The sequence below is a fragment of the Indicator indicator genome, chromosome 5, assembly GCF_027791375.1.
Source record: "Indicator indicator isolate 239-I01 chromosome 5, UM_Iind_1.1, whole genome shotgun sequence".
In the NCBI taxonomy this organism is placed as follows: domain Eukaryota; kingdom Metazoa; phylum Chordata; class Aves; order Piciformes; family Indicatoridae; genus Indicator; species Indicator indicator.
The window spans coordinates 32501736-32566986 of record NC_072014.1 but is presented as its reverse complement, the minus strand read 5'-3'; the positions used below and the strand labels follow the sequence as shown (position 1 = coordinate 32566986).

Below are 65251 nucleotides of genomic sequence, written 5' to 3'. Positions count from 1 at the left end.
CCTGGAGCAATCAGTGGGAGCATGGGCTGCAGAGAGGATTGCATGATAAGCAGGCTGCCCCTTCTTCTAGAAGCTTGACAGCCACCAGCAGCTGGCAGAAGAACTTCAATCCTACACAGGCTCTAAAAAAATGATGAACTGACAAGCAAGAAATTTGTCTCTGATAGACATTACAGATCCTTTCTGCAGGCAGGATGACAACAGTTGTCTCTGAACTCAGGGATGTACATGCAAGCAGGGGCAAGACAGCTTTCAGCCACCCCTTCATTTCCCCTTGAAGATTCCCAAAGAAACATTATCCCACAGTTGGGGTCCAGCATGGAGATAATGTAGCTGTAATCCACAGGTTTGATAAGGCAGGCAGCCATCACTGGTGTTATCTCCCCTCCACACAGAGGCCCCTTCCAGTGCGAGGCTTTCTCTTGGCACACAGTGCTTAATACTGGATGTGAAAAGAGCAAAGTGTGTGGGAGCTGCTGATTTTGTCTCCTTGGTGGGACTGTTTTTTTTTAATAAAGAGATCAGATGTTGTGCTTCCTTCAAAACACGACAATCTATGGGAGAGTTCATTAGTTTATGGCAAGCTGCAGCACGGCTGAAAGCAAATGTTATTGCAAAGAGTTATCACTAAGGGGAGAGGAAAATAATGTCCTGAGGAAATAAACTCGACAGAGCAAAACATGGAACAACATAAAGCTGTGGAGGACAGGCAGTAGAGCTGAATACTTTTTTTTCAGAATAAAACACCCCAGTCACCTGTTTTTAATGCCAATGTTTGCTTTCTGCATATTCAGTGAGTATGTGGGATACATCTGTTCAGGACTCCATCTCTAATGGGAGTAACAAAGATCGTGATTGCAGCTGGCTGAACTTTTTTTACTGCTAGTACACAAAAATGTCTTTGTGACCATCATGAAATAGTGACACCACCAGTAAAAATCACTTTGGGTTCATTTGGTGGGGTTTGGTTTTGTTATGTTTTTCAAAATGCTGTATTTTAATTTCAAGTTCCACAGGATTGTATTTTAGAAAGGATTTTCCTCCCAAAAGCCCCCTACTAAAGCACAGATTTAATGATGACCAACTCTCTGAAGTCTGAGCAAAGCTGGAGATGCAAGGGGAGAGGAAATGCCTGCTTTCAGAAATCTGACACAGCTGTACACTGCCAGCTTTCTTAGCCTTCAATTAGTCTAACTTACACCAAGGGCTGAAATTGTAGTATCAGGTTTGGAGAAAAGCGAATTCAAAATAATCCATCACTTTTCCTTGCTGAGGCTCATGCTATTTGTAACACTGCAGAGAACTCCAGTTTCTCACTGGCAGGATTTTTCTCATGTCTCCCCTTTATTTCCTAACTGGAGTATTTCTTGCAACTTTGTCTTACTTAGCCTCATGGTAGGATGCACATTTCCCTTTCAGGCAGAGGGATGCTGCGCCTGCTACCAACCCAGCTACCCACACTCCGTCAGCATGGGGACCTTGCTGCCTTTTGGTTTGTTTGGATGATGATTTTTTCTTCCTTGGTCTTTTGGCTCTCTTAAAACAACACCAAAGCAAAATATGGTGCTACTTGAGAAGGATTGTCATGAACAACCCTGCAGCCATGCGTCCTGTCGGGAGGGGGTCAGCACCCACCTCCATGTGTTGCATAGGCTGGGAGAAGAGGTCTGCTCTGCTGCTGCAGCTCATCCTTGGACCTGCAAAACCCCTTTCTGCAAGTGGGTGTATTTGCCTGTGAAACAGGGTGATTCTTCATCTTTTCCTTTCCTCGTCCTCTCACCAGCTCAAGTTTCACCTCATGTTCGTGAAATGTTTGTGTGTTGGGGTTCAGTCCCAATAGCTCCTCTGTCTGAGCAGCAGGCTGGCATTTTTTGGTGGCAGCATGACTCCTGCTTTTAGCTCTAGTGACCTTAGAAATAAGAGTCTGCCTTCTTAAACAAGTGGCCTGAGGAGCCTGGGATAGATCAAAGATTTCTTGAGCAGATCAAAAGCCAGTGATGTTTTCCTGACATCCCTAGAGCTCCCTGTCATGATTTATGAATTATATATGCTCTATATATTTAGTTGAAGAAGCTCACTGAGGAGACAGAGGCTGATTTGTGCAAGTAGGGAAGAGCATGTGGCTTCAGAGAACCACCATCTACCAAGAGATACCACCTTGAAGACTCTATCTGCAGAGACTTCAAAGTGTCTTGAGGAACTGTCACAAAGGGAGCCCGGGAGACTCACAGCAGACATTGTCAGGATATTCTATGAATTTCAGCAGGCCAGCATTTTAATGAAGCAGCAAGTTATGGGGAAGCAGACCCAAATCCCAGGAGCTGGGAGCTTTGGACTCAGAGCAGCAGACCTGCAACTCTCCCTTGTTTCACAAATTCTCTCTCTTTCTTTGGAGCTTCAGCATATCCCATGGGGTACAGCTCTCACTTGGTAAGTGCTGCGTGTCCTGGCAGATTTCTCTCTTGGAGAATGGATGCCCAAAGGCACTCTGCTGGGATCCTGGGGATCTTCACACCCTGAGAGCTGTCGTCACACCAGTGACACTTAGCTCATGTTCTTGAGGTTGTCTCAACAGCTCAGAGAGTTGGGTTGCTTTTCTCTTTGAGGATCTCCATTTTCTTTTGAGGATCTCCATGAGATGAGATTTCGCTCAGCATACTTCATGGCCTGACCTGAGCCTTATTCCTGACAGGCAGAGCACAAGGGACACTTTCCTGATTTTGATGTAAAACAGGGCAGGAAAATTCCTAATTATTAACTTGAAGGCCAGAGTGTTTCCCTGTGCACGATACAGTAATCCAGGTATCAAGCCTGCAGCTTCTGGATAGGTTATAGTCTGCCCAACAGGTAGTCTTGAAGGCTTTGAGCAACAAATCCACCACATCCTGAGCCTGACCTGCTCGAATAACTTCACTGTGTGGTGCTCTAACACAAAAGCACTTGGTTTCAGCTTCCAGTGTGTAAAGTTCAGTTTTCTTGTGTCCTGTAGAAGGGGAAGGCCTCTGCAAGAAAGCATCTTTCTGGGACCTAGTTATAAATGATGACTTGCTCACCTCCCAGACTTCTCTTGGCCAAACTAAAGACACTGAAAGCCTTCCCTCCTCCAGTGAAGACAAATTTTCCAAACCTGAATCATCTTTGGTTGGTTTTGTTTGTTTGTTTGTTTTTGGTGTGTGTGCTGGGCTAGGTAAATCCAGAACTGCCTTGGTGTAAACTCTTAGGGAGGGTGGCAAAGTCCCTAAAGATGCTCAGCTGGAGTTATTGTGGGATAACAAAGATGCAATGTGGGCCTCTATGGCAAGTCTTACATGTCTGTGCTAAGAGGAGTGACTTTGCTGCTGTCACCAACCTAGCGCTGTCACTCTTTGACAAGAGGCTGGATGAGTAGTGGAAATGTGTATTTTATGTCATTTTGAGGCATTTCCTGTTCCCTTCTCCTTTTAATGCAAAGTGGGCTCCCAGGGTACTTTAACTGTCTCAAAATGACTGTAGGGTCGATCTTAACATGATACACCAGGAAAATGGATGTAGTCCCTGAAAACATAGATCATTGTTGAGCTGAATCAGAGAGAGCTAGCTCTGGCTTATTTTTTTTTCCTCATACAGAGGCATATTTTGTCATCGTATCACTCATGTAACCTTTCGGCTGAACTTAGTAATCATGATATGTTTTGGTTTGGCTTCTTTCAGATTAAAACCCTGCCTTTCAGAAAAAGGAAACCATAAGTTAAATAACTCCAAAATTAGGTATTTCTGAAGGACAATTAGCGGTCGTCTTTCTTACCAAAACCCAACCCAAGGCTGTGCTTTAAATAATACCTTGTAGTAATTTCTTCAGTTCTGCTCCAAATGTGATTAATTTAGCAGGATGTTATCGATATAGCATCCTCTATTTCCAGTCATTCTTTAGAATCTATCTACAATAATAAATCCTGTTTGTTCCCACAACTTTTTGAAAAACCATCCAAGCTTTGTATCCTAAATCCCCCCATCTGTGTCTCTCTGCTTCAACAGTTGCACCAAGTCTTGTACTTGCCTACACCCAAACCATTGACTGATCACGTTCTTCCATTCCCTGTTCCTGTAGATAGAGGGACCCATGTAAAGTGGATGCAGATACAGATCCCTGCCCCCAGTTACTTCATCTGGATGCAAATCCACTGGAATTATAATCCTCCTACTTCATTGCTTTGAGCAAAGGGCAATTTTAGTCGCACTGAACTTTCTATAGTGAGAGCAGGAAGACTATATTTGCAGAACAGTTAACTGTAAAAAGTGCCACTGTCCATGCAAATAGATAAATATACACTATACAGGGATATATGAGAGTATGCACAGGCACTGAATATACAGAAACACACACACATACTTAGGGGATGTGCATATAACACTCATTTATATACAAATCTATTCCCTGTTATGAAACAATCATCAAGATATAAACAAGAGAAGTTAAACCATGGATGGGCATATTTTCAAGAGCTGCTGGAGGGTTTTATCTACAGTACTGAAGAAGTGCTATCAAAACCTAAACAGGGCACTTATTACAAAGAAATCTTTACGTAAGTGCTGGAAAGGTTTGCTGAATAACCAGATGTTGTTGCAAAGACGCTTCTCCTCCCCCTCTCCCCACTTCTTTCCTTTTTTAATAGTTCGATTAATTCTGAGCATTAACCAGGGCTGATAAAAGTTCTGAGCTGCAAACTTCACCACATCTGGACACTGTCGAAGCCAGGTCGTTCAGCGGTGCACTTCAGTTGCTTTTAATCTCCCTCAATAAAATAAAAACTTCCAACAACTAATGCTGACCTATATATATTTTTGCACTGTAAACACTGACATCTGCGAGCTGCTCCATGCAAGCACGCAGCACTTTCCACCAAAGAAAGTGCACTCCCTTTGCCGTAAGAGAAATACACAGCTGATGCAGTCGTAGCAGCCTGTTCTACTAAATTCTCAGCTATTTCCAATCCTCTGGCTAATTGCTGTCAGGGGAGAAATCAAAGATTAGCTGTTTTGCAGGAGGAAGAAAAAATAAACGACCTCTCGGAGTATGTTGCTTAACGTTGCCTAACCAGAGACGTTTTTCTACTCACAGAAGGAGAGCAGCAGTAAGGAGAGCAGACCCAGTTTTCTCCAGTAACCCATTTTCTGGATCCCACAAGCGACCAGAAGCCCAGCTTCACAGCGTTGCCCAATTCATCTTCCCTCGGTGCAGCCAGTCTACTGCGTTTCTGCTGTCAAGCCCAGAGCCCCGAGTTTGCGAGGCTCCCAGCCAGGCTTGCCAGGAAGGCGGATCCAGCCGCTAAAGCCCAGCTGTGTGTGGGGTCCGCCCAGGAACTGCAGTTTATGAACAAACTAAACCCAACTCTCCTCTAGAAATATATACAAATATGGGAGGGGGGAGCTGGGACAAGAAGCCTGGCTTTGAGAAAAAGATTTTGATTTTTTTTTTTTTTTCTTTTCCCCCTCCAGTGACAACGCGGAGCTGCTCCCAGCTCCCTTCGGCCCAAGGATCTTTGAAGGGGACCTAATGTCTGCTGCATGCATCTAATGAAAAAGGCATGGGTACTCCTGCATGCCTCTTTCATCTGAATAAAACACGGAGGGTAATGCTTCAATATGCTGAGCTGCCATTAATTTGCTACTTCCCTCCCCCCACCCCCCCATTAGAATTTATCTTTTAAGCAAGCTTCAATGGGCTATGTTTTTTTAAATACAGATAATTGGAAGTTTTAGGGCAGCTTTTTCAGAAAGACCACATCAATATAAGCTTAGCCTAAAGTAGGTGCTCTCAACCCATTAAAGCAGCAGGATTTAAATATATACTTGTATGTTTTCCTGAATCAGGGCCTAAAATAATAACATTGAGCATTTAAATAGCTGCTTTCTCCACAAGATCTCAAACTGCTTTATAAAAAATTGTAAGAAATATTATCCCACTTACAAAAGGGAAACTGTGAAATGTAGCAAAAATCTAACTTGCCTTGGTTCTTAATACAATCAGTGGCAAAGGAGGAGTAGGGTGCTCAAGCTCTTGCCCTATGATCTACTCCAGTCCTTTAGATTGTGTTAAAATAATGATCCATGTGCTATAGTGTGGCAGAGAAAGAGATGTTTTTATTCAGGCTTTTTGTAGCCAAAATGCCTGCCCTAAGGTAAGGCTAATTTTGCAAAGTTATTGATAAACACACTGATTAATCTTTAATGCAAACTCAGCATTCTAATTCAGTGAGTCTCTAGCTTTTTGTCTACCCATTTTGCAATTCATCTTCCAGTTCATTAATCAGTATATGGTGGACACGTGGTGTGTCTGTATATACTTGTGTATATATGTGATTGTTACTGGGGAGTGTTTTGCTCTGTTGGACTTGAAGGTCTTTTCTTTATATGAATCTTTCCCAAGAACTACGCCTTCTTGTTTTGTGAACTATTTCTATAAATTATTCTGCTAGGGAGTTTAAGAATGGTATCTCTTTTTTCTTCTTCTGTATTTAAAAGGGAGGAAAATTGAAGGTGTTAGATGAAGTCGATAAAATATGTCTACAATGCCATGGCTCCACAAGCATGCCTCTACAGAGAGTTGCTTGGTCTGCTCTGACTTGCATCATGGTGCCCAGATACATGCCAGCTTAGCTTGTCCTCCATGGGGAAATTCTGTATCCCATATGTTCCTGGGGTAACAGAGCAGAAAGCTACATGAATACCCTAAAAGAAGATAACTACCTGAGATACACACAGAATGTATCTGGAAGAACAAGCCCAGAAAGGTCTGTCTGGCCAGGGGGGCTGACTCTTGCTCACAGCCCTGGAGAACATCGGCTTGAGTCCTTGGCAAGACGCAGCATTGCTCTCCCTCACTTGGCTGTCTTTACATCAAACTGGGCATCTTTCTATGTGCTAGGTAGTATTAATCAGGAAGAGATGTGGCTGGCCCGAGCTAAGGACAAGCAAATGTTGAGCGTGGTTTGGAAACAGATTATTTTCCAGTGAGTGGATTGAAGCTGCCGTGTGCCCAGTGGTTTCTTTGGGTGAGCTGCCAGCTTCACTCTTTCTGATTCAGAGCACTTCAAAATGCCCACAGATGGCTCAGACTGCTGGTTGGATTTTCAGACATGAGCCCTTCTGTGTGTTACAAGATACACACAGACTGGATAAGGCTTTTGTTAGGAATGTCACAGGTTATTCATGATCCATGGGAGCCCTCTTTAAAATCAGGAAGAATCCCCCGCTGCCTATGAAACTTGGAGAGAAATAATGTCCCCAGCAGGAGCCTGGAGGGGCTTTAAACAATGGTGGACATTGACAAAACATGCAGTATGATTTGGAAGTGTAAGGGAAGCAAGGGATATTATTTTTTTAGCGGCAGAACCTAGGAAGGCAGCAGGAAGCCTGCACAATGTCCTTGCAGCCAGGGACCCTGAGCTGCAGGAGCTGAGTTTTCCAAAGACCCAAGCAATCCCAAACAACTTCTGGGCCAAACTGAACCCTGTAAAATGCTTTGTCCTGGCTGCAGAATAATCTTAGGGAGAGATGTTGGGCTGGAGCTCACTGAAATGAGGAGAAAGGCAGTTGCTGTCCCATGCAATGACATCTTATTCAACAAGGGGAAGCTTTTGGGGAGCAATGTTTGTCCTGTGCTTCCTAAACATCTGTACTTATTTCTCAGTGGTATTAGACCTGCTGCTTAGTAGAACATGGTGTTATTGTGACATGCGCAAGGATTTGCTTTCACAAACTGGCTGCTGGGCTCTGCAGACTGCTTTCTGCAAAGGGAGAACCTGTTTGCTCAGGCTTTGCTGCATGTAAGATTGTACAGAGCTAGATGTACCCTCCTGTAACCTGCATTTTTGGTCCACTGAGCTGAGGCTATTCTAAGCAAACATCATTTGCAAACTAGGAAGAACGTGAGGCTTGGGAGCTTGTTTCTTTCCTAATGTTATGGTGTGAATCACCCAAAGGTTGAGCAGGGAGCCACATGGCATGTGCCCCACTAACTTGGGTTTTTCTCAGACCAACAGCTCTGTTCTGGAGCTCCTGCTTGTTTCTTAGACCTTGTCCAAGGTAAAAAATGTAAACTAAGAATCTACCAAAGTTACTCAGGGAAAAGCGAGTAAAAACTCAGGGATTTAGCTGCAAGTGTCTAAACTCACATTACAGAGTTTTGCTTCCACAAGAGAACACAGTGACCTTTCAAGTTAGACATTGGGGAAGAAGAAGAGATAAATGGCTATTTTTATTGTTGGCTTGTTTATTCCTTTTGGTGTAAATTCCCCTGCTCCTTTATTAGTGGTCTGGACAACCTCATAACTCAAGACACACTGAAGCTGGATTTAGGCTGAGGAACATAAGGTTTCTGCAGGGTGATTTTTAAGTTGCATTGTGGGAGCAGTTTCCCCAAAGTTCTCATTTAGGAGCTGGAAGATATTTACTAGAGAAATAAAATAAAACTTTGGACACCTGAAACAATATAGCCTATATTTAAATGAAGGTTTCAAACAGCCTGGATTTTTACACTGTGGGAGGCAAAGCTCTGTAATCAATCAATAGATTTGAAGCTCCCAACACAGGCACTAAACACCCTTGTGCACAATAACATCACAATGGGCATGTGCCAGACCTAGGTGAGTCAAATCTTTTATTCTTCCCAGGAACAAAGATCACCTTCATGTGACAGTGGCTCATGAAGGGAGAGAAGGGGAAGAAGGGAACCACTAAGCCATGCCCTGGGCAGTGCTAACGCAAGGGCCAACATTTATGTGCTCCTCTGGAGCTCCACCATGTCTTCTAGATCCCAGATGTCACAACAGGAGCCTTGGGTTTAAAATCACTTACTACCACAAAAGGTGTGGGGTTTACTTCACCAATCAGAAGATGCTCCCTCTTGATTGTTTGCATGTTACAGGACTACTTTGTTATTTTTTTAATCTGTTGATGTCAATAATGATGTTTGGCTTCAGATAAGATCCATAAGTATTTGTTTCATGAAGAAGATTTGTTTTATACTTTGGAGTTTTAAAAGGTAGGTCTTTTACCTGCCAGGATCAGGACTTAGCTTCTATTAATGAGCACAAATCCATACTCTTAATTTATGTGCACATACTGTGCAGCTGCAATGAGCTACCCTCAGGTTGTCCTCTCAGTTAATTAAACCCCAAGAATTTCAGTATCATCACCATGTCATTAGTAACAGTTGCCTGAGAAAGATGTGCATCCTTCACTGCAGATCAAACCCAGCTGCCATCTCCATCCTGCACTCACAAGGACACTGGTTTCAGTCTTGGGAGGGCTGAATAAATTCAAACACCATTGCGTGGTCAGTGCTGAAGGTGACCATTTATTGCTCTCTGGGAAAAGTCTCAATAACTTTGTGCTGTCAGTTTCACAGCATTTTGGTGTTTGTTTGAGCTCATGTATGTGGAACTATGGTTTGTGGTCCTTGCTGTCACCTAAGGGAAAATACCATGAGCTGACCTTTGTCATTTTCTGTTCTCTTGCTGCAGTTTATCCTAGAGATGGTGTGGTAACCTTTGATGATGAGGTAGCGCAAGGAGTGCAATCAAAGTCATCTAGAATCTTCTCCTCTCCAGGCTGAACAACCCAAATGCTCTTAGCCTTTCTTCATAGCAGAGATGTTCCAGTCTTGTGATATTTTTTTGTGGTCTCCTCTGGACCCACTCCAACAGGTGCACGTCTTTCTTGCACTGAAGTCTCCAGAGCTGGACACAGTGCTCCAGGTGAGGCCTTACCAGAGTAAAGTAGAACACAGAATCACCTCCCTCAACCTGCTGGCCATGCTTCTTTTGATGCAGCCCAAGACAGAGTTGGCTTTCTGGGCTGCAAGTGCACATTGCCAGCTCATGTACAACTTTTCACCCATCAGTATCGCCCAGTCCTCTGTAGGGCTGCTCTCAATCATTTCATCCCCAAGCTCTTCTTAATACTGATGATTGTCCTGAATCAGGTACAGGACCTTGCACTTGGCCTTGTTGAACCTCACACAGGCCCACTTCTCAAGCTTGGCTAGATCGCTCTAGATGACATCCCATCTCTCAGATGTGTCAACACTCAACTGAGTGTCATCTGCAAACTTGCTGAGTGTACACTCAGTCCTACTGTCCATGTCATTGATGAAGATACTAAACAGCAGCAATCTTTATCTCATTGTTACTGGTAGTGAAATTATGATAGGACCCAGAAGCCTGAGCCATGAATCAGGAATGTGCTTTTGAAGAGAAACTCCTGGCCATCCTGCTTTAGCTTGTGCTACAAGACAGCCTTAGGGCATGCACACACTTGCTTTTTCTTTTTTCAGTAGCAGTTCAGCTGGAAGGTGTGAAGAGTGGCCAGTCCCTGGGAGTGAGTTAGAGGCACCCTAGTAAATATATCCTAAAATACATGTGGTGAGGATGGTGGGTCCCCAGCTCTAGCTGTATTGTTCCATGAATCTACTCATACTGTACCTCACTTCTGTGAGCACAGGCACAGCCAGACACTGCGCAGGCACACAGATATATGCCTCTTGCCAGGAAGAACACTGGCTGGTTAAGTCTCTCTTCCTGAGGTTATGGAAAGGCCACTGGTGTTGTGGGACAGATGCAAAGCATAGCCACTGCTTTAGGTGTTTTCAACAAAGTTCTCAGTAGCAAAGTGATAGTTGTTGGTGCTGGCTGTATTAGCATTTATTTCAAACTACTAAGAAGTTGAAGGGACAAAGAACTCTAAATGAAGCTAGCAAAAATTAGAATTGTGACAAAGGGGAAATTAGATTAACTATTTCCCATTAATATTGCACATGGGTTTTGTTTAAGATGTGTTATTTGCTAGAACAAAACAGGCTGTCAAAAGATCCGGGCAGGAAAGGTAACACATATAACCTTACAAAACCCATCACGGAGCTAGTTACAAGGCAATATACCTTGCTTAGCTTTCTTCAGTCTCAAAGCAGTTTATCCAGAGTACCAATAGTATTAAAAAGAATGGGCTTACAGGCTAGAAAAGATGGGATCCCTGTTTGCCAGAAACAGCTGAGAAGACAGCAGGGGGGCAGTCTGCTTCTTTTGCGTATGGTGTCCTGGCTTAGAGAAAACTTACTAAAAGTTGCAAAAAAGTGCATCTGTGTTTGGTGAACCTCAGGTACTCCTTTCTTGCCTCTAAGTGTGTAATTCTCTGGTAAGGAAGTCAATGATGCCCTGATGTGAAAAGTTTGGTTTTGAGAAAATCTACCTCTGCAATGACAGCTTCCTACTTGTAGGTAAGAAGTTGAGCTGAGCTTGCCTTATTGTTGAAGAGCAGGCATGCTACTTAGTGAAGACGCTGAAGAGGAGGAGAGCGTCGCAGTTTGTGCAACCTGCAGGAAATCAGAGTCACCTCCTGAGAAGAGAGGGCTCAAAGAGAGCCTGGCTTCACAAAGTGGTTGTGCCTAGCTAGGGTGGAAGCACTAAAGCTTGTTTTCACCCAAGTAGTGCAAGCCTGGGAAATACTTCTGAAAGCAGTACTGTGCTGGGACAATTTTCTGGTGAGAAAATACCATTAGCCCACTTCGCAGGCTGAGGTGGGGAAACTGTGATTCTGTGAAACATGGCTCAGGAAGAGCACTTGGTTGGAGACTTTGGTGTTTATTGAAGACCTTTTCATTGCACACTAGATCATCAGGACATCTCACACTCCTCTAAAGCCTTCCAGGCTATAAAGCATGTGAGGGCTAACGAGGCTGTTAGTCATTTTGATTTTAGCACTTCTATATCATTGTCCTCCTCCTATGTATGTAGTGTTTTAACTCTTCTCCACAGCACTTAGTAGTATTAAGAAAATTCAAATCTGAAAATAGTTTTGAAATAACTGTTAGACATGTAAAACATTACTGTACTTTATTGATAACGTTGTTTCCATAATAAAAGTATTTAATACAAAGTATGAGATCCTGCATGAGCTTCATATAAATATTTCCATTAGATCACTGATAAAGATCAGAAAAAAATCAGTATGCACATCCTGCAAATGCAAGTGTAATTGATACAAGGTATGTATCTTAATGTACATCTTGAGTAAACATAAGAAAACCATGCCCTAATGGAAAACAGACTTTGTCTTACAATGTGCAATCATGCTTTTACATCTAAACTAGACTTTGGGTTTAGAAAACAAATCTTAAATCAGTTCTATGCAGAGGACAAATCACAGTTCACATACTTGTAGAGAACTTTTGTTCTAGGAAAGCCTTTTGTGGCAGAGCTTGGGAAACTCCATCCAGCTACAGTGGTGGAGGGGTGGGAAAGGAGGGATTGAGGTATCACTTCAAACAATCAGAGGAAAAAGTTGAATAAACACTGAAGACAACAGAATAGAAACCAGACGTCAAATATTGATTCTTCAAAGAGGATTTTGAGACTTTCAATTGTTGTGGAAAGAAAAAGATTAATTTTTGGATGAAAAATGTATGCAAATTCAGTTATGGTCAACACTTAAAAAAATAATGTTTCCTACTCAAAGCAAAAAAAGGCAAAGCAAAGAAATCTGTAATATCACCTCTTTAGTCCACTGATGTGGCCTTTAACCTGGGTTTGGAAAGGGCAGGAAAATAACTAAAACTACATGAGAGTAATTTAAAATATAGTGCCTGAATCAAAGGATATGAATATGGTGGAAAATGGGAAATCTCAAGGGAGTGATTTGATATGTAAACCAGAGGACGATGGGCTACTCCTAAGTGTCTACAACAATGTTTGGAATGTGGGGAATAAATACGAAGAACCTCTCCATTGAGTGCCCACAAGGGCTGTGTGGGCACCACTGGGTCATGAGGTAATAAATCCAAAGGCTGCAACAATGAAGGTGTATATATATCACACATATATAGTCTGTGATATATTAATTGATGTTCACTAGGAGGTTGCAGGGCAGACTTGCTGAACGTCTCTCCAAAAAGAGCAGGAATCACAGAAACACAATAGGACTTGTTCGTGCTCAATGAGAAGAGATGAGGCAGCAGGGGCGTTTGTTAAATAAATGACAGAGGCTTCCCCAGAGCTGACCTCGGGGCAGGTACCTCTTGGGGAAGGGTGGCAGGACAGGACACACTTTGGTGTTAGCCAGCAGCGGTGGTGGGCAGGAGAACGTTGTTCCACCGCTGGGAAGGAGCTAAGGAAGAAGGCAGGGCAGACAGAACGCTAAGTAAAAGCAAACACAGCACGACTGAGTCCTTCACTGCTTGTAAAGGGGTGAGAGTGGGGAAGTAACAGGCTGACGGGATTAAAAAAAAATAACCTGAGCTGGCTAATGTTAACAAACATCCTGTGGGAAAGTTAATAGCTGCTGAAAGAGACTCTATAAAGAAAAATTACAAGTTGTCCTGCTACAGACGAAAGATAAGACAGTACATGCATGAGTCAGGAAATCTTTGGTGACCTGAGAACTGAGAAAGGAACAACAGCAACCATAAATCTTAAGCATTTACACTTTTCTGTGTGAGAATGAGAGGCCAGGGGACGGCGGGAGGTCTGTCCGTCTCCCGTTCGGAGGCTCACGCTGCCTGGCTTCGGGCAAGCGGAGCAGTGTAACAACGAGGGGAGCCTTTACACCCACCCGAGTTTATGAAAAGGGCCTCACCGCCAGCTACCTAGCGATGCCATTTTTGGCAGAAAGGTGAGCAGGACGCCTAGGAAGGGCTTAGATCAATCAATGGGCATCGGCCCAGACAGGCGGCAGTGGAAGGCCAGGGAAGGCCGAGGGCCGGCGGCGTGCACCTCCCTCAACAGGCATCGCCTCAGGCCCTAGGCAGCGGCCGTGGGCAGCGCCAGCCCCCGGGCGGGCACACACCCCCGCCCCGGCCGCTCTCTTTAGGACCTGCGATGAGTTTGCCCGCGGGAGCCGGTCTCAGCGCCTGCGCGAAGGGAGGCGGCTGAGCCCCTTATCCCTATGGAGAGTGCCGAGACCGAACCGAGTGATAGCCGCCCGGAGGAGGACGGCGTAGCGCCTAGCAGCGGCCTCCCACCTCCGGAGCAGCCCGTACCCACGGTGAGGGTGTGGGGGGTGGCAGCGGCGGGGCGACGAACCTCCACGCTGGCCTCTGGCCTCCATACGGCCTACTCCGCTGGGGCCGAGCACCGGGCTTTCCTGAGCTTGCTGCGCGGCCGCCGCGCTGCTGGCCCGGGGCGGGCAGGGAGGACTGCGGGGAGGCCGCGGACGAGCGGTAGCCCAGCACTGCACGCCGCGGTGGGAGAGGGCTACAGGTGGGATGAACGTGTCTCTGGCTGAGCCCCTGCCCAGGGGACTCCGAATGCAAGCAGCGCAGCCCAATCCTTTAAGCTGTGGGGTTCTCCCAGCCCCATTCTGGCCGGCGTCAGAGGGCTTTGTGCACCGTCTATCCTCATCACGAGTGCCAGATTAATTAGTTTAATATTTTTATTCTCGATTTGTTCCCCCTTCCCCCCTAAATTTCACGAGTGTATCCCCCTCCCTGCTCAGTTCAGCTCTGCTTTTCTAGAGGGTGGCTCCTGAGTGACTTCTGCCCGCCAACGTGCAAAAGATAACGCTTCTCCTCTGAGAGACTGAAAGAAAAATATCTCTCGGGATGTTGTGTTTTCTGTGAAAGGGGAGGGCTGGTTACCTGTCCCCCAGGTGTCCTGAGTAGGAATTCACTGGTAGTTGGGAAGTGTTTGAGTAGAAAGGACTGGGGTTGGTTGGTTTTAAAAACATTACTTTTCCCTATCTTTCCATGACATAATGGCTTTTGGTATCTGAAATTGCCAATTTGCTGACTGCATTCCGCCCTCCGACACTCCCCCCCTTCCCCCCCCCCAAAGCAGGCTTTTCTGTTTTTCATTTGCAAATGGGATACAGAACATGGGTGTAAAATGAAGCTATGCCAAAGCCTGTAGAGACATGTCTTAGTGTGGTGTGGGAGAAGGGAAGGCAGGGTTAATAGTCCTTGGCTTATGTGGCTAATGTTACATGAATCTTTGTTATCCTCTAAAAAGATGGAAGACTGTTTGGCAAAAAAAATGGAGATCACTGTTTCAGAAGCTGAAAAACGGACTGGGAGGAATGCCATGAACATGCAAGAAACATACACAGCTTACCTCATTGAGACAAGGTGGGTGATGGGAGCTCACTCTGAAGTGTATGTAGATGTACCATTCTAACCAGGTTCCTCCTTCCACCCTGAAAAATATTCAGGTACAGCTGATGAGAGGATTTAGCTGGAGTATGATTTGTTATGTGATTATCAACCCACTCTGGAGGATCTTTTCCTGTGAAAGCTTGCTGTCTGATCTCCCATTCAGTACAAATGCTGGTGTTCTGTAGCTGTGTACTCTAATTCTTCATTTGGAGCTAGATGGGAAAATGTGTCCTTGAAAGATACTGTTCCAATACAGCGTCAACAAATGCTTTGATTATTTCTTAGACAAGGGTTGGATAAATTTATCTATGTATATATGAAGTTTTATGTGCAGCTTGTATGGGAAGAGAGGTTGTGCATTGTGGTCTGAAGCAATGGTTAGGCTCATTTAAGAGAAAATGAAATCTCAGGACTTATGTCACGTGGTCAAAATTTACTGCTACACTAATACTTCAAGTGCTGTGCTTGATCTGATCACTTCTTGTAGCTGCTCTAAGTGTTAGGGTTAATTAACTACTTCGTTCCTTCACACTAGCTTGAACTTTCACTGGAAAACTTAGTGCTTTCAATTGTCTTGTGTTAACAAGATCAATAATACAAGTATGGTAAACACAATTTGTACTGGAAGGACAACTTGCAATTTTAAGTACCAAGTAGTGAACAAAGCTTTAGAATCTCATCTAACTTATCATTACTTCCCCAACAGTCACATATGACCCCTGTTATGCTGGATCATATTACTCAGCTGAAGCAAGAATTTAAAAATTAAATTTTATTAGGAGTTTTTTTTTCTCCTCTTTATAGGAACAGTTTTAATCTTTGGGCTTTGCCTCTGGAATGATCTGCTGTCCAGATAAAGTCTTCTTGAAACAAAGCAGTTGCGTTTTGCAAAGGTTCTGAGGAGTTCAAATTGTAATACTATCACACTAGTTAAAAGGCTTCTTAGCTTGTTTAACTGATGAAGGAACACACCAGTCACACTGACTGCAGACCTACTGGGATACATCTATTACATTTTTGCTAAGCTTTAAGAATAAAATCCAAAATAGACATACATTTCATTTTTCAGGTACTGAAACTCTTTGGCAGTTGCTCAGATGTTTCAAAGAATGCTTTCGTGGTGTATTGGTTTTAAAGATCACATCTTCTCACATAAGCAAAGTTATTTTTCTTTTAATAACATTTCTCAAGGAAAAGAGAAGAAAATTGGAATCATTGGTGTCTAATTGTGATGAGAAATGTGCTCCGGGGGTATCTTTATGCAGCCCCAGAATGTGCTAACTGCACCTCCTTTCCCAGCATCCTTACACTGCTTTAACCTCTCTCCCGTTGGTCTTTGCCAGTGGTTCTTTGGTAGGGGCAGAGCTGTATTTTGCCACCAAGATTGCTTTCCTTTATTAAGATTTATTTCATTCCGTGGTCAGCAAATACCAAGACCAATTATACGTTTGTCACAGAACTATTGAAAATGTGGGTTTGTTACATCCCTAATAAAATAGGTTCTCTATTCCTTTTGCTGAGAAGGCAAAATTTTCTTGCATAAATGTAATTGGTGGCTATTAAATGTGCTTCCTGCTGAGCCTGTAGCTGTAGGTGGGCTTCACAGCAATTTGTCTGTGGGTAATAGGATATTTTGTAGCTGAAGAATAAAACTCAGTTTATAGTAATATAAAGGGAAGACCACTTAATAATAGTTGCATTATGTTTATGTGAACTGGGATTCCATCATTACTACTATCTGGGATTCAATTTCCATTTGAATTGATGAATTGTATCTGTGTGAAAAAGAGACACAAGATGGATGCAGTTCCACTGTATATTTGTTAGGGAACAGGAGCTGAGTACCTAAAATTTAACATGTTAGTTCCACCAGTCCTGATGAATTTGTTTTCAGAATGCAAGTGATGGTATTGTTTAATATTTTAGTTTTGAAAAGATTTATTATTTTCATGTTACCCTTACTGTGTGATTGTTTTGTTTGGTTAGTGTGGTGTTTTTGTTGTTGTTCTGGTGTTTAATTTTTTTTTTCTTGTACCTTGATGTAGATCTGTTTCTTTGAGAGAAAACAAACTCCATTGCTGTAGACTGCAGACCCTTAGCAGATTCCCAGGGTCATGCTTCCTGAAAGCATCCCCTTTATTCTTCGTTTACACCTTTCTGCATTAGTTAATTAAATTTTTGTGGTGAGCTGTTTCCGTTCAATGAGTCTTGAAGTCAGTTTGTTTGACAGCTTCCATCAACATCAACAGTTATTTAAAAATAACTTCATTTTTATATTCCCCCTGTGAGAACAGGGGAGCACTCCCACCTCTTTGTTGGGGAATGGCATTAAGGCAAGTGCAAATTCTGGTAGTTGAGATGTATGGCTAAATATTCCTTCTTGAGATGCAGATGCTCAGCAGGTCACTTACTTTCTGTAAGGGAAACTGCAAGTATCCAGGACCTCACTTGTATTCAGACTTGCTTCCTTGTAAGAAATTTAGGCAGCTGTGGTCTGCATGAAAGGAAATAAAGAACTGAGGTACTATAAAACCCAGAATTTTAACTCCTGGTCTTGTACCCTTTGTTTTTTTGTGACTAAATTGAAAGTTAATCAGAATGCAAAGCACCTTGTGAGTGTTCTGTGTTGATGGGCTTTTAATTGTAGTACATACAGGGATGACATCTTTTTCAGCTTCTCCTTTAAACAATTTCTTCTGTAGTGTTAGAATACTTCCATTTAGTTAACTTTGCATCGATTCCCACTGCCTTTCACATCTCTAGTGTGGTTCTTCTGGTCACACAGTGTGATGACTGGAGTGGGTTTGTCTTTTTGTGTGGGTTTTTTTTATTTTTTGTGGGTTTTTTGTGTTTTGGTTTTTTTTTTTCTTTTTAAGTAGCTTTAGGAAAAAGTAACCCAACTTTTTGTAGCCTGGTAGCTGACTATTTAACAGCAGGATCCCTGATTTTCAGCCCTACTAGTCTTTACTTCCTGAGCTACTTTTGCAGGGTAATTCAGTATATTTTCCTGTTACTCTCCCAGTATGTCTGGGGAAGTTACTAAGCTTTTTCTGCTATCAGTATTTAGAAAGCTTTCTATTAGTTAAATTGACATGAGTGATACCTGCTTCTTCCTTAAGACCTTAGATTGCCTATCCAAAGTGTAAAGACTTCTCAAGAAAATTACTGTGAGGGTAATGAACTTGGAAATCAGTAGCCAGACAGGTCACAGTTCAGTGGTAGCAATGCTGCACCTTGGGACTTCAGGAGCACAAGTGTGCATTTCATGAGGAGAGGCACAGAACAAATGCCTGCAGAGTTTTGTTGCTTTCTGATAAAAACAAAATGCAGATTTTGGTTATTGAGTCAGCAATACTTTTGTGCTCCCTCCCAAGGAGGTATTGGGAAAAAGAGTCTGAATTCATCATGAGCTTTAAACAAGGGAGAGTCAAGAGATGGAAAGACAGAAGAGGTGAACACTTTACAGCTGATTCTTACTTAATGGAAACTACAAACCATTAACTTACCTAGTAGATTTATATGTAGTTAAATGCAGCAAACTAGGTGTGCTGGATTTGGCCAGGATAGAGTTAATTTTCATTATAGTAGCTCATATGGGGCTATGGTTTGGATTTGTGCTGAAAACAGTGTTGATAACTCAGAGATGTTTTAGCTGTTGCTTGGCAGTGCTCACACAGCCAAGGCCTTTTGTGTTCCTCACACCACCCCACCAGTGAGTAGGCTGGAGGTGCACAAGCAGTTGGGAAGGGACACAGCTGGGACAACTGACCCAAACTGGCCAAAGGGGTACTCCATGCTGTATGACATCAGGCTTAGCAATAACAGCTGGCAGAAAGAGGGAGGGACATTTGAAGTGATGGCATTTGTCTTCCCAAGTAACTGTTAGTTGTGATGGAGCCCTGCTTTCCTGCCAATGGGAAGTAGTGAAGGAATTCTTGTTTTGTTTTGCTTTGCCTATTAAACTGTCTTGATCTCAGCCCATGAGTTTTCTCACTTCCACCCTTCTGATTCTCTCTTATTCCATTGGTGGGGAGTGGCTGTGTGGTACTTAGTTGCCAGCTGAGGTTAAACCACAAGGCTGAGTGACAATATTTTTTAAAGAAAGGAAAAAGACTCACTTGGCTGTGAAAAATTCTCTGGAAGGAGAACTGCCTCTTTGTCATAGAGTTTACGAGGTAAGTAAGTTTTGGTGTCTTATAAAGCACATGGTTTGTCTGTAATGATTGCTCTTCTGTCTGTTGGGAGGCCTAAATACAGAGATGATTTCTAAGTAGCTAGAAGGAGGAAATTACCCATCCCTCTACAATGGTGTTCCTCTACATTGAGAGTGAACTTTGTGCGCTGTAAGGGAGTGGAAGTGTCACTTCTTGTTCCCCCACATAAAAAGTGAACCTTGTCTACTATAGAGGAGTGGAAGTGTCACTTCTTGTACACTGGAGGGTCAAAGACTAAAAGGAAAGATACTGCTTCTGTGGCTGGAGAGATGATTGCTTTTACAAGGAAATAAATGGATGTATTTCTTTCTTGTCTGATTTAATATTTTGCAGCCATTCCCCACTTTATTGCATTCAGAATTGTTTAATGGCTCATTTAAGATAATTAGTTTTAAATGGGAAATGGGAAGAGGTTAATTAAATGGACTAAAGTTTTCACATTGGCACTTTGAATTAAGGCAAATGAACATGACTTTTGGAGTAATGTAATCTTCTAATCACTTATAACATCAGTCATGAATGTAAAAACTGAAGGTTTTAATTTTGTCCTTTTTTCAGGCAGGTTGGTTCATTCAATGAATAACTTGCATTGTTAAAACTGTACTCAGAGGGGGAACATATGGTTTTCCTGCCTGAAGACTGTACAAGTCTTATATTGTGTTTTTATAAACCAAAACAAATTGAGAAGTTTGACTGAATGTCAACAAGTGATTATAATCTTAATTGAAACTGGTCTGCAGTGCTTGCATTTAATGGTGGAGTTCATAAAATGGTCTAAAAAATTAGATGGTAATGAAGGTATTAAGTGTAATGAGTACCTTTGTGGATTTCTGCTTCCTTTCTGGAATGGAGTTCCTGGGGAGAAATGGTCTTGTAATTGGTGGTATTTTATGGTCTTGTGTTAACCAGGTGGAGACATTTTTGGTGTGATTAAAAAAAATTATTTCTCTCATCTTGTTTGCCTGTCCCAAATCCATCCATGCAGTTTCAAATGCTTATTACCTTGTTTAATAGGCAGCAGTGTGGATGCAGACTCATAGTTGAGGCTGTACAGTACTTTCCCCCCACAGCTTTGCAAAGAACTTTGCTGCTTCCATCCTTTACACAACTCCACAGAGAGTAAAATCTGGCTGCTTCGTTGTCATCAAAGCCTGAGCATAAGGCAGATTATTAATTTAGGATTAATTTCAGAATCTGTCTTAAATTTATTTGAGAAAGCATAACTTCTTTGTGTGCTATGCAGCTGCACACCTAAAATGTCTTTCCCCTCTGATCACTAAAAGACACTGAACACAAATAAATTACTAGAGTGGGTGCTGCTAGTGGCAGAGGCAGCAGGGATGCCCCTCCTGCAGAGAAGGGTGCAGTGTGGTGACAGGCTTCTGATGAGGCATAACTGTTAGTGCAACAGTGGGATGTTGGGCAAAGAATATCCAGACATTTCTCTGGACAAGTGTCTACCTGTTTTGCTGTCACATTTTTTTCCTTTATCTGTTGTCTCCTTATTGCTTTTCATCTAAATCAGGAACTGTTATATAAAGCTATAAGCAAAAGCTACAACCAAAAAAGGCAGTGTTTGCACTTCCAAGATAGTATAAATGCATGTTAGAATAAAGGAAGTGAAGTATGATCTGAGAAGCAATATCAGGCTGTTCAACACAGACTATGTTGAGGCTGTGTCATGTGCCATCTATTCAAAAAAGAGCAAACTACTTGGGCAGGATTGAACTTCAAGGTTTTCTGGGAGTAACTGAAACTTTTGTCTTCAGGATATAATGCAAAATATGTTTCCCTCCGAAGGGTTATAAAGCCTGATTAACTTAGACTTAAGGAAGCCTGTTCTGTTGTCCACAGATCTGCTTTGTTGGAATAAATTTGATGGTAGGCTTTAGATCTAGTAAACTTCCTTAGTTTCTTCCATGTGGACAGGGAAGATGTGGTGAGTGGCATGGTCTGTTTGCCTTCCTTCAATATTTATAGGGTAGGAACATGAAATGTAAGCACATTTGCTTCTAGCCTCTAACCATACCATGGAAGTAGAATAATCTCTAGTTTCCCAGACAGATTTTAATCTGTGGAGTGACTTTTAAACTTATAAAGGCATCCTTCCTGATTTTTCACTTCCTTTTTTCCTCTTGGCTTGTAGCAGAACACTGTTCTTTAGTTCTTTCCTCATACTTGTGAGAAATGATAACGTGACTCTCTCGATGGCAGGAATTAGAAGTTCTAAGAAAAATCCAGATCAACTTTTACATGATAAAACCGACTTGACAGAAATGAGTGTGTGGAGAAATGGCAAGCCAGAGCAGAATCAGGGAGGGCAGCTCTACCATGGAAGATAAGCTACTTAATTTTATACTACTGATACTGAAGTATTTCATACAAGGGTGCTGTATTGAGACCACAGATGCAAACTTGCAAATGCATGCGACCAAAATCTGGGATAGTTCTTTTCTAACATCTCGTGAAGTTTTATTTCTACAGAATTGCACTTGAAAATGGAGTAGGAATGTCTGGACCAGAAACTGCCTTGAAAGATAAACTGCTTTTCATTCTTCTCTGTGCTGACTTCATTGATGCTATAGATTATTCAGAAAGTGATAAATACAAGATCATACTTGCCCTGCATTGGGAATTGATTGCATCAGAGGCAGAAGACAAAACTGAAGTACACTATGTTGAAATGAAAGAGACAAATGAATTTGAAGTACTTTGTATTTCAGTTCTATAATTGAAGTTGTCAGTGGCAGTGCAAGTTCACAGAGTAAGTGGAGATGAAAAATAATTGCAGCTAGCAATACTTTTCATATTGACAGGGAAAATAAGAATGATATTAAAAAATAAAATGAACTGTACTTTGTGCAGTTTACCCTTTGGTGGTAACTTCTTAAGCCTCTGTAACTCTGCTATACATATGAAATGTGTTAGACTGTCATAATCTGTCAGTAGTGTGTGCACACCTAGCCTGTCTCTAGTTATGAGGTGATGGGGTCAGTCTTAAACCTCAGTTGAATTTAAAAGATGAATAATGAAACTCTCCTGTTACAGAAAAATCAAAACTGGAAAGAAGAGCAAGTTAACTCTTGTGTCAGTCCTAGCCTTCCATTTGCTGTGGGCAGGAAATGGTTATGCATAAGAGGGACAGACGTTTAATAGCAATTAACCTAGTGCATCCTTCAGGTTTTTAATTTCTCGCTTTCTTGTCTGATAGAACATCTATTACAGACAATTGGTTGTTCCAGATCTGAGATGAGATAGGGATCTGTAATCTTCCTGCCTTTAGAGTAAAAGTAGCTGCAGTCTGCCTAGCTCTATGTGACACTGGTGCCTTTCAGCTGGTGTAGCAGCATCTAGATCTGCAGCACAGATGGATGCCCCCGAAATGTCTGTATTCTCAGGGCAGTCCTAGCCTGTGTTTTCTCTTGTTCATGTTTGCTTGTGCAGTATGTTCCCAGACAGGGTGCTTACAATCTTGTGATGTATTGATGGTAGCAGTCTTGCTTAAGGGTTGATAATAGCCCGTGCAGAAGTAGTGCTCTTGAAACCCATGGTGTAAGTCAGTGCAAATGGCTGATAGCTACTGAAGCTAGAGATTAAAAGGATCCCTATAATTCCCTTATGTGAGTGTCCTGAATGGCCAGGTTGTTTATCAAACCCTCCTGGGAGTTTCTCTTCTAGGAAAGTGAGAGTTGTGCTTTCAAGTAAACAACTCATCTTTTGAGACATAGTAGCTTAATTCTTTATCTATTTAAATTTACCTCCAACTCAGCAGTAATACAGTCCCTAGATACCTGCTTTTAGGTGAACTCTTCTTCAGATGTTTAAATTGTGCAGTGTTCACCTAGGGAAAAATGCTGCACAGCCTGTAAGTCCAACACTGAGCTCAGCTTGCCCTCTTCAAAACTCTGTAGTTGCAGTTGCTGCTGGTGAATCAAAATACTCTTAACAGGGAAGAATTCTGTGGGATATTGGCTGTGCAATTCAGTGGCTCTCAGCAGAGTGCTCACCTTTAATCAGCAGCTTGCATTGAATGCTTATGAATATATTTTTTTCCTTCCTCCTTGTGATTTAATTTTTTTTTCATACAAATTTAGTCACCTGGAAGAAATGTCATTTTGCAGAAAGCAGGGCTAGGTATATAGAAAATGTTCTGGTTTAGTCATTAAAAAAAAACTTTTTTGTATCATTAAATTACTTCAGCCTCAAGATGTGACAAGAGGATATAGCAATGTTTTTTCTCTCTAGTGAGACTTCAGAAATGGATGACAAAGATTTCTTGTATTTTAGGTGTATCGAATTATTTGGGCCGCTCTGGAGCAGGATTGTTTGCTGTTCAGTAAGGTCATTAGAGGTCCAACTTTGGAGGTTAAGACTAGCTTAAAAAAATCAGTTCCTTGTGTGCTATTTGTTTTTTAAACTTCACTAGTTCCTATGAATTTAAGAACTGTATACCCTGAATTCTGCTGGGAGAAATGATATCATACCCTCTTCTACTGTGTACTGTATGAACAAATAGAATCAGATTTGTTTCAATTGGAGAAAAACCTCTAGGGTCATTGAGTTCAACCACTGACCTACCCAGCACCATGGCTATTAAGCTGTGTCCTGAAGTGCCACGTCTGCACATTTTTTGAACACAATCAGGGATGGTGACTCCACCTCCTTGGGCAGCCTGTTCCAATACCTGACCGCTCTTTCAGTAAAGAAATTTTTCCTAATATTCAATTTAAACCTCCCTTGGAGCAACTTGGGGCCATTTCCTCTCATTCTGGCACTGGATACTAGGGAGAATAGACCAACACTTGCCTCACTACAAGATCCTTTCAGGTAGTGGTAGGGAGCAATGAGGTCTCTCCTCAGCCTCCTCCAGACTAAACAATCCCAGTTCCCCCAGCCACTCTTCATAAGACCTGTTCTCATCAGCTTCATTGCCCGCTCTTTGGACCCCCAGACTGAGCCCTGGGGAACACCATTTGTAACTGGAATTTGTAGTTCATTACTTTGCCCAATTCCAAGCTACCCAGTGCAAGAAGAACATGAGTTTGCTGAAGTAAGTTCAGGAAAGGGCCACAAAGATTATTATGTAGTTGGGGCGTCTGATGTGCAGGGAGAGGCTGAGAGAGATAGACTTGTCCAGCCTTTGAAAGAGACAGTTGAGGGGGACTTAGCAGTGTGCATCAATACGTGATGGGGGAAATGAAGATGGAGTCAGACTCTTTCTGTGATGCACAGATAGAGGACAAGGGGCAGCAGCCACAATTTCAAATATAGGAAATTCTATTTAAATATAAGAAAATTTCTTTTACAGTGAGGGTGATCAAACATGGGAATGAGTTAAGCACAAGAATGAGTTGCCCAGTGTGGTGGGTAGTAGAGTGAGTGTCCTTGGAGATACCCAGATCCCAAATAGATGTGGTTCTGAGCAACCTGCTGTAAGTGAGGGGCTAGGTTATAGATCTGCAGAGTACCATTCCAACCTCAACTAATCTATAATCATCTCATAACATAGTTAATACTATTTCCTATAGGTTTATGCCAGTGTTTTGTGCTCTTAGTTACTTAATACAAAAACTAAGGTAGACCTAGACATCACTGGCTCTGAAGTGCCTTGTCTGAATTCTCTGTGTTTATTCTGGCATATGCTAACTGCCAAGAAGTGTTATTGACCTGATGCTTACTTCTGATATTGCAGAGCATTTCTGTTGCTTTGAATGTCTTGTATGAGAAATTACTTTTGCTTGTGTGATAGCATCCATGGAAATGTCAATGGATCTGTCACGCCAAGTTTATACATTACTTTTTAATCCTGTAATATTTCATGATTTCTCCTTTTACTGTAACATAAAATCTTTTAATACCCTGCTAGGTGATGTTGGCTTTAAGTTTTCAACAATTTTTTCAGATGCATTATTTTTGTGCCTGCTTACTCTGTCTTTAGCTAGGTTGTTTGACTACATGTCCTTAGTCCTTAAATATAAAAACATATCACTTTGGTCAAGAAAAATAAAAGGAAGTGTTTTAGAATATGCTAGGATTTTCTGAAAATATCCCTAAAAACATGACTTCAAAAATACTTGAAAACTTAAACTATTCTAGCTGTTGCAGGCAAGACAATTTTTATCCTCTAAAGTGAAGACTTTCTCTCATTGAATAGTAAATTCGTTCTTGTAATACTCTGTATCCTTCAGCTGCTCATGAAATTATGCTGGTTTGGAACCTAACACTCTTCCAACAGAAATATCTCTAATTCTGTAGTGATGTGAACTAAGTCACTTCTGTGACTCTTCACTGTCACCTATCTGTAGTGTGTTGAACATGTGATGACTTTTCCTGTGTTCCTAAAAGAAGTATTGAGTCCAATCAGGCAGAAATTATAAATGTTTTTTAAATGATGTATCTAGACATGAAATTAGTCAAGGTTACTTTAGATTATGGACAAGTTGTGCAGTAATTATTATTGGGTAACTGTGTTTAGGGTCTTTGCTGTAATTGTACTGGTGGTTTGAGGGAGAAGGTGATAGCTTACTAAATCTCAGATTTGTTCTATCTTTCAGAGCTGTTGAGACCCAGAGTGAAGGGCAGTGTGCTCCAGTGGACTCCCTGTGGCGACGTTACAGTGAATTTGAGTTGTTGAGGAGTTATTTGTCAGTTACCTATCCACATATTGTTGTTCCACCGTTGCCAGAAAAAAGGGTAAGGGAGCTGAGGCTGCAGCTTGCTTTGTATTGTTTTTGTTATTTATTTACTGTTAACGTTCTTTTGTTTAAATAGGCTGACTTTGTTTGGCATAAGCTATCAGCAGATAATATGGATCCTGATTTTGTGGAAAGAAGAAGAATTGGTTTGGAAAACTTCTTGTTACGTGTGGCTTCACATCCTGTTCTTTGCCAAGACAAAATCTTTTATTCATTTTTAACACAGGTAAAGTGAAGTGCTTTCTAAATACCTTCTTTAGAGATTATTTATTTGAGATCATGCCCTTTTGCTCTTATTCCCTCCCATTGACCTATAGCTTGTTCTGTGTCTAGAAGGATAGAAAACATGAATAAACTTGGGGTGGAAAAGCCTTTCCCACCTTAATAGCCTACTGCAGTTGTACAATTGGCCTTCTAATGTACATTATGACTTTTTTCCAGTCCTGTTCTTAAGGCTCCCAAGACAGAATTTCCACCTCTTTGGAGCAGCGTATTGGGAACTTGACGTGTGTTGGTTGGGAAGGCTTCCCTAGGACTAAAGCTGAAATAGTTAGTGTGCTACACTGCTGGCTGCAGAGGCAGTGCTGCTTTCCAGTTCACTTCTTGGGTATTTGTACTTTCTTTAGCTCTGTGGCTTGAATTGTGATCCTTTCATATGTGTCATGTTATCACAGAAGTTGTGATCCGGTTGTCAGCTAAAGCATTGCTTTGTGCAGTTTGCAGCTTTAGGAGATGTTAGATGTTCTTGGTTTTCTGTGCTTTGATGAGAGATTCCCAAACAGCAGACTGAGCAGATACGTTACTGCAGCACGGTATAGCATGTGCATGAACCAGTGTACAGGGACAGAGAACAGTGGACTGCCAACCACTACACATGAGAAGGTGCACTGTAAACAGTTATCACCTCTATATTTTCTGTATGCTCTTGACCTCAAGCTGCAAAGATCCTTGGGGCTGCTAATAATCCAGTAGACAACAGATAATTACCCTTCTTTCTGAAGAGCTGAGCTACTTCTTCAGATACAGTTGTGGGGTTCCTGATGCCAGTTCATAGAATGAAGTAATTGAGTAGTGAAGAGAAGAGTTTTCTTTGGGGGAGTTTGATGTGTAAGCACAACATAATGACAAGTTATTCTTAACCCAGATTCTTGAAGAGATATAGGGAGGATAGCTGAGGCAGAGCCCACGTTTCCTAGAGAAACTCTTCTGATATAGGTGCTGCCATAGGGACTTGACAAAGTGTAGCACTATTAAATCAATCTGACTGAATGTTCTTTTCTTTTTTTTTTTATTTTTATTTTAGGAGGCTGGATGGAAAGAAGTGGTGAATGAGACTGGATTTCAATTAAAGGTAATTATTGTAATTGTTTGTCTTGTGACTGCTGTGACACAGAAATACTCCAGCAAACATGTTTTAGGCTATAAAAGGCTGTTTGCTGTTAGAATGAGTTGAAGGCATTGCTTTATCTATACTTGTAATCCCAAATGCAAGTACTGTTCTTAGCATGTAATAGGTAAGACTTTAGTTTTCAAGTTCTCTCTGCCTATGTGTGATGCTCAACCTTGTAATTCTGCTAGTAATGTAGAATTATGATCCTTAAGCTTCAAAACTGGTGAGCTTGAGCCCACAGCAGTGTTTTTATATGTTGTTAGTTTAGCATCATTTTAAAGATGGGTGTCAGATTTAGCCTGGTAAGAGGTACAGGGTCTCAAAAAAAACTCCAAAGGCAAGGAAAGGGGTCTCAATTGTAGGATTATCTACAAGTACAAGTTGCTGAAAGGGACTATGACAGATGGATTTGGTCCCCCTTAACAAAGTGTGTCTTGAAGTAGTAGTAGTGTCCCCACTGACATCAGTGAATTCATGATGGAAATCTTGCAGGAATAAATCATCAGGGGTTGTGTGCAGGGTAAGAACCTGTGAGAAGCTGACAGATTGCTGGGCTATGCCTGGAAAAGGAACTGTATGGTGAGATACTGAGCTTTTGTTTCATTGCAGTGTGATCAACTCAAAATCACAACTGAAAACTAGGTGGATTACGAAGAATTATTCTGAGCAGTGAGAGCTAAAGAAAATCACTGGTACTCTTATCCTCAGTGTCCAAGGGGCTTTGGTACCGACACTTAACGTTGATAGCTTAAGTTGACAATAATTCTCTTCCATCAAAGCAGTGATTGCATACTGCTCGTATTTATAAAGCAAAAAATGTAAAGCTCTCAAGCTGTGTTTTCCTAGTCAACACATCTTTATTTCAGCTTACACTCAGAGGAGTTCACAAAGTTTGTGCTGGCAGGTTACATTCAGGAGTGTACAAAGGGGTGTGTGTATGACAACTCACAGCAGATTGCTGAGAATATTTGCCTAGCTGAAACTGTGCTGTAGTAAATAAGAGATGAGCAAATCCTGTTTTCCTTCTAGATTTGACTGTAGTTCTTCTCTAAGTTTTTGCAAAAGCCTGGGAAAAAAGCATTTTTATTTTATTCAACTTCTGAAGTAATAAAGCCTTCAAGATTGGCAGTTATTTAGCACTATACTGGAGGACAAACCTCTGTTTGTTACCTGTCTTAGACTAGAATCAGACTATGCTGCTGCTGTGTCTGCTGCTGAGGCATTAAAGCAGGATGTGCCTTTTGTCCCAAAGGGTTTGAACCAAGCTAACTGAACTTTAAATTAGGCATTAACGCAGTGTAGCATGCTATAGATGAATGTTGATGTTGGAGACTGTGTTTACTCTGCCAACTGTATCATTAAATCATGCCTTTCTTCCCTGCCACCCCCAGACTTAATTTTATTCTTTAAGGGATTTGTCACTTGGGATTTTAACCCTTCCTTTAGGAAGGAGAGGATTCCCCTTTCTCTTCAGTTTACTTAAATGATTATAGGATCACAGTAGGAATTAACTATCTGAGAACTCCTTGACTGTGCCTCATTTGAGGGAGAGTTCATCTCTTAAATGATTGTGCTTGCTAGTTTTAAATAAAATTTAAGACTGGACAGACAGTTTTCCGACAGCATAATATTGCAAGGCACAAATGCTTGAAAGTGGAATTGGGGGAGTTACTGGGCTGTTAACAGCAAAGAGGAAATAACCCTGCTTGGATGGTTGAGCATTGGCAGGATCTTGGTTCCTGCCTGACAGGGTTTGCATACTTACTGAGCTCTTCCTTCAGAGCACTATGTGTGTCTGTAACAAAAGGAAAAACTTGCTCTGGAACTGTAATGCAGGAAGTGATCCTTTTCAGGTGTAACGTCCATGCTGTCCTAACAAACTGAATTGGCTTTGATGCCTACCATGTGAACAGAAATGCAGTATTTTGGAGAAGAGCTATCTAGAGGGAAGGACTCTGATCTAATGTTGCTGTGTCTCAGTGGTGTTTGCACTGTTAAAGAATGTGTGGGCAGCACATGTAGGTGCATCTGAACAACTTGCAGTCGCATTGTGTAATGACCCATGGGAATGGAGCAGTTAGAGGTCTGCAGAACACTGAATAAACATAAAGCCTGGGATTTGGAGTTATTGCAGCATTTTGTGTTCCCTGTGCTATCTTGGTCATGCTTCCCCATGCTGCCTTTGTCTTCCCTTCACAAGATATTCTTAGAGGGTTGCTGCATGTAGTGATAACAATGAACCTGTTTTCTTCTAGTATCAGAAACTCACTTGTAGGTATCATTCACTTGCCTTTTGGTTTGTAGATTGTTTTGTATTGCTGGTTGGGTGATTGGAAGAAGTACAGCTAAAGTCAGTAAGATTTTCATCAGTACATCTTACCCTAGTTGCAAGAAAGAGGCTACTTTGCTCTCAACTTGGATAGTGTCCTCAGTGTCCCCAAGTTATGGAATTGGTTCCAGGTGAAAGAAACTTGTGGTGATATGTTGTATCTTCTGATATGTCATATCTTCTGCTCAGCCCAAATGCAGTTAGAGGCAGAACAGTCTCAAGCTGTGTTTTGTCTCATCTGTAGAAGTTATTAGAAGGGCCCTAAAAGGAGGACTCTGTTCTTGATTTGGGAAAACAGTGTTCCCTTCACTGTCAAATTCATAATAGCTCTTCAAGCTCCAAGTTGGCTGTAACAGTGTACAAAATATTCTTGTGTCACATACCAGCACTAACAAATACTGCTGAAGTAACTGTAAGAGTGCACTATAGGAAATCCATGCACATCACAAGATGGGTTCACTTTTCTTTCACTGAAGAGAGATGTCTTGATCAAAAGTAAACTCCAGCCATTTTTCCCCGAGTTAAAGTATGTATGCAGTACAGATGAGCCCTGAGTGAGCTGCATGTAAAATGCTGTATAGAAATGAAAAGTGGTGATGTGGGACCTCTGTGGATGAGGCTTGAATATCTCATCTCTGTTGGCATCTTATTAAGAGTAAATGACTGTTACACAGTTCAATGTTCACTTAAACAAAAAAAACACACGCACAAAAAAAAACACCAAACCAAAAAACCCTCCAAAACCCCACAACACTAAATCCACTAACTCCTCAGAGATTCTGTACTGCTCTTGCAGTCATTGGTAAGCCAGCATCTCAAAAAGTTAAGTAGCCAGTTACCTTTTTAATTGGGTATTGACCTTTATTCTGTAGAGGGTTATGTATGCTATGATATAAAAAAAAAAGAACATTGTATTAAAAATAGCTCTATTCTGGTATACAAATTACATATTTTCTGTAAAGCAAGTCATAAAATAAGAGAACACCATATATAAGGTTTTGATTTCACTGGGGAACTGTTCCTAGTAATAAAGAGCATATAGAGGTCACTCTACCACTGGTTTTATTTGGTTTGAAAAATATAAAATAGCTCGTCCATATGGTCTTATGTTACCTAACTGCTTCATCTAAAAAGAATGTAGGGCTGCGTATCTTGACTCCATGATTTGTGTAGCATTTCAGAAGGGACTATTTTTGTGGGATTTGGATTATGCCAGCTTAATTTTAGTGGATACTGTTTACATCCTAGCTCATGAAAATAGCTTTTTTTTTTTTTTACTTTTTAATAAAAAATCTGACATGTAGGACACCTAGTGTCAACTTGTTCAGTGTTTGAAGATTTAAATATGTAAGGAAGGCAAGATTTTTTTTTTCTAATAGTGGTGCCAGAAGGCTGAGATTTTTTTTTTTTTTGTCACTGGAATTTAATTGCATTCAATTAACAAAGCTTTTCTTTTTCCCCCCTTTTCAGGCAGATTCCAGATTAAAAGCTCTTAATGCAACATTCAGAGTGAAAAACCCAGACAAGTAAGATTCCACATCCTTCTTCCCTCTCTTTGCCTTTTTCAGTTACAGCGGTAACTTCAGATAACAGAATATTCTATCTCCTTAGAATAAATTCAGAAGAGAAAAATTATCTTTCTGCACTTAAATCTTAAGAGAATCCCAGTAAGGAGGTAGTGTGAAAAGGTTTGATAAATCTTGTTTATAGGAGCAGGAAGCTTTCATAAAAATGCATCACTTTATGCAAAATGAGTCTTTCATTTTAGTTAGTTTAAGAGGAAAGGAAAAAAACCCCAGACCCAGAAAAAGAACTTATTAATATTTGCTTGCAAAGTCTTTCCAAGCATGAACAGAATACAGATTGACAGTAGGTCTTTCCAAAAATCTGCTGTTGTACAATTCTGGATGTGTGCACCCTGGTGTTGAAGTTCATAGTTCCCTTCAAGCTGCCAGTTTCCCCAGATGCTTTTGCAAGTTCGGAGGTCATTTTAGCTCTGTTGCAGTTTAGGAAGCTCTGAGACAGACCATACAGCAATCTTCTGGTTTAGAAAAAATGGTGAGAAGTGTTATGGGAGGTTCATCATATCCTATGTGGTGAGGAGGCTAAAGAGTTTTTACTTCTGCAACAGTTAGAAACGTTGCAGCAATAGGATCAAGAGATGTTACTGTTTGCCATCAAACTTTAGAGACCCATATGAAGTGTCCTTGTGGGTTCATCTGCTGTCTAGGAGTGGCAGTAGGAGATACTGTTTAGGAAGAGTCCATGTGCCTGGCTGTGCTGTCTCTTCCCTTTGTGCTTCCCTAGCACCCATGGGTATTGTGTTAAAGACTTTAGAGGGCATGTACCTTCCTAAAGGTCTTTAGAGGCTTGTTGGTGAGCTCATACAGTCACTCCTTTTTTATTGTGTTTGCTTTTGTCACTTCTGTGACAGAAAAGTAGCTTTTAACTAGGGTTTAATACAAAAGAGAACAGTCATGAATGAGATTGAATGATAGGAATTCCCTCAAATCCCTACTGGTGAAATTGGCCCCTTGTTTGAATGTTTCATTCTCTATCATCTTCATCTGTGCCTAGTAAGAGTTGACTTTTCCTGCTTTCACAGCAGGGAAGCTTTGCCTGTAGCATGCCTAAAGGTGTTGGGTGGGCAAGAATGGTTAAGGCTGAGATGAGGAATAGACTGTTGTTACCCTTTGAAGTAACTGAATGTGTCAGAAAGTAAAGCTGTTGTGAGAAGTGTCTTGGTAAAAAGCAGGAAAGAGTTAATACAAAGGTGGGCTCATATCAAAACCAGTCCCTGAGTATTTCTCTCAGCAAAGACTTCACAGCACTTTAGACATATGGCAAATGCTTTCTGTTGTATTCTGTCAGCTGCATAGCGTCCAAATTGAACTTTTGGATGAAAGTTGTTGAATGAATAACTGATGAGCATAACTTCTTGGGAGTTTTGTTTTGTTTTTGTTTGTTTTAAATCAAGGACAGCCTTTTAGCCTAGCCTTGCTCAGCCTAGCACACTCAGCTTGAGCTGCCTGGAATCTGATGCCTTGCCTTTGGTTCTTGTGTGAGTGGGTGGTAAAGTGGGGTCAGCAAGCTCATCTTGCCAAAACAAAAGATCTGACTGCTGTGTGGAGTGTAGGCTTTCAGTACCAGGAAGAGTTCAGGTGAAGAAGGATTGCTTTGTGGTCCTGTGGAGCTGCACCTTTCAGCTTAGAGCAACATGAGGAGCTTTACACAGCTTGAAATGATGTTGCTCTAGGAGCTCAGGTGCGGTTGGGAAACTAAATCTCCTCCTGTGGGAAGCATTTAATAACTTTAATGATGAAATTACGTGGTGATACAAATGTGGCATTCTGGTGTTCAGCAGTAATTTGTATCTACTGCAGAGCTCTAATTTGGCCTCATGGCACCTGTCCTCGTGTTCCCTTCTGTGCTTTAATCAAAACAGTAGCTTTCTTAGTGAAGAAGATTTCTTCTTGGTTTCCTTAGAAAACACTGAATTCTTTTGTAAGGCAAAAATGGGGAAAAAAAACCCCAACAACACACCTTTTTTGTTTTGTCTGTTTAGTTGGACAAGTAGCTTGTCCTGTAGTGGGCAGAGCTGGAGCATCTTGCTTCACAAAATGGGAAAATAGTGCTGCCCTCTGATGTTGGAGGGAGTACTGCAGAGTCAAATGCACAAAGTAGTGCTGTCTGCTGTAAATTTTCTTCTTTGCTCTTGTCTTTGAAAGATCTTTTTGAGAAGAAACCTGGGGGTGATCCTACAGAAATATGACCTGATCTGTTCTTCATTTGAGTCTGAAGTTATACTCAATACTCAAATAAATATCTATAGTCTGTTGATAGTGTTGCAGAACCAGTAAAACCAAAACTAGTTAAAAAAGCCTCAGTTGCTGAGTGCCAAAACTGCCTTGTGTCGTGCTCTATTATGATGCACTGGAAAGTAAACACCCTTTGTGTGCCTCACCAGGCTCAGTTTGGAAATTACTTTATAAACTGTATTTTTTAATTAGTTCTTTTTTTTTTCTTTTTTTTTTTTTTTTTTACACAGACAAGAGTTAGGCTTAAGCAAATACTGGAGAGATAAACCTTTGATCTGCAGCAGACCCAGTCTCTTTTAATTTTTCAGGAAAACATGTTTTTAGACTTGCAAAATTTTCCACCTTCACAGAATATTGGATGAAAAACCAACATCACTTTGGTTTATGGTTTTCTGAGACAATAAAAAGAATCTAGTTCTGCAGTAGTAATTATTTTATTATTTTATTTTTTTTAATGGAGGAATTGACGTGGGGCGAAGAGGTATTGCTGCTGGAATCCAGGATACTTAACGTCCTCTTAGGTTCCTGACTCTTCCCTTCAGGGAGTATGGCATTCCTGAAAGATTTCTTGCCACAAAACAGGATAAATAAAACTTTTCATTATAAATTTCTGAAGTGGAAAGGGGAGTCTTCCTGAGTTGAAGGCATGCTTTCTAATCTTTTGTTTTGAGTTCAATTATTTCAAGTATCTTCACTGTACATGTCTGCAGCTGTCTGACATGCAGCCCTGGTGCATATTTTATAAAGTGTAAACTGAAAAGATTGCTCTCTAAACCCCACTGTGCAGATCAATGACTATGTTTATTTTTCCCATACAGTTTCTCTGCTGACTTTTAAATCTCTTTATGTACTTTAACCCTGTGTGTGTCATTATCTTATAAAAGATGCTCCTTGGAGATAAAAAAAAATACTAGAAATTGTAATAAAGCTTCTACTTCCTGAATGTAAGGAGGAGAATATTTTAGGGGAAGACTTCCTGCTGAGGGAAGAAGAGGTGTTAAAAGGAAAACACTGGAATTTCATACTTGGTCACCCGACACAAGTGACCTGACTTACTTCAGTAAGACCTCTTGGGTATAAACTGTTCTGAAATACAAAGCCTGACTGTGTGCCTGTGGTGGGAGGAGGGATGAAGGAGGATGTTTTATGCTTGAACATAAATCCATAAATCTAGGATGATAATCTTAATCTCCCATTCCTTAATTCTAATTGTGTTTTTCAATATTACTTATTTATTTTCAGATTGTTTCATAATTTAGGTGATGCTCTTTCTGGCTCCCCATCTGGATGAAATATGTTGTTGTGTATCAAAGCATCTCATGAGTTAGACTTGTGTGTAGTAGAAAGGGTTTAGGACTACAGAAGTGGCTGTTGTTCTGGCTTGATTGGTTACCTGTCACTAGCAAAGCTATGGCAGCTGCCTCTGCTCTGTGATGAGGATGAGCCAAGTCTATGAACTAAAACCACCATCAAGGCTTAACTGAGGTAGCAGATAAAATGTTTCTTTCCTTCTGTCATGGCAGGCCAGCAGTGTGCACAGGGTCACTTGTGATGGGTTACCCAACTGTTGTCTTGCCAAGTTATAATGACGTGGTAGCTTTTAGCTGTGCGTGACTCCTGTGCAGGTACAGGTTGCAATAAGTTTTTATATATAACAAGTAACAGTTCCCTTACGGCTTAGCTTTAGAGGAATTGTTACAGTTATGAATACTTCCTGGCACTTCTGAAAAGCTGTGCTTAAAGCTGGCTAGATGGCAGCTTTAAAGTAAAATACTTTTGTCAGTTTGGAAACATGAACACGTTTTTATGAAGAAATACATACACTTCGGCAGATTTTGGCTTTGTACTTACTTGAAGCTTTCCTATTCGCTCATGCTTGCTTTTATAAATCCCCCTTCCCCTTTGGTTTGTTTGTTTGTTTGTTTTAAGGACCAGCAAACTATAGTGATTTACATTTAAAAAGTAGCAGTTTTGCAAGTGTTGGGTTGTTTGCGTTAGGGAAATTAAATTCTGCAGTCACTTCTTTAAGAATCTTCAGCTAATTCCACTTCAGCATAATCCAGGCTGGGTCTTGCTGGCTGTAGCATTGTGGCTGTGTCTTGCATCCTGTGAAAGCTTGCTTTCATGATGGCTAATGATGTACTATCTGTTTTCTGCTCCCAGGAGATTTACTGAGCTAAAACACTATAGCGATGAACTGCAGTCTGTCATATCACACCTTCTGCGAGTCAGAGCTGTAAGTATTTCCCATGTGTGTCGTGACAAATAGTACAATTTATTTCTAAGGTAGTATTTCTTGTTTAGTCAAGAGAACTGGTATATGTGCTCTAGAGTAAGGGTGGTTTGGCCTGAGAGAGTCTGACTCTGGAGTGTGGGGCAGGAGATGGCAAGGGGGAAGGGCACTGACTTAGTACAGGTTTGTTGAGGAAAGAGTTCTAAATGTGGTGGTTGAGCTCGACAGTCAGTGGAGGAGCAAATGCTTCCATCTTGCTAATCTGCCTTCTCCACTGATGTCCATGTATCAGAGGGAGGTGTTTAAGGAGGCTTGAGATGTCTGCTTCTCTCTACTCAGCAGGCAAGTTGCTTTTGCTGGATATCTGGGCTAGGAAGGGCCCTAAACCACAGTTTCCTGGTCAGGCATGTAATACTTTGTTTTCCAGGATTTTTGGTTTGATTTGTGTGTGCTTCCTAGCACACTTTTTCATTTTTGGAATGTTTTTCAATCTGTAATAAATAATGTTCTTTCTGATGATGACACAATTATGTCATGCACCAAGATACTCTATGGGTTGAGAATGGAAGATTTTTTTTTTGAAGTCACAAGAAGGAAATAGAAAATTACAGTTCCAATAATGACTATGACACTGCTTTTTAGTATGTTCAACACGGATTTAATTTTTAATGAAATCTGTGGCAGAGGGGACAGTAACAGATTGTTCTGTTGTGCTGAGGTTCTTGAGGACTGCTCACTGGCATCCTGCTGACACTTGCTTTTTGCAGGCGATTTGCTTATATTTCCTTTCTACTGCTCTGACAGACCAATAGTGGTAACTCTCGCCAAACTTCAGTTTCATTCATTGCTACATCACAATTACAAGGGCATTATTTGGGTTACAACTCGCACTTCAGAGCACAAACGTGGTCTCCTCTCCTGAGGTTTTTTGCCAGCGTCATAGTGCTGGCTGCAGCAGGTATTTACTCTCCAAACAGCTGAAATGAAGCATCTAGCTTGATCACTAAGTCCTGCAATGGATAGCTCATTTCCTTTCCTTTTTTTTCACTGAGCTACAGGGAAAAAATCAAGTCACTTGTTAAAATTTTAGGCAGGCTTTTCTTATAGCCTTGGTGACAGGATGGACTTTTTGTCTTGCCATCATTCTGTTTAAATATGTGATTGTATGTATAAATTTGGCACTATTTGGATAAATTTGGCATTATTTGCCTTATATCTGCTTAAAAAAAAACCTGAAGATGACTTGATTATTTGTGGTCTCCATAGGCATGACCTATACATGAATGCCTCCAAAGAAATATTTAAAATGTTACTTTTCAATATAGCTTTGATTGTGACTTCAGTCTTCAAAGACTTAACGCTGTTGATTTTTCTTTCAGTAGTGGCTTAGATTAGATTTAGGCCTAATCTTTGTTTACCTTTGTAAAAACATTAAGGCTTTAGCCTGAAGTTTGTGTTTGGATTTTCACAAAGCAATTGCATTTGATGTTGATGACCAAAATCTGACTCTAAAATGTTTTAGAGGGTAGCAGACCGGCTATATGGTGTCTATAAAGTCCATGGCAACTATGGAAGAGTGTTCAGGTGAGTTCATACAGTTCTTAAATATATTCATAGGCAGACAGATGAGGAGGGAGGATTTGTTGGTAGTGTTATGCTTTTGAAAAGTATATCTGAAATACTTCAATGTCTGCTATGAAAAACTTTGTATTGCAGTGCTAAGGAGATTTCTGTGTTGGATACACCAGTCTTTGGATCTGCTGAGCTTATTCTCTAGTGGAAGACTTCAGCTTTCTGCTTTGTCTTATAGACATTTTAGGCTTTTGTTGTGTAGGCATTCTGTTCCTTCAGGAATTAACTTACTACATGTTTTCATGAAATGGTCTTTGAAAAGCTTCTAGGTCCTTTTAAGGGTTAAAAATCAACAACTATATCCAATTTTAGTACCTTTTTAAAGTGAATTTGCCATTTATTTTTTGATTTATATGAGTGAATTGCATGCTCAAGTTTTCCATCTCACTGGAGAATTGAAGAATCTAAACTTCTGGTTAAGGGAAACCTCCTGCTTCTACACACTGTTCAAGTGCTAAATTTAATTCTCTGGGTTAATGGATTGCAGATGTCTTTCTCATTGGGGGTTTTAAAGTGAAATTAGGTGTAGTTCTGTAATAACAGAAAGACAAACAAATGTCAACATCATCAGAGTGGAATGTTTATGAAAATAGTGAAGGACAGAATAGATGCATTAGACATAAATTATATGAAATACAAGGGGGACCCCTCCTTCTTTCTAGTAGAAAGAGTTGTGGATGTAATTCATGCAACTAAGAAGTTTCATAAGGTTTCACAAAGCTGAGGCTACAATTAAAAGTGCAGTGTGCATACTTGGATGTCCAGAGCAAGTCTCTGGCTATGTTTGTTGTAGCTCTGTTTCCTTCTTTATCTAAATGATCTCCCTAATATGAATAGATTGTTGCAAGATGATGGGGTTTGTTGTTTGGTTTTGTTTTGGTTTTTTGTGAATAGAACTAAACAAAAGACAACATACAGCGAGTGGTTTCAGAAGTAAAACTTTTGCACATGTCCAGTCTCACTTTCTGTTTTTTTGGCATAAAAGGCTTTTATCTGATAACACTTGAGAGTTCCTTATTGGTGAGCATGTCAGACCAAATTCCCACTGCCCCTCACCCCCTTGGTTTATTTTAAGTACTAGGGTTTTTTTGTTTTGATGTTTGGGGGATTTTTATATTGAGTTTTAGCTATTTAAACAAGACAGACTCTGCTCAAAACCAATCCCAAATTAAGTATATTTGTGAAGATGAGTTTAGGTGTCAGGGACAATTTGTTTAACGGAGTGGTGTAGATAGCCTTGCCACGTTGTCAGTATTGCTCCTTAGACTTGGTCAAACTGTTTTCTTCTCTTAACTTTGAGGCAGTTTCCATTCAGGTGTCACCTGGGAAGAAACTATATACAGGATGCAGCTTATTAACTTCCCTTACCCTTCACGTGTGATGTTGTTTCTCATTTGTTTTTCCTACAGTGAGTGGAGTGCAATAGAAAAGGAGATGGGGGATGGGTTGCAGAGTGCTGGCCACCACATGGATGTGTAAGTACTGACTGAGTATCTGATAGTTTGATGTAAGCCAGATGTAGAACTCTCTCTCTTTCCTCTCTTTTTCCCTCAACCCCAAAGTACATACAAGAAGGGGACTGAGAAAGTTGGGGGTGCGTTGTTGTTAGGTATTCAGTATTTCTGTGACTTGGATGAAGGCACAATTTTAGCATCCGTGTGCTGTATTAAGTAGCTCAAAAGGTCTCAGGAGAACTAGAGGGGTTTCTTTTTTGTCATTATTTTGAAATTGTAGAAGTGTTTGGAATTCTTCCAGTTTTTCTTTTAAGCTACTATGCCAGAAACTGGTGGAATACAATTTTAATGTACTGCAGACCTGATGAGATCCGTTTGGGTTTGATGGCAGCATTTTCTACCCTGCAGTAGATGGTACACACATTTGGACTTAATTACAGAGTTAAGAAATTTAATTAATCAGCACCAAAAGGCCAATGGATTCTTGAAACAAATACTGACTGGATGTAATAAAGTAGAGAATCCTCCCTCTTTGCATCTTTTGGAGTCAGTTGGCAGAGTATGAAAAGCACAGTCTTCAAAATAAAAGTCTAGCACTTGAGAGTGCTCACAGAATTGATATTCTTGGCTCCTGTTTTCTGCTTTTCAGGTAGTCATAGTAAGTGAAACAGTGTAATTTCTTATCACTCTGATTTCTCTTCTGTTATCACACAGTACAGATAAGTAACAGTTCAAGCAGGAGATGGAAGCAGTTTGGATCTTCTTCATATGATACTTTTACTCATGAAGTGTAATTTTGGTGAAGTACAGTTTCCAGTTTAAGCTTACGCTGTGGGTTTATGTATGTACTACTGCCTGCTTGTTACTGGTATTGTACCTTGTCAAGTGGAAGGATTTGAAAGCCCACACCAAACTCTGCCCTCAGCTTCTTCAGAATAAGTCTATTATTAGCAGATCTTTACAAATTTGACCTCTTATGAATAATTTATTCATGCTTCCACATTTTAGCTAATATGGTGGTCTGCACCCAAAAAAAGCTATCAGATTTTTGAGGCAGAGGGCTCTGGCAAGAATAAAGAAATGGAGAATGCATTCTGCTTTCAGAAGAAAATAACTGAAGTAGAGGTGGTAGTATGGAGAATTTGAAATGATTATGAAAACAAGAGTGATGAAGCCCCAAGCAGGTTTTCAGATGCACCACACTAACACATCAAACACCTACAAATGTGTAACCAACTAAAAGAAATGGGTTTCAGTCCTTGGTCAGGAGGCTGAACCCTCTTCACACATTGTAGATGTTTAATGTTTCTGTCTGTAACACACAGTTAAAAATCCAAAATAGTGGCAGTGAGTTTCTGCGTAATTTTAACCCCTGCATGAAGTCTGAGGTGACTTTCATTGTCTGTCATCTCTTCTGCTCTGGCACTCTTGTGCAACAGTGATCTCCTAGTGACAATCAAGCAAGAAGCAGCAGATGTGAGATGTGGGAACTGATTCAGTGACCTATGTGGTCTCCTACCAGTAAGATTCATATCTACAGCCTCTTGAAAGCGTAACCTACCAGCTCAGTTAGCATTCCCATAACATTAGACAGGAGTTCATCCCATCAAAAAGCTACTTCAAGAGGGTTATCTAATATGATGGTAAACTTCAAGGCTAATTTAATTATTCTCCATCTCAGCCATATGCTGTAGTCTTTACCAGATGTTTATTTAAACTTTAGAGTTGCTATTGTTTAGTATGAGCTAAAACTGATTAATATTTGGAGAAGAATCCTAGAGCTTCCCTGGGTGTGTGCTGTGTAACAAGATGAGGCTTGCTGAAGTGATAGGAAACAGCAGAGTATGCTGAGAGAGCTCCAGTGAATGGCTGTAACCCTGGCATTTAAAAGATGAAAGAAGAAAATGCCAGACCTTTGACTTGTGTCCTTTATGATACTAGTGAGTGACCCTTTATCTCTATATCAACTAGACTGTCATTACAGGTGGAACCAGTCTAAACTGAAACAGAGCTTTAGATGACAATTCCCACAAAGACTGGGAACGTATTAAGTGTCTTAGAACTTACTGCAGTGGTTCCCCTCAAGATTTCCCCTGGTTTGTCTGCTTAGGACAAATCAGCTTGGGCAGTCAGAAATACAGCTCATCTTATTACTTTGTTTTTTGAAGTAATACTTTAGTGTCGTGAAAAATATGTCTAGGTCAGGTGGGGCTTTGTTTGGTGGGGTTTTTTTGGTTTGATCTTGTTGTTGTTTGATTTGGAGGCTTTTTTTGGAGGTTTTTTGTAGCTCTTATTTTCTTGGGTTTTGTTGGGGTTTTTTTTGGTTTTGTGGATTTTTTTTTTTTTGAGAGACATGTCTGCCACAGATGAGCTCTAGCATTGTTCTAAACTTAGAACCTACTTGAAACTGAAATGTGGTCCATCTGCTGCCCTGAGAACTCAAACCACTGTACTAAAATTATTGCATTTCAGAACTTAAAAATAGAGAGGGCAAGTCACTTATGACCTGTGTGGCTGCAGGATTTTTTCAGAACAAGTATATCTTTTGACAGTTTTGACTACTTTACTTAGATTCATAATGTGAATTCTCATTGTGCCTGTTCTTTTATCCCTTCTACTTAATAAGCTCTTGCTGGTCACTTCATATGTTAGACTTATTATTACTGGTAGCCTTGGTAGGGCTTTTCCTAGATGTGCCATACTTTTGATTTTTGCAGAGCATCAAAACTAATCTTGCCTGCCAGCTTATAACATTCATGAACAGATGGGCATGTTTACAGCTCCCTCTGATTTTTTTTCCCTTTCTTCCAGTTATGCTGCAAGTAGCTGCTCCCTCTTTGAAGAGTCTTAGTTTGCATGCCCTACTGAGCAGCCTGAGGATGACAACTTTCAGCAGGAGTGTCTCCCTCAGTTTCCCAGGTGTCTAAGTGACCTTCTTGGGTTTTTTTTTTTAGAGCTTGCAGGAGGGATTTCTTGTTCTCTCCTAAGTCATGTTACCAGTTCCTTTCATCTTGAAATTGTGCCACTTTTTCCATAAAGCCAGTTGCTGGAGAGGCGTGGGAAGAAAGGGAGAAGTTCGAAGACTTTGCAAAAAGTTTAGGGCTAAGAGGTGCTGTAATTCATGTGTGGGTCACATTATGCTGGTCACTGGACAAGCGTGGACATATGTGCTTCAGGGAGCCTGCAGCTGTGCCAGGGATTGCCACATACTTGAGAATCCAGAGTGAGTTGGCAGAATAGGTGAAGGCATTTGTGATGGGATCTCATTCATTCTGTTTATCTGCAGTGGCCCAGGCCTTGTAATATGGGCTAAAGTGGCATTCTGTTTCCATTGCTGTGCCAAGTGAGACGTGCAGCTGCCTCTCAGCTGTAGGCCTGTCCCTGCAAATGTGACCACGTGCAGTCATCTTGGTTGGTGAGAACCTATTAAATACTGTCCCATGGGCAGGATAAGCTAGAAGTGCTTTTTACCATTTGTAGGGAAAGTCAGCATAAATGACAAAACTCTCACTGAATGCAAGAGCTCTGTAGTTGTACTTCAGATTTCTCCCTACAAGGAAGGTTTGAAGTTCTTGTTGCTCTGAATTGGTATGCCTGACTTACACAGCAGACGAAGCAACAGACTTTGAAGGAAGGGAGGGACTCAAAGTTGTGGTGTTCAGAGCACTGCTGTGAGTCCTGTCTTACTCAGGCTGACTAATGAACAATGAAAGCAGCCTCTTTGCTTTTCAGAAGGTGTGGTGTTCATGTTCCTATGCCTTAAGGCTTTAAGCCTTGCAGGGTTTCTTCTGCACCATGACTTTTTTTTGGCTTGGTGCTGCCTATTGACAGTCTACTGAGGAAAAGGAATAAGTTGGTTTTTTTCCTGTAAGAAAAACTGCCCCATCTTCAGCAGGAAACTTATGATAGATCTTGTACTTGTCAAATGATTCACTGTGGTAACAACCAAAGAAATGGGCCTGCAGGGATGTTTATATGAACTGATTCAGAGTTTAATTAAAACAAAGGAAAAACCCTTTTTGAAGTGCCTTTCACTGTTTTGCTTTGTGACTCATGTTTCTGTCAAACAGGTGTCCTCTCTTGTTACTGTGTGTATAGCCTTTCAAGGTTGAATTAAGGGACCTCATATCTAACCATGGCTGTTTTCACCAGATATGCAGCTTCTATTGATGACATACTGGAAGAAGAGGAACATTATGCAGATCAGCTGAAAGAATATCTCTTCTATGCAGAAGCACTACGGTGTGTACAGAAATGTATAGCTCAGATGAAAGCTGTAGTCTGGCATTGTGTTGATACTGAATTCAGTTTGGTTCTCTGTTCTCAGAGAAACAGAAATTTCAGTGTTGTGGATTCTCCGTATTCTCGCCTTGTAATTTGTTTAGTCATTTGATTGCCATGTGGGTGGCAATACAAATTAAAACTGAGCTGATAATAGTGAAATGTCAGAAATATTAAAATCTGTATACTGTGGGAGGAAATGCTGCTGTTTATTCTTCTGGTTACACTGTTTCACAATGTGCTGAAAGCTTCAGCTTTCAAATGAGATAGGCTAAACAGAGCTGCTTCAGTTATTATAAATTCCAGCAAGTTTTATCTGCTGTACAGTATTGTGCAGCTAAATACTGAATTCTGGTTGGTTGATTTTTGTTTGTCTGGTTTTTAACGTTAGCCTTTACTCCCTTACAAGCATGGGTTCAAAAGCAAATTGCTGTGTGCTGTAAGATTGTGCCTGAAACTGTTGTGCTCTCCGTGGCTGGCTCTGAACCTCTTGGAGAGTGCTGTGGGGAATTGGGTTGGCAAGTGTGATGGCTGCTGTGTGGGAGCCCAGAGCACCAGTAGTCTCTCCTGGGGGAGATTCATGTGCATCCGGCAGTGGAGTGTGGATATAGCATCATCAGCCCACACAGGACTGGGGCTTGCTGCAGGTGGTCAGAGGAAACTCTCCTCTGTTCCAGATGAAAGGCACTATGTGAATCTAGAAGCACAGTTGCTTGTTTTGTTGTTTGAAAAATGAAATGCAGTATTTCATGACTTGGCTGATAAGGTTGCAGCTGTGACAGGTGCCATCTCCAGATACCTTTTGTCATAGTCGTGATTTTTTTTTTTTTTCCTGTCATGTATTTTAAATGGAACTATTTTACAGCCATGCCCTTAAGTAGGACTTGTATTGCTGAGAGTGTTTTGCAATGAGTCTGAACTAAGAGCTTTATACTTATGATTCAAGCTTGCTTAGCTACAGCATTTGCTGTGTTATGCATTCTGTGATAAGACTGTTGAATTCAAGCTAGGTGAATAACTGAATGTGCTGCCTGCCAAAAACCCCAACCAAAAGAAAACTAATCAACCAACCTCCCCCCCCCCACCAAACCCAACACAACCCATGATGATGTTTGTAAAGTGTAAATGAAGGGAGACAGCCAAACAAAGTATTATGTGACAGGTCTTTCATTTCTTGCCTTTCAGGGCAGTTTGCAGGAAACATGAACTAATGCAATATGACTTGGAAATGGCTGCACAGGACCTAACAACTAAGAAACAGCAGTGTGAGGAGTTGGCAACAGGAGTGAGTCTTTTTCCACTTTCTTCTCTGAAATGCCTTTTATTTTTATTTTTTAATTTTCTTTTTTTTGTTTGAGCCAAGTTACTCAGAATGACATTTAAATGGCACTAGCATTGCTGGCTGCTGCTTATGAGAAGCAGTATCATATGAGCTGTAGGAATCTGAGGTTTAAAGTGACTTGGTTCTTGGTGATGTAATCTGTTTGTATCAAACTTCTTTTATTCAATACTGAGTAAGTAAAAGGTTGCAGGAAATATGACTTGAGCAGAATAACACCAACAACTCTATATCCTGAAGATCAAAACACTGGAAATTCTGAAAAGGCTTCCTCTTCCTTTTGAAGGGTGAATGTTACTGATATGTGATGTTAGTCCCTTTTATATGGAAGGTGTTAATTTAACATTTTCAGATAATGTTTTAATTATTTAGAATTCCTAACATTGCTACTGATATTCCATATGGAACTACTTCATGGCTTTTCTTTTTCATACAGAATGCAAAACTTAGTTTCTTTACTACCTAAGTTAGGAAAACTGCTCTGAAAGGTTACCCAAATCAGTGGAATAACTCACTCACAGTCCAATCCACAGAGAGCATTTTCTTCTTTCACGTGCCACCATACCTTCTGTAGGTACCTAACAAGTCATAAAAATTTCATTCATGAAATAGAAGTTAAAGCAAAAAATCAGCAGAATAATATGAATAAGCCCAAATGCTGGTAAAAAACACATAATGTCTTCTGGCTGTGCTCAGGAATACCAAACCTAGAGTGTTTTTTGTCTTTGTAGACTGTGAGAACATTCTCTCTGAAAGGCATGACCAGCAAGCTCTTTGGGCAGGAAACCCCTGAGCAGAGGGAAGCAAAGATAAAGGTTCTAGAAGAGCAGATACAGGAAGGAGAAGAACAACTGAAATCCAAAAATCTGGAGGGCAGGTAAATGAGCTTGGCTTTTTTTTTTTTTTTTTAAAAAAAAAAGCTTGTCTTAACAAAAGTTCTTGACTGGATGCTCTTGAAGGTGTTTGCATTTTGTAAGTGTTTTTAATATATTCTTGGTGTTTATGAGCTGTCTATAAAAGCTGCTGTCAGCTGCAAGTTGTGAAATAAAGTACAGTACATGCAGCTAGCTTCTGGTGTGAGCGTATGGCTTATGTAAAACCTGATGACTTTCCCAGTTACTGCTCCCACTCTAATGGCTAACTTGCATGCTTTTATGTTCAGCTAGTAACATGTTTAGCAGGTGGACTTGTAGGCCTGCAGCTGAATAGCCTAAGACTCAAAAGCTGATTTGCTCTAAATCAGTATTTGGTTTGATTTATGCCTGTGGGTCCTGAGCTTATGTTCTGCAACTTCTCATGTAGGGGACAACTGTCTCCTGTTTGAAAGAGGTTAGAAATTCTGGCAAGTTGTTTGAATAGCTGCTTCTTGGTGCTCTAATGAAATCTACAAGAATGCAAACATGAGAAATAGGAACTAGTATTCCTAAAGCAATGTAATTGCGTCAGAACATGTTCATTGTGTAACACAAGGAGTAAACGTGGTACCTCCTAATATGTTAGGATTAGAGCTGGAAACATAAGACTAGTTCATGAACAGTTCAAAACAACAAAGTGCTCAGTAAATGTGATTTCTTTATCATTTTGACAGAAGTACTGGAGATGTGCTTTTGTAGCTCTGGAAGCAATTTTCAAGTGAATACTTGCCTTGTATGTATAGCGCAGCAGAAATGAAAGCTATAAATTTCTGTAATTTACCTCACTTTAACTAAAGGCACATCACCAAACCACAGAATTAATTCCTGAAGTGAATTGTTCAAGTCAAATTTGCATTGTAAATGTTTGTCCTGTTTGCATGTCTCAAATCCTGATAAGTGAGGTTTCATGTTGGAAAGATGAAGATTCTAACTAGACAATTGAAAAAGAAACATGCAATCTTCTGTGCTGAGTGTTAGAGTAGTTACCCCAACAGAATCTGAAGAAAAAAGTGTATTCTGAGTATCAGTACCATCTCAACAATCAACATACAACATTGTGGCACTGATACTTCTTGGATTGGGAAAAACAGCAAACCAACCAAACAACCCAACTCTTCCTGTGAAACTGATTCTATAGCTTAAGAGGCTTCAGAAGAGGATGGAGAATTGAGTAGTAGTGCCAAACGTAAAATGAGGACACTATGGGACGCATAAAGGCTTGGTTTACTGACTGGAAGATGAAGCACTTTTTGTCATCCAGAGCTTCTCTGCTGAGGATCTAGAGGAAGGAAGGTGAGCTGAGGGTGGAACATGTAAAACACTTACGAATGGAAATGTTGCTTTAATTGCAGAGACTTTGTGAAAAGTGCCTGGGCTGACATCGAGCGGTTCAAAGAGCAGAAGAACCATGATCTGAAGGAGGCACTCATAAGCTACGCGGTTATGCAGATCAGCATGTGCAAAAAGGTAACCGCTGGCACCTGGAAGGCCAGGCCAGTCTGGCTGTCAGGTCACCAGGGGGTCGATGCAAACTTTCAGTCACTAGTGTAAAACCTCCCACATACTCCATCCTCCTTCATCTCGGTGACATGTTAAAGGTGAGAGATCATAGGCCACTCCTGCCTTGTTCTTGTGTTGCCTTCAGTGAGACTTCTTTTGTAGAGTCTTCTGCAGAAGAAAGTCTGTTGATGAGGTTTGTAAACAAAGCATATTTCCATCTATTGATTTTTATTTTTTTTTTCCAAGGGAATTCAAGTTTGGACAAATGCAAAGGAATGCTTCAGCAAGATGTGATTATCTGGAAATGAATTCCTCCTCCAAGTGCCAGAAGATGGAAGCACAACTGTATAACACCAATGTTAAGTTGATAACACGACTTACATACGAATAGTTTTTCTTTCTGCTGATTGTAATTGTTAATAAAGAACAAAGAGGACATGTTTTTAAATGCTAAGCCCTGACTGCCACTTTTGTGGTGTGTTTTATATGTGGTAGCAAATAATTCAGGGGTAAAAGACTTACTGAAAACTACAGCTCTGTACTGGGGCAAAGCTATAGGGAAAGTTATCCCAAAAATATGAACTGAACTGTTCTGAGACTTGTGAAACACCATGCCCTGTAACATGTAGATCACTTCCAGATGCCCTTCTTTTCAGCCCCTGCTATTTAGAGTTTCTAATGCTCAAGGGTGCTTTGGCTTTATAATGAGGGGCAGAGTTGTGTTCTTGGTCTACACTGTAAGTGGACAGAGGTGAAATATTGTTGTGGCAAGGGTTTGTATTTAAATGCCTTTGCATGTCCACAGAGAAATGAGCTTTTCTAGAGTTCAGATTAAGCAGTCTCAAGTTCCTGAGATGTTTGAAACTCTACAGTAGAGGTGTTGTACAATGGTTTGATACAATATTCTGCATTATCTGGTTCCCATTTGATACAGACATTGACTTCTTATCAAACTTTTTCCTGCAAGTAAAGGAGACTGATGATCTGCTGATCATCAAACCGAAGTCCAAGCTGGTAAGAGGCAGGTGCAACTTCTCTTTGGTTGTTGGAACCTGTTTATGCCAGATGTGAGTCTGGCCTGTGGTACCTCTCCTTGAACTGAAAGTGGTTTGGTTCTTGAAAGAATAGTTCTTTATGAAGATGCCGAAATAAACCTGGTGCAGCTTCTATAGTACTTCAGAGCAGTGATGTGCAGAATCCACAATGAACCAAGGTGTCTATTTGGTTCTTGTTATGATGTTTCTGTGTGTGTGTATATATATATATACACCAGTACAACATGATTTGCAGTTACAGGTACTGGCATTAAATGTCTCCAATCGTGAAAAACACTCACCACTGTCTACTGTTGGGCTTTTTCTACATATGTCCCTGATGTCTTGTGGAGTTTATCAGACTTGATTGCTAGTCCTGAAGGAAGCTTTGTAATGTTCTGTTGAAGTATGTCATTATCCTGGATTATAACACTACTCGGATTTTGAGGGGTTTTGTTTGGTTTTCAGAAATACCCCAGGAGGTCCTTAAATGTCCTTTTGATAAACAGTTGCTGATATGTCCCATGTTGCTTTTGTCTCTGCAGCATTTCTTTTCTATAAATCCATGGTAAAGAATTAGTAGGCCTGGTGTATACTACAGCATAAAATTCTGAAGTAGAATGCTGGTCACCGTAACTTGTGCTGGCTTTTTCAAGGCGTGTGACAGTGACACTCCTGGCTGTGAGATGGCTTTGGGCAGAAGGAGGTCTCTCCGTTTAACACTAAGAAAGAGAGGTGTTGTCCATTCAGAGGCTGCAGTATCCAGTTCTGGTACAGGCTGAAGGACTCTTACATTCCAAACCAAGAAGTTGCACACTTGATGTATTCAGTAAACCTTCTAAAGGAGTGGTGCCTTAATACAATACCGTGAGGCGCTCAGAGTAGGGATTTTTCATGCACTTTGATTTTAGTAGATCTTTCTGGTGCCTCTTTCCACACTTCACTTGCTGTACAGCTAATTAAATGTATTAGTCTGCCTTTTTTTTTCCTTGCTAGTTGTACTAAATTTAAGAAGGGAACAAAACAGTTCTTGTAAGTTTTGTGCCAAATAAGCTAAATAAAATTGCTCTTTGATATTTTTGTTATGTTGTGTTTTGTAAAACTGCTGTCTTCCCAATTCTGGCTGAGCTGCTGTTTAATTTCTTGAAATGAGTTCTTGTCATTCTTCATAGAAGTCATAGGTTGGAAGGGACCTTGAAGATCATCTAGTTCCAACCCACCCGCTGTGGGCAGGGACACCTTCCACTAAACCAAATTGCTTGAGGCCTCATCCAACTCTGAACTCTTTCAGGGAGGGGACATCCATGACCTCCCTGGGCAACCTGTTCCAGTGTCTAACCACCCTCACTGTAAAGAATTTCTTTGTAATCTCTGGTCTAAACCTGTCCTACTTAAGCTTAAATCTGCTCCCTCTCCTCCCATCACAACAAGCCCTTGTAAAAAGTCCTTTCCCAGCTTTCTTGTAGGCTCCTTCAGGCACTAGAAGGCTGCTCTAAGGTCTTCGTGAAGCTGCCTTTTCTCGAAGGTGAACAGCCCCAATTCTCTCAGGTGACCTCTGTTACATTCCTGATGCAAGCCCTTGGTAAGCAGCATGCCTCTAGCTTGCAGGTCAGGACAGCAAATGGGTGCCTCTGTGCCTCTCAGCAGAGAGTCACCCACTGCTGTCACTTGTAACTTCTTTGTGGCTGAAGTAGTTGCACAACAGGGAGCTGATCTGGCTGCCTTGCTTGGGCCTTAGCTCAGATGGCCTCTGAACTTGGGTGTCAAATTTTAGTAAATTATGCATAACTACCTGATTTGCCTTTGGGTGAAAAACATGGTGCTAGGGTCAAAACTAGATGCTTGTTACAAGCCAGCTTTGGCTTTGCTTTTTGCTTTTTTTTTTTTTTTTGCCTAGACAGCAGTAGCTGTCTGAATTTCACCTGTCTTCATGTAGGTAAGAGAAGGTGCACTTCAAGGGTTTGTGTCTGACAGAAATTGGGTGAAGAGCAAGTTAAGGATAATTTGCAATAACTATTTCTTCTGTTGTTTCTAGAAGAGCATTGCATGAGGTCTGTGTACTTATGAATCTTGGCTGCAGTAATGGTTCCCCCCCTTACTTAGTTTTTGCACTTTTTAAGGGGGAAATCATCTAGTTAATGGCTGTTTCTATGTGGTTAATAGAAGCCACATGACCAATGTGCACTTGTACATTTTTCCAGTTACAGTGCAGATACAACCTCTGTAACTTGATCCTGTTTGTCTCAACAAGCTTCGTTCAGTTACCTGGTAAACATCAAAAACAGGTGGAAGGCCTTGAGAGTAACAGGAGGTAGGTAGATCATTTTAGCTTGATCTTGACAAGATGCTTGTATATGGAAGAGTTTACCTATGTGGATGATCTTGATTTGCTGATGGAGCTGTCACTTCTGTCTCAGGAAGTGTTGCTGGGTGGATTATCAGTGCTGTGCCATCCCTGACCTTTCCCATTACGAGGCAGGTCTTGACCTGTCAGTATATTTTAGTTGCTACCGTTGTCTGCTGCTCAAATGTATCTCAGGCAAGGGAGTCAGCTGAAATAGAATGATATTTTAATGAATTCTCTCTTTTAAAATGTGTTATTTTGGGATCTGGCATGTCTGCCAGAGCAGAGTTAACCTAGCAGATGTCTTCAGGGACTACCCTGGCAAGCTCAGAGCAAATGTCAGAGCTCACATCCACACCAATGAGTTAGTCTCGTGCAGGTCAGCCAGAGCAAAGTGGCAGCTGTGGCCAAACACATGGCACATCCCAAGGCTGAGGGCCCAGAGCTGTTGTCTGGGCTGTGAGCACTGCCGTCTAAGAGAGGCCATGTTTCCCTGTACGACTCTCCTGCCATCAAAACTCTTTTGTGCTCTGCAGTTCAACAAGAAACACTTTTTAATGTCCCCTAACGGAAGACGGGAAAGGGAGTTGTCTCAATTCCCCACACCTAGCATGCAATGGCAAGGCAGGGCTCCAATTCGTGTTTCCTTATTCCCCACTGTGCTGCACATCTGTGGTGCCTCTGTCTTCTCTTTACTCCTGCTGTGTGGGGAGGTGTGATCTCTGTAATGAAGGTACAGGGCTGCCGTAGAAGTGATGCAAACAAAGGAGCTGGTAAAAGGGGAGCAGAAGCTTCAGTGCCCTCGTATATCCCCAGCAGAAAGAGTCGCTTTGCTGCTGCCAAGAAGGTCGTGTCTGCTCCAAGCTCTGCAGTTTCAGTGCTTCCCTCTGCCTGGGGGGTTCCCTCCCCCGTCCCCAGCAGAACTGGGTGCTCTCAGGGCAGGGGTATCTCGCAGGGGATGCACACTCTTGATCTTGCTCCTGCAGAAACCTTGGCGCTGTCGGAGAGTAAATTGCGTGAGCTGCTTCCCTCTAGTGGGTGGCCGCGGGGGAGGGCAGAATGCTCGCTCCAGCGGTGGTAGCCGCTCTCTTTAAATGGCAGAAGCTTCTTTGTCTTTTCTTTTAACCTGTGTGCCCTCTTTGTAGGACCTGGGTAAGTATCCCTCTCTGCCTGAACAGTGTGAAGACCCTCACGTTCTGTGTAAGCAAAGGGTTGTGCCTCTTTGGCTGCCCTTTTCTGATGCTTTCTGGTATGATGCAGTGTTACCAAAAGGATTTTGTAGCTGTGACTTCTGTAGGGTCAAATGCAGAGGATAAACCAATTTTTGCTGTGTTTTAGTTATTTTTGAATGGCTTACAGAGACTGACCTTCCCAACGGTTTGTTTTCTTTCTCTCTTCCCCCCCCCCCCAAAAAAAAAAAAAAAAACAACCCAAAACACGACTTATTTGCTTTGGTTTTTAAAGGTATCTAAAATACAAAACAAAGCCAAACTGGAAAGGATCTTGGGTGGGTTTGCAGGGAAACAACTCCAGGTACTGAAAGTGCAGAGTATTTGTAGGTAAGGGGAGATGGCACCGTGCTGTGAGAGGTGAGGCAAGCAGGAGTTAAGCTGCCTGTGAGGAAATGTGGGGAGTTCAGGAGATGTGCACAAGAAGGTGAGGAGGTAAGCAGGAGAGAAGAGAAGGTGAGCACGAAGGAGGGAGAGCAGAGATGGGATGGGTGGAGGAACTGAAGAGAAGAACAGATGGAAAGGTTCTGCACCTGTGGGCTGTGCTGTGCAGAAGGGGAAGGCAGCACTGTGTGGCCCTTGTTTTGAAGGGATAGAAAAAGTGAAGGTGGTAGAAACAGGAGGTAAGGAGATGTCAAGTGCTGCCAAAGACACAACTGTGTAACACTGATGACAGTTTACTGATACCAACTAGGTCTGAGTGAAAGTTGTGGTGGTGACCATAGGCTTAAAACTGAGTTCAGCACTGATAATGGTGTATCATTTCTTTTGCTCTCAGATGGAGAGATTTAATTGTATCTAATATTTTGTGTCTTTTAAAAAATGTTTCCTGGAGTCTATATTTACTTCTAATAATATATTTTGAAATTAATATATTTTCTTTGAATTTTTCTGAATAAAAAAAAAAACAAACAACAAAAAACAGAGGACAAGAAGCTTCAATCTTTAAAACTCAGCATCAGCTTTATGGACACCCTGATCTTACAAGCACCAGCATGAGCAGTCGTGTCCTCCAGGGGCCTGCCGGTTGACGCAGGGCTAGAACAGGCTGCCCCACAAACTAGGACCCTGCTGGGGACTACGATCAGTAACTAACTCCTTCATCTGCCGCAGACGTTTTCTGTTGTCTCTCCGTACTGTGGTATATGGCAACGCCAATTACGTTCTCCTCGGAAAGGAGCCTTAAGTGGCCGCTGACGATGAAGGACGACTTTGTGGTGAGCTTCCCCGGTACGCTAAGGTGGGAAATGATGCAGTCGAAAGGAAAACGCAACCCCGACCGCCCTCTTGTGGGTCTGCAGCTCTGGCTGGCTGGGGCCGGAATAAAACTGCGGCAGGATGGAGGCAAATGCCTCCTCCTCCGCTCCTGTTGCTCAGAAGCCCGAGGGCCATCGTGGTGGTGGTAGTGTGGTAGATGCCGAAATGCCGAGGGCTGGCTGCACTGGAACAGATTTCCATGCAGCATTTCGGGATGCATCCATGTGTTCCTGTAGGTTGCTATTATTAATCCCATGTCTTACACTCTGATTTGCAGCTTGGGTGCAAGTTCCTCTGGCACTTTTCACACCAGGCAAATGCTGCTGTGCCGTGGATTTAAAGCCCAGCATTTCTTACTCATTTGCCTTTTAATAACTACTTGGAATTGGTGCTGGCTGCATGGTCAGAAGGAACGACCTGTGACCACTTGTGTCAGCTGCACTCCCACGGAAGAGATGACACTCACCCTTGCTCAGGGCTGCTTTGAATTAGCCTTTTCTGAAGTGTGTGCTCTCTGAGCCTGGCTTTGAACCTCTGTGGTGACAGAGAGGCCAGATCTCGTGATGATTGTTCCAGGGGCTAAAAGCATAGACTTTATTTCCAGTATTGTTTGTCTGATTTGTCTTCCAAGTGAATTGTTGGTAGGTTCCTGCCTGCTCTCCTCTGATGGCCCTGCAGACATGGGGTGCACAGGGAGCAGCAGGGAAGAGCCATAGGCTTCTTGTGCTGCAGTGAGACCCCACCTGGGCCACGGGGCAGAGCCATGCATCCCTCTCATCCTGCCTTTGCCAAATTGGAGTGAGGATTGCAATAGCCACAGCAGTGTTCCATTCTTCCTGCTCCTGCCATGGATCATGTCAGCACCTGAGGCTGTCACTGCCTGCTTCAAGCCACATCTGGTGCTCCTGCTGTCTCTGTCAGAGTGACTCTTTCCCCAGCCTTGAGCTGTGCTGGGTCAGGCACTGAGCTGCTGCTTGTTTGATTCCATCAGGTGACTCTTGTCAATGCTTCTTAGCTTTACAGCTTCATTTTCTTCTAGTGACTCTTTAATCCTTTCACCACCATCACCAATGGTCTGAGTAATGCTCTTACTGCCCAGGCTTTTAGTAAGCAGTAAGCTGGGCTTTTACTACCCAGCCTTCGCTCTAACCAGCATAGAGCCAGTGTGAGATCCCAATGAAACCCTGCTACCCTAAAGAGTTCCTGTTCCCAAGCACATACTGAAGCTTTTGACCAGGTTTTAATTAGTTTAAAGGCACACCAGGCTGGTACTCTGCTTTCTTATTCAGATCAGAACTGGCCCAACCTGAGTGAGCGTGGACCACTGCTTTGATACTATTGCTCTGTCAAGGAAACTGTAGCCTATTAAAACGAGAGTCAATTCCACAAGATCTGTTTTCCATGACCATATTGATTTGCATTAATCTCTTTTTAACATTATATCAACTATAATTTTCCCAGAGATTACTTTCAGACTGACAGCCCTATAATAATCCAGTCTCTCTAACTATGTATTTTTATAAACAGGCAAAATACCAGTCTCCTTCCAGCCTTGTGGAATTTCTCCTGACACCCAAAACTTACTGAAAATCAGCAACCATTGTTCAGAGATCTTTTATGTTTGGATTTCTATAAGCTTGAGAAGAAGCTTCGTGGATCTGCAGCTACAGGCATTAATTAAGCTGACGTCTGGCGCTGCACCCTGGGTGTGACTTGGGAGAAATTATCTCCTCGTGATGGAGCTAACGCACAGCTATGGTTGATGAAGAGCACACAGAATATGATTCAGTTTTAGTGTTGTCCTTAACAAAATGAAAAGCATATCCTTATCTATTTTGAGTGGGTTTTTTTTACATTATAACTCTCTGCTGTTGCTGAAGTTTGACTGAACTCTCTGATACCTCAGAACTGAATTAACCTTTGAACTACGTAATATTCCAGGAATATTCACTGGCGGAGGGGATTCCTTTGTAGACGAGGAGATACCATTTGGTCTGGGAAGCTGAACTAATAGAGTAGATGAGGAATCCTTCCTTCAAAATGTATAATTCTCCTCTGTTAATACAGAGAAGTGCTAAGCCTCCCAAAAGGACACTTGGCTTCACTATAGATATTTGATCTTCCCTAACTTCTGACTTCTCTTCATGTTTGGCTTTACCATTCCTCCCCTCTCCCTAATACTTCACCTGTTTCTATTTCACCTCCAAGCCAGGACAGGGTTTGAACATGTCTTTTCCAATTTCAGGGCACTTACTTAAAATATTTGGAAATAATTGCTGGTGATCACTCACTTTCTGTTCAAACTCCTTTCACCCTGCTGATGTAGTCACTGCTATTTTTAGCTTTAAAATGCTCAGTACATAGTGCTTAGCTTAGCTGGGTCTTTTTCTGTTTCCTTCCAACAAATATAATGATTGCGATTACAAGGCAATTTAGTGGTTGCTTGGTTTCATGTTACTTATAAATTTGAAAACATTTCCTTTTTCTCCCATGTTGATAGCCACTATGGAGCTTCCTGAGCTGGAAGAGATGTTAAGCCAGGGAGCAGGGCTGTATTGCCAGCAAAGTGGCTGGACAGATGCCTCAATGGTGGTCCTCAGCAGATGGTCCTTGACAATTTTTGATTCTGGTGAATTTTCTTCTCTCTCCCCGACACTGTGTTACCATACTGAGGTGGCTTTTGCACTGAAATACTGGAAATCTTCAGCAAAGGCACAGAGATCAGGGAGCTGGGTCTAACAGAGATGCTCCTAGAGGGTCATAGGGCAGCAGATTCCTGATTTGGGGGTATTGGCAGGATTCATCTGGTCTCATGCAAGCAGAGGGTGATGAGCTGCCATAGGAGCCTTGCCTTCAGGAGCTGATAACCTCTGCATTGCAAAATCCCACTCTGAGTAGACAGATAAGGATACAGAGGGGAAATTAGCTGTTAATAGGAGCAGGGCTGGAGATAAGTATGAGGAAAGAAACCACAGAGCTCTGCAAACCCAGCTGGAGGTTTGGGGTAAAGCTGAGCAAACACAGGCTCAGCTGGTAAAGGAGTTTGTTTACAAATTTGGCTTTCAGGGCTGACTTTCACATGAAGCTTCAGTGGTTAGGAGACAGTCCTGCTCAGGAGCTACTTTTTCCATCTGAGGGGCAACATGTGGGATGCAGGTATCCTGACCCCAAGCAACAGAGGTAGGAGTTGGCACCTGAGGTTAGAGTCTGGGGTTATAGTGGCCTGTGTGGGATGAGAAGGTACATTTCATGTCCTGGGGAGGTGGAGCTGCCTGAGTGGGTGGATACAGGGTTTGGTTCTAAAGTGATTCCTACTGTCTTTCCCAGAGGGTTTCCCTTCCCTTCCTTTCTTGCCACCTACCTTTCTGCCTTCTGCCGGTGTCAGTGCCAAAGTATAGGAATCTTTCCACCGCATGTAGGCAACACCACCATGCCAGGATTTTGTCTGCAAATGTATCCTAACAGTCGATTTTGTGTGCTACCTACTCTGTGAGGCTGCTGTGCAGGCAACCAGCCCGTTTTCTTAATTGACTATTCTCTAAATGTCCTGGCACACTGGCTGCTCCCTTCTTCATGCTAGTTCAATCCCTTTCAAATTGTTTAGTCTGCCTGAGCCTGATGCTCAGAAAATTGGGATGGCTTCTACTGATATGGGGAGGATCCACAGTACATAGCTTCCCCTCATGCTGGAAGAATGGGCCAGAAAACCTTCCTCCCTCAATTTATAATGCAACTGCATCTCTGACTTCTTTCTGTTCATCCATTGATTTGAGGATGGGAAGGATCTCAAGAAATGTTGCTAAGATATTTGCTTCTTTGTCTTGTGCAGAGTCCTCTAAAGTCCTCACTAACATGCACAGTCTCCTAGGAGGTACACTGGCATGGATAGCACTGCTTCTTCACAGGTGGTTCCATATCCAGCTGTCCCTGGAAACTTAGGCTTAATTACATTTTATTTATTTGCTCTGGAGAGGCAGGAACTGCATCCCTTGAAGGATTTTGTTCTGTATCCAGAAAGAAATGGGGTGGGGGTGGTTGCAGTGACCGAAGAGCTCTTTAGGCAGCATGGATTGCCTTTCAGGTTGGATGCAGCAGCCATGTTCACCTTTTATCTTTGCCTCCTTTTCTCTTCTGTCTCCAGCCAATGTGCTTTGTCCTTTTGTCTTGTGTTTAAAAGCTGCAGAGGCTCCTACTTGACTTCGATATCGACCATATCCCTTGCAGATGTTTTTCTTTTTAACCTTTCTTCCTTACAGAATGAGTGGCCAGTCCTCTCCACCTTGATTGTCCAAGAGTTCTCCAAAGGCCATGTCAGCATTTGTCTTCCAAACCACCAATATATTTTTGTAGTGCAGTGTCTGGTGGTCACTTCCTAGGAACCTTCCTGCTGCAGGTTGGAGATGCAGCACACTGCAGTGGGGAAGAGGTGTGCTTCTCTGGCTGGCCATGAGAGTGAGTCATCTTCTGTTTGTCTCAGGACATATCCCTCAACAAGGGGCATTTCTGGATCCAGTGAACGGGAAAGGAAACTACTCTATGGCTGTATGAGAACTTCAGCTATTAGATTGACGTAATCTAGGGGAAGAAAAGAATATAAAGCTCAAAGTGTGAAATTGCCTCCTCTCACTGGCTGATCTTAGCACTGCTGCTTGACCCTTGGGTCAACACATGCTGAAGATGTTCTTTCACCTCCAGGTGTTTCAAGAGAGTAATATATGGGAGGCTAAGCTGTTCTGCCAAGTGTGACCATGCAGTCTGACTCGTGTCACAGGAGATGGGATCTGGAGTCATATTTGTGCAGGATCTCTGAGTGCTGGATGTGTGAGGGAGTCGGTCACATCTCCCAGGGTAGGTGTTTGAGGCAGATTGAAGGAATTGCTCCCTGGAGATCCTTCTCTGTCTGCCTCATCTGCATAGGGAGTTGCAGAGGGATAATTAGATTTCAAATGTAGTTGGCTCTAAATAAGGAACAGGAGCTGTAGCAGGTTGCTGTGGGCTTGCTTTTGAAGATTTTTGGCCTCTTTTTGTCTGTAAAAATTGGAAACTGGGAATTTTACAGAGCCTTCTTGGATTTGGTCCAGAAACACCAGCTTTGCTGTCCTCTAGGAAAGGGAAGCCTTGTGTTATAGATGTTTCTGCATTTCTGCCTGAAAACTTAAAGAAAAATAAATTAATTTTCAGGTCAGCATGCCTCTGGCACCTGTGTTTATGTGCTTGAAGCACAGGACACTGTTCCCAGAGGAAGCAGACGGTGGCTGGAGATCTGGGTGCCATTGCTGCGTAGGTGTTTTGACTAGCAGGAGGGCTGCAGGCTAGCACCAAAGAGTTAACTGGTAGTATCTAGACTCACCGTGTTCAGAGCAGCTGCTAATCTGCAGATGAATGTGTTCCAACAGGAAAGATAAATCTTGTTCATACCTGTGCTGGTTTGCTCCCACCAGAGCCAAAAGGCAGCGCTGCCTGTCAGCCTGGCCTGGGGCTGGCTCATGGGGTCCAGGCGCTGCAGCGTGGTCTGCGCTTCTTGCCTGGCTCCAGGTCAGTATTGCTCCTTGGGTCAGAGGATCTTGTGCAAGCGGAGTGCAGCTGGGGGTTCAGTGCATGTGTGTGAAGATAGGAGGATGAAGTTGCAGCCCACAGGAGGTTTTGCAATGTGGCCTCTCTCGGCTCGCTCAGTGCTGGCTTACTTGCCTCACCGTGCCTGCGCTGCTGTTTGCTCATCACTGTCCTTGCATGCATGGAATTTTGCCACCTTGTTGTTTGTGTCTCCCAGGTGTGTGCAAGTGTATTTTGTGAATTCTCTCAAGAGCCAGTATTTTAGCAGAAACGGTTGGGGATGCCACTGTCACACAGCCATGCTGCTTCCCACAGCAGGTGAGCCCCCAGCCTGGCTTTGGTGAGGATGCCCATGGCATGGGAGGAGTGCAGAGAGCAAAGCCATGCTACCCACCTTGTTCAAACGAATGCATTTTATTCTGGTAGGCTTCAGCGGAGAAATCCCAAAGTAGACTAAACAAAGCCAAAAAGAAGAAGGAGAAAGATATAAGGCGTGATTTTCACAAGGTGAGTGGTTGCTTCTGGGTTTCTTCTTTGGCCTTCTTTGCTAGCCTTTAGCTGTTCTCTGAAAACCAGACTAGCACTCAGAGGGAGGTGATGCTTGCTAGGCAGACTGGTTTGTGAAAGAAATCAAAAACAATGACCCCACCACCCCAAGTCAGCTGAAAAAGTCAAGTCTTCTAAAACCCCCAAAAAGCCATCTCATACACACCCATTTTTGGCCTTGCTTTGCAAGCTGATATACTGTCTTTGTCATAACCACAAAAACAAGATCCTTCTGCTCAAGTTTTTCCTACTGGACAGTGTCTGTGAGAGAAACCATTTCCATTTCTGGGCCCAGAGAGTTAAAACAAGGAAATAACTTCTTTGCTTATAGGTAACCTGTCAAAAGAAATGCAAATTTTGGCCATCACACTTCCACCCCCATCCAAATTTCCTCAACATTTGGAGCAGGCTGATTTGAGCCTTTCTGTTGTATATGGCTCCAGATGCAAAGCTTTGTTCCAGCTGCTCTGAGAGGCTTTTTGGATCTCCCACTTGGCTGGGGACTATCTCTCACAGGAACTTGAGGAGCAGAGCCTAGACTTGTACCTTCTGTTTAGAAAAAAGCAAACAAAACACCCCAGGGCAGAAAGCATGGAGTCAAAATGCTCCTCTCTCCTACAGCTGTCTTTTGTGCTGACTTCTTCCAGCCTAGTGGGAGATACTTCTTCCCCTCCTCTTCTTACATAATATCAGCTACAGTCAAGCTCTTTTTTCCTTTGGGTTTTTTTGTATAATTTTTCCCCCCATCCAATTATTTGATAATTTATCTCCTTGTTCCTTGTGAAGTGCTCCTTGCCTCATCTGTACTGTTTCTGCCATTTTTTAAGTGCATCTAAAGGAGCTAAGCTGTGGTGTTAGTCCATGTCATCCTGGCCTTGGCACTGGTGCAATCCTAAGATTCAGAAGGAGCTCGATTAGTGACAGACTTGGACTCGTGGGTGAGCTCAAGGCAAATAATCAGTGATGTGTCACTAGGCTGGGCTGCCAAGATGCAGGTAAGGGGCAAATGAATCAGAAAGCTCTGCAGAAAGATGAGGACGTGGTAGTTCACCAGTTCCACCCTCTTCTTTGGATGTCTACAGCAATACAGGAGAAGAATAGAGATGGATTCAGTTGCTGGCAGTTTACTTAATGAAACACTGGAGAAGCTGCAGAAAAGGTTTCTGGGGGTCTCTCTGCTCAGGGGCAAGGCTGGCAGGGACAAATGGTATCAATAGTGGCTGTGCTGCCCATGGAGCTGCACAGTCATGTTGCTAATGTGCACTCAGGTGTGTGACTCTTCTGCCTGTTCCCTGGATGGGACACTGGCAGCCCCCATGGTCTTTTAATCATGTCTGAACAATTTATGGTTGCAGGTTGGTGCCAATACAAGATGAACTGGGACCTATGGACTCCCTGGAAGCATTTAACGGTCAGGTTGGATGGGACCTTGAGCAACTTGGTCTGTTAGGTGTCCTTGCCCGTGGCAGGGAGGTTAGGAATAGATGATCTCTATAGTCCCTTCCAACCCAACCCATTCTATGATTTTATGAATCTATGATTATTGGTGTCCTCAAACACTGTTTTAAGAGGAGTTTTGCTCTGTGTCCCACTTGACTGTGAACAAAATTGTCTTTTCCCAGTTTTTCATCCCTTGGGGAGTGTCTCTCTCTACAGGGTAAGCACTGCTCCCAAATGCTGGGGCAACTGCTCTTTGGACAGCTTTCAATAGGGAATTCACTGGAGCATCCATGCCCTGGAGCATCCCTTGGGGCCAGAGAGGTTCAAACCTGCCTGGCCCTACTGGGTGGCTGCAGAAGGTGTGGGAGAAGGAAGGAGAAATGAACCATCCCGTGGAACAGCTGCTGCAGTCTCCTCACTTCAGGAAGGAAGCTGAAGGCAAGTTCTCTCTTCGTACTCATCTCTCATTCATATGGTCCCCTAAACTTGCATTTCATACCAGTGCCTGGTACCTGACCCTGTGAATCTGGAGGGGAAATCCTGCCATGGAATGAATGCTGCCTTAGGTTCTGCCAATGAAGCCTGTGAGTCGCTTTATGAGATGGCAGACAAGGCTCTTTTTTTGGGCTGAGATCACCTGTATTTTGTACTCTGTGTGGAATGCCATGCTCTGTGGCATTCCTCTCGTAACCTCTTCATCCCAGCACCCACCAACAGTTAGATCAGTGCCCTCCAGCAGCAGATATGGTAATTGCAAGGGTAACTGTGTGAGCGATTTGAAAACACACCAGCTGCCATGGGAACCTCCTTCCCTCTGAGTGTGGTCCAGCACAACCATGGCCTCAAGGGCTTTTCTTTCCCCACTCTGCTCTTACCTCTGCCTCACAGTGGTACCAATGAAAGATTATGGATGTGGTGATAGGCACTTTTTTATATACAAATAAATATTTATATTGGTCTCCCACTGCTTACCACATGTCTCCTGAGCTGCTTGGGAGCAGAGACTGTCACCATTCCCAGCTGGGAAAATGCTGTGTCCAGCTGGGGCTGGAGGGCAGCTGCTTGATGGAGTTAGGACATCTCCAAAAGGGTGCCTGCAAGATGGACCCCATTTTGCTCTCCCTTGTCTCCTCTGTGTTTCTTACTGCTTCTTGTTCTTTGAAGAAATCATGTGTGCTTGGCTCCTTCAGGTACAGCACCTGGTTGCAATCTCCTCTTCGTGCTCACCTTCAGAAATGCTTTATTTCATACCATAAAGGGACTGCCTCAGCTGGCCTGAACCTGCATCCCTGGTGCCACATTTGCTGTACCCCGTCTGTTTGTGTTCTTTGGTGACTGCAAAGCCATGGAATCTTACAAGAGGCCTAGAATAAAATCCACCTCTAAGTTGGTGTGCTTAGTGCTGAGACAGTGGGAAGTATCTTATCCCCCCTTTCCCAGGTGGGAAAAATGTCCATAGGAAATAAATTTGGGTTGCTGTTGGCTTCTGGTGGGCTTGAAATATCCCTGAAGGGGGGGAAGCAGTGTAAAGAGCCATTTAAGGACTTTAATGTTGGGGGAGAGGCTGGGCACAGGCAGCCCCTGTGACCATCTGCACAAGGGAGTGCCCATCTGTGTGGGTGCTACAGGGAAGTGATGCCTTGTAGGGGACTGGTTCCCATCTAGTGGGACCGCTGGTGACCTGTGAGTGAAGGGATGACACAACACACAGGGACACAGGACCTGGGCGGGGAGCAGCCAGCAGTGTAGAAGGGATAATAGCCTCTACGGAGATGTTTTGAAGGTGGGTCCAAGGATCCTGCTCCTCAAACAGGCCTTGTGAGTGTGTCTCAAGGCTCAGCTGCTGCATCAGTGGCTCTGGGATCAAACAGGGGCATGTTGTGTAGTTTGAGTATTTTGTGAACAATTAAACTGCAATTTGTGCCAGCATGAGTGCTCTTACTCACAAGGTGATGACAATTAAATGAAGTGCAATGTTTAATGACCAGTATCTAATTTTCTAAAGGGTGATTGAGTTGTACTTTTCACACTCTGATGTGAATTTCTTTAAACTTAAGATCTACTAAGAGGAAAAGGGAACAATTAATCTAAAACAAATCACAGAAACTCACTAATTCCTTTAGGTGTATGCTCTGTGTTGCTGCTGTTTTGGTACTGTGGGCTTTACTATAGGTCTGGAAAAGATTTCACTGTGCAGTTTGGATTTTTTTTCTGGCTACCAAAGCCATGACCCTCACTAGAAACTATGCAAACACAAAGGGACAGCCTGACCGTGCAAGGTGGAGCTTTGACCAGCAGCTGCTGGTTGGGACCAGGCACATCACGGGGGAGGATCACAGCAGCTCCCTGCTCTCCCTCTCACCTCCCCAGGTTCCCTAGCTGGAGTGGGTGATTAACATTCCTTCACTTGTTCATTTAGTTGTAGTTACAAAAAAATAGACATCTTGCAGGGAATGATAAGAGGATGTGCAAATCCAGCAACAGGAGACAGAGAACACCATACTTCTGTTGATGTTCTTTCTTTACATATTACAAGGGGACTTGAGAATGATCAGACCTCTCTTTCTTTTGGCAGCTGCATCCATCACAAGCAGGTCTTCAGTTCTAACAGGACCTCTTAGTTGGTACCACAATACCAATCGGTTAGGAACGATTTGATGTATTAAAAGATTTGGTAAGCTGAGACTGTTAATGATTTCCAATAGTGAGCAGCATCTGTGGTTGTTTTGCTCTGTGTTGTTTCAAAGGGCTGAGCTGCTGCCTTGCAGGAATTTCGATCTGATGTATCTGTGAGTGGATGGTGTTTGCCATTGGCTCCAGCACACTGCTCCTGCAAGGTCAAGTGGAGTTACTGCACCTTTGCCTTTTTCTGTTTTAGCATCAAAGGACATGTTCCAATAGCTCCAAATTATTGTGAAAATGATCTCTCACTAGACTAGACTTTGAAGCTGCAAAATGAACCATTTTATATGCTTCTGATCGGTGTTTCTGTGGTGAAGACACAATGTTGTCATCTTTGTTTTGTCCCAGCCTGTTTGATATTTTTGCATTTAGTATTTTATAATATTGTCTCACCCTATGCTCCACCCTTCTCTTTTAGTTCTTTTTGTTATTTGTGATTCAGGTAGCTTTTGTATTACCAACATAACTTAGTTTGATACCACGTTCTACTTAAGAGGGAAAAAAAATGTTTTGAATTTGCTTTATATTTTGGGGTGTTTGATTTTTTTTTTTGTTTTTTTTTTTTTTTTTAATTTGTTTGGGTTTTGTTTGTTTTTCTCCACCATCTCTCCCAAATGATTTCATTTGACACTAAATCAGACCCGGTTTTCTTCCTTTTAAAGGACATTGGCTTAATGGTTTCTACAGGAGAAAATCACCAGTATTAAGGCTACTCATTAGTATGCACAGCTCTAGCACAGGATGGTTTATTTTTTGACAGCTCCAGCTTTGTAAACTTCTCTGTAAACTGTGGGGAAAAAGCAGCCATTTTAGCACATAAGTGGGCTGTACTACAAACAGACACATTTCCTAAGCAGGAACCAATCTGCAAAATATTGCCACTTTGCATGCAATTAGGAGTGAGATTGACTATCATATCTTTAATTAAATATGCTATGTAAGTTGATCAAAAATGGCCAAGCTGCCAAAACGAAAGTATCCTTGATCTGCAGCTAAATATACATTTTTTTCAAAGGAGTTCATAGCTTTTTATCATGCCTTCATATTCCAATAGCTGGCATTGATTTCAGCCTGTCAGCTTGCATTTACTGGTGTTGATAAGAAGTCTTTGATACTATGCTGATATCTTTTGAAATAAGGCTTTTTCCTCCTGGAGATATATGGATATTGTGTCACTTTGTTGGATTTGCCCTTTCTGTATTCAGTGAGTGACCTAGAATCTCCCCCTGCTATTTATTTATTTATTTTTACCACTTTGGCAAGGTTATTGGCTAGATATTTTAGCAGGGTCTGTTTCCTCTATGCCTCTGACTTCTGGAAATTGAGGGTTAACTTTGGCAGTTAGGACCAACTGCACAGTGACCAGCAGCTCTGCAACAATTCCCAGCTCACTGGAAGCACTGTGGGAAGGAGAAGTTGCCTCTTGTCTTGGGATAATGCTTTTCCCCACAGCTTTGATCCAGAAAAAAATCCAGTGCATTACCTCTCCGTCTGCTGTCACCATTTGTCCTCTCCAGTTATGTGTTTTCATTCTCTCACTTGCTCCTTTTCCACCTGCCCTTTGAAGCACTGATGGGATCTTTTCTTTTAGTATTTACTGCAGCTCCTCTCAGGCTGGTCAAGAGCCTCTCCTTTCACCCAAGGTTTGCTTTTTCTTCATCTGCTTCTCTGGCTTGATGTGCAAACATCTAGCCAGCAAAGAAGGGCAGTTTACAACAAAGCATGCTTTTATTTATTACAAGCCATTCTAAATAATTTATTTGACTTTTAAATTATCTTCAGCATTGAACTCTCATCTGCTTTGCAGATGGAGAGCAGCACTTACCAAACAGCCTTTATTGTCTGGGGTATCCCCAGCTCACAGGCAAACTGTTTTGATGCTCTTCTGACCACTTTCATTGTATGCTGGCCCTAAGGCTCAGCCAAACTCTCATATTTTCCATGCAGGCAGTAATTGCTACCCTGGAATCTTTCTGAGCTGGTATTACATGGGTCAGCCTCCTGACCAACTTCCCAGGCTATCTGAATCTGCCTAGGCATGAAACAGGAGGATCTGCTGTCCAGGTTCTTAGCTTCAGGATACAGTTGATTTTCCTTATTTCTCCCTGAAGCCTTCTAGATGCTTATGTCAGTGTGAAAGGGACTTCATTAATGCCATGCCAGATGTAGTGCTCTAGAAGACCAGGAAAGATTGTGCTCTTCCATCAGGATACTTGGAAGTCAGGTACAATTTAAGAACTGCATCA

At 42.0% G+C, this 65251-nt stretch overlaps 1 protein-coding gene across 1 annotated transcript; it reads left to right on the top strand.

The window, feature by feature from the left end:
* The first annotated feature begins 13902 nt into the window (after window positions 1-13902).
* SNX4 (sorting nexin 4) lies at window positions 13903-47214 on the top strand. The gene is made up of 14 exons (XM_054381183.1): window positions 13903-14016; window positions 14979-15094; window positions 25890-26028; window positions 26107-26256; window positions 27334-27381; window positions 31220-31275; window positions 35731-35803; window positions 37323-37384; window positions 38842-38907; window positions 43039-43128; window positions 44353-44452; window positions 45238-45383; window positions 46773-46887; window positions 47167-47214. Exons 1-14 carry the CDS (start codon window positions 13918-13920, stop codon window positions 47212-47214), a joined length of 1308 nt encoding a protein of 435 aa, XP_054237158.1. The 5' UTR covers window positions 13903-13917.
* Window positions 47215-65251: the final 18037 nt, after the last annotated feature.

What these genes read in the sequence shown, in the direction of transcription:
- SNX4 (XM_054381183.1), top strand. Translation starts at nt 13,918, where the DNA reads ATGGAGAGTGCCGAGACCGAACCGAGTGATAGCCGCCCGGAGGAGGAC. An exon ending in GCTGGCCACCACATGGATGT is followed by an intron (nt 38,908 to 43,038) that starts GTAAGTACTGAC and finishes TGTTTTCACCAG; the next exon opens with ATATGCAGCTTCTATTGATG. An exon ending in GTGAGGAGTTGGCAACAGGA is followed by an intron (nt 44,453 to 45,237) that starts GTGAGTCTTTTT and finishes TTGTCTTTGTAG; the next exon opens with ACTGTGAGAACATTCTCTCT.